Genomic DNA, 72,089 nt, shown 5'->3' with positions numbered 1-72,089 from the left:
ATTAAAAGTGCAGTGTACTAGCTAGTATGAGGTTCTACACGCAAAAACAGGTAGTAATAGATTCTACTGTTCAAATAGTTAAGCCACACACTTAGCTATACGCTACCCTTCAATTCGTGCCCATGATCATGCCTGTATACTACAACGTGGTACTGCATCTGGGACGACATTGTTTTCTAGTATTTCCCATTTCTTTTTGTACACGTTGCTTTATTTATTGCCAGGTTTATTAGTCAGCTGTACCGCGACTTACTATTTGCTTGCAGCACTCACTGCTTACGGCGCTCACTGCTTATAGGACATCTGAACAGCGAAAGTTGTTGGCAGTAGCTTACGGGTACCAAAGTCGACGTTCCGGTAGAGTATATTAAATAGTCACCTTCATTTATGATAATTTTATATACTAGTTTACGATAATGTCAATACATATTTACGATAGTTAGGTTACTATAACACATGGAGATATTTACCATAACATTATAGTAAACCACTTAGTAAAGAGTTACTGTAATCTCGTAAATTAACATAGTAATTATCGTAACTTAAAGTGGCTACTGAATAAGTTATTTTTGTAGCCGTAGTAGTTCTATATATATATATATATATATATATATATATATATATATATTGGGTTTATTATATATTAACCGGCCATGGCACACGCACTGAACGGAAACCAGGCAGGGCCCTCTCTCCGCTCGAAAGTTCTTTGTTGGTACACAGTAACTGAGCTGCACCCTGAACACTGTTCTGACGCAGCGTATCACACACTGTAGCAAGTTATGAAGCCTCAAATATAGAGTGGTTAGGTGCTCCGGCCCTAATGTAGGCTTCTGTTTGCTTTATATACAGTTAGTAGTCCTCTATTTAACCCAGGAAGAGGATTTTCGTGTCACGCACTGTAGCATTTTATGCAGTCATGTCAATCGCTGATCTTTTTGCTTTCATCAATCTTCTATTGCAGCTGCCTCCTCGTGTACTACTTAGTCCGTTTCAAATTGTATGTCTTCTTGACTATTTTAGACACCTAGCTTTTGCTATATGCTTAGACAAACGTTATATTTAGGTGCGTAATAAAATTTATATATATAAAAAAGCAAAAACGACTTATAATTTGAAACGGATCGGAGTAGCTAGTATCTATTCATGCTAGCTTGCTCTTAGTTAAATCTTTCTTTTTCGCAATATAACAGCATCTTCACGGGAGGACTAATTAAAGAGAGGCGCACAAAACTTCTACCCACACGGAGACGAGGACTAGAATTGAATATTGACGACACGAGGCAGCTGCAGTGAAACCAGTTCGTCCTCCTACTTAAGTAAGAGGAGACTCATCATCCGTGAAGCCCACGGACGAGTGGACAGCGCAGTGGGTTAGCGGCATAATACAACAGCACAGTGAAAAGCAAAGTCCCTGTACTTACTAAGGGACTGTTTGTATTCTTTCATTTTGAAGGAAATTTTCTAATAAATTTAAAAATTTAGTAGAAAAGTTTCTTAGGGTAATTTCTAAGGAACTTTTCTAGTAAATTGATAAAAATATACAAGCGGCTTCAGTTCAATCTTACTGCTGGTATAAAAGCTTGTAGTACAACAAGGCTGTCATGAACACTTCGATAAATACCATGATTGAAACGTGAGATGGCAGTCTCTGCATTCTGACTTATTGCTCGCTGACTCCATTGCAGTCTCGTTAGGTAATGGGTTATCTTTATAGTGGAATCTGAGAAGACCTATGATATGATAAAGTTAAAAGGTCCTTCGTCCAGCTCTCGATCAGGATGACTTTTTTTTTTACCTATTTGGTGTCAATGGATTCATCAGGGACTAGCTTTGCAGTGAAGGTAAATAATCATGTGGAACATTATTTTCAAACAAAAAAAGTTCATAGGCCCCTCCTGGTGGGCACAGCGAGGGCCTTAGATTTGTTGTCTAGAGGCAAAAACATTTATTTTGTATCTACACAAGTTCTTGGACTTATTTACCTTCCGCTGTACACCGGTAACATTGTAATAACATTTATTTAGAAAGTCCTATAATGTATGAAGTGGACAAAGAATGTTGTAAGTTAATTTACTTGTTAAATGGTTCTGGATGTAAAATATGGATCATTTCACGTTCTTACTTGGGGTGAACTCGATAGACTATCAGGTTTGACTTGGCATCTTGGATACTTAGTGTCAAATGGTTGAGGAGTGTGCTTGGGATTAGGTGCCACAATCAATTGAAAAAATAGCATGAAAAATAGGAAAAATATTTTTTCGCACAGGTTTGCAACACGAATGAGCCAACGGCCACGCTTTGCTCCTATGAAAACAACCATTTGCGTGTTTCCTAGTGTGAGAAGCTAGAACCTCCATCTCACGTGGGTCTTTCTTACCATCGTACTAAACAGCTGTTGTTCATAAGAACATGAGAATCATCCATTTTGAACTCAATGGCAGTTTTCTCAGGCAATCGCCTGTACTATCATTTTCAAAGGGGGGACTTAACCTCACAAAAAAGGTCTTTTGTTAAAACTAGAAGATACCCCACACGTTGCTACGAGAATTATGAAGAATTTAGAATAAAATTAAGTGGAGATGATATAGATAGATTGCATTAATAAGATGTTGAAAGTTAGTGAAGTGCTATTTTGTCGGGTATCAATGTTAGGGATACCCAAAGAAGTGATCTGAGGACCACGGACGACAACTCGTCTAGATAATCAAGGACGTATTTCAGTCTCGACCGACCCCAAAGGAATGGTTTCCGCCTCACCAGACCCATCGGGCACAGGCCCTGTGTCGCCCGACCCCGAGGGTACAGGAGCCATCTCGCCCGACCCTGAGGGCACGTGCTCCGTCTCACTCGACCCCTCGGGCAAGGGCTCCGTCTCGCCCGGCGGGGTCCGTACCACCCCCAACCACTACGGGTCCAAGTGTGTGGGCCTAGGTCAAGCCTCTGACACCAGAAAGGGCGCGGACACGCCTTGACGTGACCCGTGGCCACGATAGGCCACGCCCGGGGGTTTGCATCGCCAACAGTGACGGGTGCGTGGGCGTTATGCTGCCTAATCCCCCTACGGCCGCTGACAGGCACGTCGGTTCACCACACCATCCGCCGGGACGGGATGGAACGCTATGACAAGCTGATGACATCGAGGCATGGCATCAGTGGTGAACAGGAGCCCAACGTGGAGCCGTCCCCGTCACCATCTACAGCATCGGCGGGACCCGCATGAAGGAGAAGAAGGACGCGGCGGACCCAGAGGGTTTCTTCTCCCCGATTCTCTCCCTCCCTCTCTCTCTCTTCTCTTTTTCTGCCTGCATCTTTCCCTTCTTCTATAAAAGGGGAACACAACGCAACACAATACAGGGAGATAGGCACGAGCACACGGCTGAGCAGCTGAACAAACTCTCAGCACTTTTCAATCCTTCCACCAAAGACCAGGGATTCGCTCCCTCTCTCGCCCATCTGTAACCCCTACTACAGACAGTGCCAGTAACACGAGTAGCAACAGACTGGACGTAGGAACGTTCTGCCCGAGACAGTATAATACTTGTGTCTTCTGAGCACACCATCCGGACTAGACACGCAAACTAGAAATTTACTAGCCGGTGATCCAAAACACCGACACATGACTATTAGTGGAGAGGTGATATGGATAGTTAGTGGAGGATGGTGTGGCGGAAGGTTTATATGTTGAGATAGACTTACAGTAGGAATTAGCTTTATAAGAGATATACGTATCTAAGAACTTCTAACGAGTATTATTTGAGCCACAAAATAATTTCAAATGAAAAATTCAGTTAGTGGCAAAGCTCATCGAGCTCTACAATTTTGATATAAAATTTATGCTCATCTATAACTTCATATGAAAAATTAACAATTTCAATTTTTTATATGCGTCATTTTGAATCAGATTTCTAGTGGCGGGTGCATTAAGAGAACTTCCACTTGTAATAGGGCTATTCGTACTAGAAGCTGACGTAACCTACCACGAGTAGAAAAAATATATATTTTGACCGGTTGTAGCTTTAGTCATCTGCAGTAAAAAGAGGAGAGTATTCCCACTAACAGTTGTGTTATATAAACTGCCACTAGAAATTACTTTCCCAGTGGCTAACCCCCCCCCCCCCCCCCCCCCCCCCCCCCCCCACCCCCCCCACACACACACACACACACACACCCACCCACACACCCACACAACAGTACCGCACCTATGTTTATGTACCACGAGGGAAAAAAACAGATAACTCAGTGGAACCGCTTCTGTACTAGTATATGACTGAATTTGGATGTTGCTGGTTGTTACACTCATGGTATAAAAGGAAAGCTCCGCAAATTATTATACAAGGATCACGCTCTGATCCCCTAACAACGATAAAACATATGGTTGCCTGGATGGTTGAATGCTGTTAACGAGAATGGCAATGCTACGGTACAACTATTACCTACTAAGGAGGTAATAATAACCGAAGCAATCTGAGCCATTGATTTGTTAGATTTTATAAATTAAACAAATAAATAAATAACCTAATAAATGGGAGAGAAATCTCTAAAATCCAGTAATTACCGGGACAAACATGCAAGTGGGGGTACACTTGCCTCCGTGATTAGAAAAAAGCGGTCCTCTTCCCATCGGTGCACAGTGTACCGGCACAAGGCAGCGAGGAGGCATGTTACCTACAAAAAAAAAAAAAATTGGTAACTAAACACGTTAATTGAGTCTTAAATAATTTTGGCGTTCTAAAATATGTTAGACATCAACATCTCTATCTCTACCTCTATAATACACCATTTTTAATTATCCTACAGCCACCAAATAAATCCCACGTCTACAGTCATAACCTAAACTACGTCCATTCCACGAAAAACACACAAATAAAGATCATATTAAAAACGTACGCACCAAATTAACTCTCACTTATTCTCTCTCCTTGCCTGGAGTGCCATCAAGGGAGACGCGGCACCTGGTGATGTTGACTCCCCTGCAGTTGTGTCTCCTCCTCTTCTGCCATTGGTGTGTGCCCCTTCTCTCTCTGATCTAATCCAACGCGTGGACGAGGGCGGCGGCGGGGTTCGGGGAGCCGAGGGTGGCGGCGATCATCCTGGCGGACGTGGCCAAGGCAGACTTCCCCGTCATCACGTCAACGCCGCCTTCGAGGCGTCCCCCTCCCCTGCGGGTGACGCGCACCGGCGCTGCGGGGCACGACGGTGGCCGCCCCCGGCGAGGCGGCGCATCGGCCCGTAGGCCGGCGCCCACGGACACCACTTGACCGAGGCGGACCTACGCTCGACATGTTCCGCGAGGTCGCCACCATCGACGAGGTCACCGTCATCAAGGACAGGACCACCAATGTCTCCCGAGGTGCGGATCTGCCTAGGCCCCGGATCTGGGCTCGCAACCCTCCCTCCCCTGCGGCCACTCTCGCTCGATTCGCCACAATGCCTGCCGCGCAATTCCCTCGCTTGCGCCGTGAGCTCGACTTCTCGCTCCCGTGGACGGAGGCGCAGGCACAGCAGATGCAGCAACCTTGAGGCCGTTGAATGCAGAGGATGCACAGGCGCAGCAGATGCGGCTACCTTGAGGCCGTTGAATGCAGAGGCGGAGGATGTCCATAGGAGCATCTTTGGAGGACTCTGAGTTGAGTTTGTTAGAAACTGTGGATCGACTAGGGTAGATCTAGACGGATGAATACTTAGACCAGTGAAGCACATGCACATTTAGACCTAGAATACTACACCGAGAGGGAGATAGGGTAGAGAGGGGCTGGTGATGAACCTGAGCCTTCAGATGAAGTCGCAGTTGTGCTGGCCATCGCTGGTTCGGTGATGGAGGCAGCACACGGGCAGCGACGGGTGGAGTAGAGGTTGCGCGGACGTCGATGCAGTGCGGTCGGGGCGTAGCAGTGACGACGGCGAGGATCAGCGGAGCTTCCCGTCGCTGGCTGCGCGCCCTCTTAGATCGGTCTAGGGTTTGTCGGTGGGTTTGCGGCTCACGGCGAACCTCGTGCTTTGAGCCGCCAGCCCCCACCTCTTTATATAGCGCAGTGCGACGGGGGCCCACCAACCATGTAGGGTTGGGCGCCCCCGATCAGGGCGCGTGACCAAGACCCAATAAGCCGTTGGGCTTATTGGTTAGGAGATCAATCTAACATTCTCCCCCTTGATCTCACCATTACTTTTATCTTTAAACTTTAAACTTCAATCCTTTTATCCTTACTCATTTCTTCACAGATGATGCATAGAGCATGTCTCATCGTCACGGTCAATCGCCGATAGATTTAACAGCTACAATGCACGTCTCTGATCTAAAATAGTTACTTTAACTTTTGGGCCCTTTATAGTCCAGGAATCATAGGCTTTCCCTTAAACCCATGCCGGCTACATGTTCTCTGAACACGTTGGGTGGTAAGCCTTTTGTAAGCGGATCCGCGAGCATCTTTTCGGTACTTATATGCTCAAGACTTATCATTTGATCCCGGACTTTATCCTTCACAACATAATACTTTATGTCAATGTGTTTGGCAGCACCACTTGACCTATTGTTGTGAGTATACTGTACTGCTGGATTATTATCGCAGTATAACTTCAGTGGTTTATTGATGTCGTCAACCACCTTTAAACCGGGTATGAACTTCTTTAGCCAGTTCACCTGCCCCGTTGCCTCATAACACGCTACAAACTCGGCATACATTGTGGACGATGTAGTGACGGTTTGCTTTGAGCTTTTCCATGAAATAGCTCCCCCTGCGAGAGTGAACACATATCCAGACGTGGATTTTCTATTATCTCCCGCATAATCAGAATCTGAATATCCCACTATATGGAGTGAATCAGATCTTCTATATGTCATCATGAGGCCTTTCGTTCCTTGCAAATAACGCAAGACTTTCTTTACCAATTTCCAGTGTTCTATTCCAGGATTGCTCTGGAATCTGCCAAGTAACCCGGTAACAAATGCCAAGTCAGGGCGCGTACACACTTGAGCATATTGCAAGCTTCCGACAGCTGAAGCATATGGAACCACTTTCATTTGATCGATCTCATATTGGTTCCTAGGGCATTGAAAATCCCCATATCTGTCGCCCTTGACTATAGGAGCAGGTGAGGGACTACATTTGTGCATACTGAATTTCTTTAAGACTTTTTCTATGTATGCCTTTTGTGACAGTCCTAATACCCCTTTACTTCTATCTCGGTGAATCTTGATCCCTAGAACGAACGAAGCTTCACCAAGATCTTTCATATCAAATTTTGAGGACAAAAACTTCTTTGTTTCCAGTAGTAGACTGACATCACTACTAGCAAGTAAGATATCATCCACATACAGGACAAGGAAGATAAACTTCCCATTCTTAAACTTTGCGTAGACACAATTGTCCTCAACATTATCTTTAAACCCAAAATTCTTTATTGTCTGATCAAACTTCAAGTACCACTGTCTTGAAGCTTGTTTTAATCCATAAATAGATTTCTTTAGGCGGCATCCCAAACGTTCTTTTCCCTCCATGACAAAACCTTTCGGTTGTGCCATGTAAACATTTTCCTCTAAGTCTCCATTGAGAAATGCCGTCTTTACATCCATCTGATGTAATTCCAAATCGTAATGTGCCACTAATGCCATTATGATTCTGAAGGAATCCTTACAAGAGACTGGAGAAAAAGTCTCATTGTAATCAATCCCTTCTCTTTGTGTAAAGCCTTTTGCCACAAGTCGGGCTTTATATCTTTCTATATTCCCTTGAGAGTCAAGTTTTGTTTTGTAGACCCATTTACAGCCTACTGTTTTGGCTCCTTTAGGAATTATCTCCAAATCCCAAACTTTATTTGCATTCATTGATCTCATCTCATCTTCCATGGCCTCAAGCCACTTTGATGAATGATCACTTTTCATGGCTTCTTCAAATGAGGTGGGATCATCCCCCATTTGAAATTCTTCAGTGTTGTACACTTCATAATCAGCAGGAATAGCTGATTTTCTAACTCTTTGAGACCTTCTAGGGGCCTCCTCAATTGGCACATTTTCTGTTTGAGGCTGTTGTTGCTCCCCCTCATGTGTGGCAATAGGTTCTATAGGATCCTGAGGCACAGGTTCCTCATCATCATTCATTGTTGCCACAGGCGGGATAACAACAGGTGCTGGCACCACAGTGTCTTGTACTGTTGGTGCAGCAACAGCAGGTAGTGAGAAAAATGGCTCATGAATGATCGGAGTGGGTGCATACACCCGCTTCTCTTCAAGGTTAATTTCTTGAGCTACCATGCTCCCCCTAATCATTTCATCCTCTAGGAAGACAGCGTGTCTCGTTTCCACAAACTTTGTATGTCTGTTAGGACAGTAGAAACGAAAACCTTTTGACTTTTCTGGGTAGCCAATGAAATGGCAACTCACTGTTTTGGGATCTAGCTTCCCAATGTTTGGGTTAAAAACTTTAGCCTCAGCAGGGCTCCCCCACACACGCAAGTGGTTAAGTGAGGGTACTCTTCCTGTCCACAACTCATACGGTGTTTTGGGCACCGACTTACTTGGTACTCTATTGAGAATATGAATGGCGGTTTTTAACGCCTCCATCCACAGACTCATCGGTAAAGTGGAGTAACTTATCATACTACGCACCATATCCATCAGGGTACGGTTACGCCTTTCAGCTACTCCATTCTGCTGAGGTTCGCCCGGTGTTGAATACTAGGCGACTATACCATTCTCCTGTAAGAACCTTGCGAAAAGTCCAGGAACTTGTCCATATGGGGTATGCCAACCGTAGTACTCTCCTCCACGGTCAGACCTGACTATCTTAATCTTTAAATCATGCTGATTTTCAACTTCTGATTTAAATATTTTGAATTTATCCAACGCTTCTGTTCTTTCTTTAATTGGATAAATATAGCCAAACCGAGAGTAATCGTCTGTGAATGTTATGAATGAATCATAACCATCCACACTTTTCACAGGAAAAGGACCACATATGTCTGTGTGAATAATCTATAGAGTTCCTGCGCTTCGTTTGGCATCTTTCTTAATTTTCTTTACATACTTTCCTTTTATGCAATCTCTACATTGTTCTAACTCTGAGAGCTCTAATGAAGGAAGAATATTATTCTTAACTAGTCTTTCTATTCTCCCCCTCGAAATATGGCCTAAACGACAGTGCCATAATTTCGACAACGCATCGTGAGCTCTCTTTCGTTTTCTGTTTCCATTGTTCGATGAGGATACATTTTCATTCACATCACATACGGAATTCACATTTTCACGAAGTGATAACAAATAAAGCTCGTCTTGTCGGAAGGCAAGACCAACACATTTATTATTAAACAATATCTGACATTTGCCATTTCCAAAATGGCAATCATAACCATCATGGTCCAACTTTGATACACTAATCAGGTTTCTTTGCAAAGAAGGTACATAAAGAACATCTCTAAGAAAAAGTATAAAGCCATCTGGAAGCTCTAGAGGAAGATCTCCAACGGCCTCAACTTCTGCTTGTACTCCATTTGCGACTTTAATGAAACTTTCGCTTCTTTGCAAAGTTCTCATCGAACGGAATCCCTGTAATGAATTAGCAACATGAATAGTTGCACCTGAATCAATCCACCAAGTAGATTTTGAAAACTTTACATACAAGGATTCATTTACGAACGTAATAATGTTATCACCTTTATTCTTCATTATCATCTTTAGGAAATCGGGACAGTTCTTTTTATAATGTCCCGTCTTCTTGCAGTGGAGACACTGGTCTTTAGCCACTGGGAATTGCTGATTCTGAGACTGTTGCATGGGACCTTTTCCAGATGACTTGGAGGAAGAGCTGTTATAATAGTTCTTTTTCTTATCTTTTAGGTAGTTTACAGAACCACCTTGTGAAACTTTTATTCTTTCCTCCTCCTGCACACACATGACTATGAGCTTTTCTAAATCCCATTTTTCAGGCTGTATGTTGTAATTAACAACAAATGTGTCAAATTTTTTGGGCAAAGAAGCAAAAATCAAATGAATAAGAAACTCATCCTTGAGTGCCAAATCCATTGGTTTGAGCTTAGATGCCAGATTGCTCATTCTCAGTATGTGCTCTCTAATGCCACTACCGCCACCAGAGTACCTTTCTGTAACCAGCTGCTTGATCAGCTGGGTTGCATATGTCTTTGAAGAGCCAGTGAACTGACTCTTTATTCTATCTAGGTACTCTGTGACTGTGTCATAGTCTGGAATTGAGCCCACAATAGCAGGCTCAATTGTGTTCTTTATCACTACCAAACACTTCTTGTTGGCAGTGACCCATTTCCTATGCTCAAGGTCATAGGACATCTTTATGGGAGCAAAATCCCGCTCTCTATTCTGCCATGCAGCATCAGTCTCATCAGTCTCCCTCACCAGTGCCACAGGTTCTCTGGGGCACGGTGTGGTGACAACCCAGTCCACCTCAGCGAGGATGAAGGCCAGGTCTATCTTTTTCTTCCACTCATTATAGTTATCACCTTTTAGAGTGGGGATCTCTTTGATACACCTCATTAAGTTGTATCCTCCTGTAAACATAATTCAAATAGTGTGAGAACAGAAATAACAACAATAATTGCATGCCTTAGTTTAACGTTGGTCAAAATTAAAACATACAATTGTTTTATACATTAAATCTACATCACCGTTGGGCAGAAATAGAAATAATGCATAATCATTAAAATTATAATATTGCTATTAACAACGTTGGTCAGAAAATAACAATATCATAATCATCTCATATTTATCTCTTGGCTCTTAAAATTAAATTCTCCCGTTGGTTCGAATTTAATTAAAAGTCCATAATTACTTTAAATACGCAGCGGAAAATTTAAATATGCCCATAATTATTTTTCCAGAAACTCTTAAATATTGCACTGTTCTCTGAACAAAATTGTGTTTGGACAAAAATTGCACAAAGATTTGCATCAACTTCCAATTGAAATTCATCAAAATATATATTTCTGGAAAAATAAAAGAAAAACTTTGAGCTATTTCTATTCATTAGGCCATTTCGGCCCAGCCAGCACACGCGCGGCCAACGGCCTACTCACGCGCGCGCGCGCCAGCGCACCCGGCTCAGCTGCCGCGGCCCATCCGCGTGCTCCAGCGCACCCACGCGCCCAGGCCGCAACCTGGGCCTAGGCCGGGAATTCAGCCTCGCGCCTTTTCCCGCCTGGGCTGCGGCGCTGGCCCAGTCGCTCGTGGCCGTCCGTCTCGATCGAGCGGTGGAGCGCACGGCTCGGGGCATCAAAAACCCGGCCGGCCGCGCCCCCCCCCGAAAAACCCTAGACCATTTCTCTTTCTCCTCTCCTCTCCCACGGCGACGGTAGCGAAGACGAAGGGAGCACGCGGCCACCTCGTCACCGGAGAAGAAGTGAGGACGACACCGGTGCCAAGCCCCTCGCCAGTGCGCGCGCTCGCCCATGGCAGAGCGCGCCGCCGTCGAGCGGCTTTGGACCGCTGTCCTGAGCCACGGCCGAGCCGGGCCTCTGTCCGCTCGCCAACCATGGCGGCGGTGATCACCGCCAGCACGGTGGTGGCTTTCCGCGCGACGGCGGTGTCGGGAGGACCGGGTAGGTTCCCCTCTTCATCTTTTCCTTCCCCAAAACCCAATCTAGGGTTAGGGTTTCATTTCTAGGGTTAGGGTTCTTTCTGATCCTTTCCGGTTTCTTTGATTCGGATTTTGCACGATTTCCCGATTAGGGTTAGGGTTAGGATTGGGGATGAAACTGTTTTCTTCTTCCCCCCGATTTGAAATCGGTTCTTTTCCCTTCTCAGTCAATCACCGAGCGGGTTAGGATGTCGAGACCATGTCTCAAACTGTTCTCACTTTTCCCGTACCCGATTGAGGATTATGGTTCGATTTCTTTCTTTCCCCCGATCCAGATCTACCGCTAGAAAAAGGCTCTGGTACCATTGTTAGAAACTGTGGATCAACTAGGGTAGATCTAGACGGATGAATACTTAGACCAGTGAAGCACATGCACATTTAGACCTAGAATACTACACCGAGAGGGAGATAGGGTAGAGAGGGGCTGGTGATGAACCTGAGCCTTCAGATGAAGTCGCAGTTGTGCTGGCCATCGCTGGTTCGGTGATGGAGGCAGCACACGGGCAGCGACGGGTGGAGTAGAGGTTGCGCGGACGTCGATGCAGTGCGGTCGGGGCGTAGCAGTGACGACGGCGAGGATCAGCGGAGCTTCCCGTCGCTGGCTGCGCGCCCTCTTAGATCGGTCTAGGGTTTGTTGGTGGGTTTGCGGCTCACGGCGAACCTCGTGCTTTGAGCCGCCGGCCCCCACCTCTTTATATAGCGCAGTGCGACGGGGGCCCACCAACCATGTAGGGTTGGGCGCCCCCGATCAGGGCGCGTGACCAAGGCCCAATAAGCCGTTGGGCTTATTGGTTAGGAGATCAATCTAACAGAGTTAAGTGTCGACTGACCCAGGCGGCGTCGGCAGCAGGTAGGAGACCATCACTAGAAGCTCCTGATTTTTAATTCATTTATTCTGTTTCAACTAATTTTCTTCCGTCCCAAATTGTACCATTGTTCTACTTGATTTTTGCATTGTTCTATAGGCTTTGTATTGCCCGTTCCACTATGGATATGAACTGTTCCCCTTTCTTCATTAAAATTGCCCCATCCAATCATGATGCTTCTCCAATTTGAAGTGTGGACAGGCTTATGCCCTGCCTAGGAGGAGACAACAGAGTGAGAACAAACACACACTTGATCCGTTCCGAGCGCCGGAGTACAAACTACACTGATGCTTATGTGTTCTATACATGGAGACATCCATGCTCCTAAGGTGTTTGATGGATTGCCGGCACCAGGAAGCCAGTAATGGAAGTATCACAACCACATAACTGTTGTTGTGAGTTGGAGAAGAGTGCTCTCATCACGATAGGCTAGCGGATATTCTCTGAACCTGGAACTCCTAATGCAAAATTGGGGTACTCCTAGAGGTACCTTCAATTCCCAGTGCTATTTTTTTTACTTATATATTATCCCTGTTAGTTAGGCCATGAAGTGAACTTGTGGGATATCACGTCTTGTAGTAGGACATGGTCTGCTAAATCTGTAAGCACTCATTTGACTTATTTAATTTCTCTCTGATACTAATATAGAAGAAACCTTCATAAATGGTTTTCTTTCTTTGTTTCATCTGAAGCTCCGAGCAAATAGCCTGGTATATTCACTCGACCTTGGTTCACTGCTGGAACCTTCTTGTGCAAGGATGACCATCGTGAAATTGTGGGCTGCACAAATAATCTTCAGGTAATGTGAACTGATTCCTGTATCTCTTGCTATGGCAAGAAAAAACTCCCAACAGATTGAACATATTTTTTATCAAAAATAAATTATCATGTGCCTGAACTGCAAGGATGCTAATTTATGCTTCTAAGATCATGTGTGTTGGTGAGAATGCACGGTATTTTTCAAATTGTGTATCTAATATGCCAGGCTAAGAACTTGACCTTACTTTGTTACATTGCTGGTAGGTATGATAACGTATCACATCAAATGGAGTATGATTGCATGAGCTGGCAATATTTGAAAATATCAAAGGATATGGAACTGTTAGAACGAGAGACAGATCTGTGCAGAGAATGTGATCAAGGGGTAGATATCTTCCGTGCAAAGTCTATCCAAGGTCATTTCATCATCCAGGTAGTTTTGCAAGCCCTTGGGATTAATTACAAGCCTTGGAATGTTCTTTTTGCTTATTTGTTCGTGAAGTGGAATTTTGATTGTCACGTGCGGAGTAAAATCTAAAGCACCATCGAGGTTACCGGTCAGTCAGGCTACACATGTAAATTCTCGATGTTTGCCAAACTATTTTTGTTGTTTGTAAAAAATGGAAGGTTGTGTATGAATCCACAATATTCTAATATCATTTTTGTCATGCAAGTAATCTTTATTTGGTATCAGGTTGTCATCGGAATCATGTTTTTTTAATTCTATCTAATATTATAATATGTGATCGATGATTTTTCAAAATCACCAAAGCATATACACCATTTTAGTTGTTTAATTGTGTTACCCTAAATGTTACCGTAGCGTTAGCACGAGCAATATTAAAATGTGTCACTTAGCTTAAAGAATTTTGAGATAATTGCCTTGAAGCATTCATGATTTGTAATTTCTGTTGTATGGTAAATTTCTCTAAAATATCTTTGAATATGTTCACATTAACCTCAAGATGCTACTTTAATATTACCCTGCAGGTTTCAAGGGCTAATTCTTTAAAGCAAATTGGGGGTACTTGAAAGTAAGAATGAAGGATGTCAATACTGTAGGCAATTAGTATAGTTGCATGTATGACTCGATTAGCATCAGATAGTACTTTTGTATGTTGTAGTTTTCAAAAGCAAGGCGGCGAGTACCTTTGTATGAATGTTTTTCGGATTATATATATGGTCATATACAATTACGTCAAACTTAAACTATAGAAAAAATTATCATCGTTTAGTTGTTTTCATATACATCCCAAAAATAAAGACGCGTTATGCTAACTCGATTAAAATTATATTATATAATTAAGGGGATCATCTAAATTAAAACATGCTGCATGTCAACTAATGAACATTGGGAACGAAACACGCTAAAACATGTAGCTATCACGTACAGGGGAACAAAAAGTTACATGCTAATCAAATAATCAAATTATGTCGAATTCAAAAAATAATCAAATTATGTTACGTACATTAGCTATTATGGTAGTATATACTAATCAAATTATGCAATGATCAAAGTTGCAAAGTAAAAGGGTTTACCATATCAAATAGATCTAGAAAAAAGATTTTTATATCTATACTTTCCTTGTTTATCATATTTTACCAAATTAATAAATAAATTAATTAATATTTCATATATTACCTTCTAGAAAGTAATATATCATACTAACCATCCGATCTCATTGGATGAACGGCTCGTAGTCATTTGGAGGTACCACGGCAAAACCCTAATGAGAATAGTAATTAGCTTTTCTTAATAATAGGACCTGGGGATTCCTTGGTAATGACTCATTTTGAAAAATGTGCTTGCAGACTTATAAATTATTCACTTTATACATTTTAGATATTATTGCTCCTAGTTAAAAATTTTCTTGCAGCTGGATGAAATAAAAGATATACAGCCTAATCAACAAATAAAAAAACTCGATCCGCAGTGGCGAGACAGCTCCGGGTATTCCAGTTTAAGAAAAAGATCTTCTCATGCAGATCGAGAAAACCCCTAAACTTCTGCCCTACCCATACACGTTACTGGATCTAACAAGGGTGGAATAAAACATACGCACTAGCCTTAGAAGAGAAGTAATACACATCGGCAAGAACACCGCTATTGACACGATCGACTACACAACTTGTGTCTTTGTTTTTATACTTTGTCCCTCTTGATTACAAACTTAATCTGCCCTTTGTTTTAACACCTTGCATGACGGCTCTTCTTTCTAGGCACAGCTCCTGGCCTTACTAACATGTACTTGGATGCTAGTACAACATAACTTCAAAGCTCCTATATGCAGTATACACACAGTACAATACACCCCCGATGTTTATTCACTCGTGCGACATGAACACACATGACATGCATGCAAGAACTATCAAAACAGGATTATGTCTAACATATATGTTATGTACGATATATGATCAACACAAAGTGTCAATATACCAGCTTCCGACATTTCGGTAATTTTACCTAGAAGTGATTCATCATCCAGGTCGAGCTCACCGAAGCAGCCATTTCGAGTGGCAGGCTTGGCACCACCTCACCTCCCAGATCTCTCAACAATACCGTGAGCAAATCCTTGTCACAGTTTATAGTAGGATCAGTGCAGCTTCCCATTTCATCAGGCTGGCCCTTGGCATTGTCTGCGACCACAGGAAGGTAGCTTGGTTGCTGAGCACCATCGACAACAATGCCAGCCTGTTCGCTTGCTCGTAAACGATCGTAAATTTCCAGCCGGGAACAGTGTTTTTCTCTCACACCAAACCAGCCAGCAGTACATAATCCACGATACGATACGGCCTCCCGAACAGGCTGGTTGTTGCTGCAACTATTTTGCAGTGTCAACCTGATTTCTTCTTGCTCATGACAGTTTGCTGTGGTGCATGTTTTCCATTATCCTGATGAAAAGAAGCACTTTGTCGGTAGGGATCACTTGTTTCAGCTACTCCAGAGACGCGATCTCGATACACAAATGTTGACGATGTGGATTATGTAAGTACCCTACTCGCACGATATTATAATTGACTACTCTCTCGATACACAAATAGTTAACGACTGCACATTTCCCATGAATCATATAGGTGTGTAGCAAAACATTGCTTCAAAACAAAGTACGCTCATATATCTTTCCTGGACCCCGAGCTAGTCAACGAGAGAACATGCGGAGGCATGCATGGAAATAAAGTGGAAGATCTGATGGAGACACTGACTGTTATTTTCAAAAATTTCAAGATGAGTAATGTCAGGGACCAATACTAGGGTACCCGAAGAGGAGGGGCTAATGACCATCAACGTTGATTCGTCCGAGCGGTCAAGAGCGCGACTACACCTTTTGCTGGGCTCCGCCTCGTCCGACCACCGAGGTCATGGGCTCCGCCTCGTCCGACCCCCGAGGGTTGGCTCCGCCTCGGCGGACACTGAGGTCGCGGGCTCCGCCTCGTCCGACCCCCGAGGATTGGCTCCGCCTCACCCTACGTCTAAGGGTTGGCTCCACCTCGCCCGACCCCCGAGGGTTGGCTCCGCCTCGGCCGATGTCCGAGGACTGGCTCCGCCTCGCCCGACCCCCGAGGGTTGGCTCCGCCTCGGCCGACGTCTGAGGGCTAGCTCCGCCTCGCCCGACGTCCGAGGCCGGCTCCGCCTCGGCCGACGTCTGAGGGCTGGCTCCGCCTCACCCGACGTCCGAGGGTCGGCTCCGCCTTGCCCGATGTCTGAGGGTCGGCTCCCCTTTGCTCGACGTCTGAGGGCTGGTTCCGCGTCGCCCGACTTCCGAGGGCCGGCTCCGCCTCGCCCGACGTCTGAGGGCTGGCTCCGCTTCGCCCGATGTCTGAGGGTTGGTTCCGCTTCGCCCGATCCCTTGGACACGGCTCCTAACGGAAGCTCATGCCGCCGCCAACCACTACGGGCCAAAAAGTACGACCCAAGGTCAAACCTCTGGCATCGTGCAGGGAGTGGTCACGTCTCAACACGACCCGTCCCCGTGACATGTCATTCCAAGGAACTCACATCGCCCATAGTGACGGACGCGTGGTCACTGTGATGCCCACTCCCTGTACGGCCGCTGATCAGCACGCTGGTCAGCCACGCCGCCCGTCGGGGAGGAGTGGGATGTTACAACTCACTGACAAATGCCAGGGCATGGCATTGTCAGGGGACAGGCGACCGGCGTGGAGTTGTCCCTGTCACCGCCTGCTGTGTTAGCGGGGCCCGCACAAAGGAAAAGGAAGGCCCGGCGACCCTGAAGACTTCCTTGGCCTCTCGTTCTCCTCTTCTCTCCCATTGTAACCCATGCTTTTCCTTAGCCTATAAAAGGGAAAGCAGGGCATCCCATTAAAGGGGATTGAACAAGCGCATCACATAGCATCGGTTCACCTCACCTCATCATGACCAACACACCACCAGAGACTTGGGACCAGTCCCTCTCTCGCCCGTTTGTAACCCCTACTATGAACTTTTTCGTGCAAGTAACACGAGCAGCAGCAACGAACTGGACGTAGGGACATTCAACCCAAACCAGTATAAACCTTATGTCCTCTTAGCACACCATTCGGGCCAGACGCGCAATAATACAAATTTACTCATTGGTGTTTACTCGAAACACCGACAGTTGGCGCGCCAGGTAGGGGCCTTTGCGCATCACAATATCAACACCAGGCTTTTGATGGCCAATCACGACATCAGCTGGGTCCCAGGTGCGCATGTGCGCTTCGAGGACCTGAACTTCATCATCATGACAGAGGGGGAGTTGGCAATGGCCCCGCTGTCGTCCGACCAATCCCCTCTACCGGCCTCGACGCGATCGCTGAGGCGCTCGAAGAGCTGCGGCTGCGTGCGCCGGAGGCCCACGCCCCTGGGAGCAGCCAGCTCCTCGACTTCGACTATGGGAGATTGGAGCATCAGCTCGATGTCTTCCTGGGACCCCAGCCATCCCAGGAGGGCCTACACCACCTCACCTTCTCGTTCGCCAACATCATGGCACAACTTACCGGGGGAGAGCCACTCTCCCTGAGATACCTCATCCAGAGTGCCTCGATAGTGCTCCCGTTTGGTCTCCGCAACGTCGCAGAGACCGTTGGCCACCTTGTGGCGCAAAGCATGATTCCATCCCTCGCGAACGATGAGTTCGTAGGGGTGATCGAATACGTCGCGGAATCTTTCCATGACCTCCTCGCAGAGGAGTCGGAGTCACCCTTCGGCTCTGACTCCAGCAGGGGAAGCCATCACCCCTCTCGTGAATGCTTCATGGTAGGTACCTACGAAGGACACATCGAAAGCATCCATGAGGAGGAGGCTACCCCGACGAACGACCTCGATGATGAGGTCGAGGGGGAGACAGCGGCCCCACCTCGCATATGGGTGGAGCAGTTGAAAGCCCAACACCAAGAGCTTGAAGAAGCGTGACTCTAGCTCGAGCAGGAACGCGCAGAGCTCAATCGCAAGATCGAGCGCCATGGAGACGGGGGGTGCGCACGCACCATGGCCCATGACGTGAACCGGAGGATAGTCGAGGATGATCAAGTGCTCCCACACTTCGCCCAGGCAAGCCAGAACATCGCTGCTGCGGTAGCCTTGCTCAGGGGGCTTCTAGGGCCTACGATGCCAGAGGATCTATGGGCCCACCATGAGATTTGCATGCTGCTCGAGCGTGTGGCTGCGCAACAGGCCAAGAGCTCTCTGTATCGGCGACGCGAGCTCGACGCCAGCCAGCGCATGCCCTTAGAACGCCCCAGCAAGGACGCGTCAGTCCACCAAGTGCCACTAGGCCACAGACAGCGCACCGCGGTCTTGGTGCATCATCGTCTTGGATGCAACCGAGACGCACGCGACACCCTCGACGCCCGTAGGTGTACCTACGATGACCCAAGAGAGGGAGCTAGCCGCAGCTATCACCCTCATCGTGGCAGATGCCACGATAGCGGCGAGGACCGAAGCCCGAGCCCCGGCCTGCCGGGGCCTTAGGCCTTTGTCGACACATCCTCAACGCTGCCTTCCCGCCAAGGTACTGACCACTGACCAACATCCTGAAATACTCTGGGGAAATGAACCCCGAACTATGGCTCAAGGATTATCGGCTTGCCTACCAAGCCAGTGGAGTAGATAATGACGATTTCATTATCCGCAACCTTCCATTGTTCCTGGCCGATTAGGCGCGAACATGGTTGGAACACTTTCTGCCCAACAGAATCCAAAGTTGGGCGGACCTAAAAGAGATCTTTGTGGGGAATTTCCAGGGCACATACAAGCGCCCTGGGAAACCATGGAATCTCAAGAACTACCGACAGAAGGCCAGAGAAACCCTCCGTGGGTACATCCAGCGCTTCTCCCAGTAGTGCAATGAGCTACCTGTCTAGGACGCCGATGTTATAGGAGCTTTCCTGTCTGGGACCACCTGCGAGTCCCTAGTTCACAAGCTGGGATGTAAGGGCCCGTGAACCACCAAGGAGCTCCTCAACATCGCCACCAGCCATGCCTCGGGATGAGGACGCTGGCGAAGGCGCCCCCAACCATCCCACCAAGAAGAAGAACAAGCAGCGGCGCGAGGGCTCACTCGTGGCTGCCGCCGACCGAAAGGGTGGTCGGAAGCCCACGGAGGGCACTCTAAACCACTTCGAGAAACTACTCGAGGGGCCATGCCCAAACCACGACTTCCCCATCAAGCATCTATACAAGGACTACGACCTCATGAAGCGGTTCTTGTCTAGAGGCTCCAACAAAGGGGAGCATGGGAAGGACCCTAATCTGACCACAAACGATGCCGTGGGGAAGGACGGTGGCTTTCCGACGCTAGATGGCGGCCTCATGATCTTCGGAGGGTCGGTAGCCTTCGACTCCAAGCGCCATCAGAAGCGCGCGTGCCGCGAGGTCTATACGACCAAGCTAGTCACGCCTACCTTCCTCCAATTGTCGGAGTCGGCCATAACCTTCGATCGGACCAACCACCCGGAGAGCATCCCTCAACCTAGGAGATACCCGCTCGTGGTCGACCCGATCGTCGGCATGAAGCGGCTCACCAAGGTACTGATGGATGGAGGCAGTGGCCTCAACATCATGTATGCCGAGACGCTCGACGCCGTGGGCATCGACCGAATGCACATCCGGCCGACTGGAGCGCCTTTCCACGGCATCGTGCCTGGAAAGCAGGCCGTGCCACTTGGGTAGATCGATCTGCCCGTCATATTTGGGGGTCCATCCAACTATAGGACGGAGACCCTCACCTTCGAAGTGGTTGGGTTCCATGGAACCTACCACGCCATCCTAGGACAACCATGCTACGTGAAGTTCATGGCTGTCCCCAGCTACACCTACCTCAAGCTGAAGATGCCGGGCCCAGGCGGGATCATCACCATCAACACCTCCTTCCAGCGCGCCTACGAGTGCGAGGTCAAATGCTGTGATCATGCCATAGCAATTGTCGCCTCCGGAGAGCTCGTGGCCATTAGGAAGGAGGTCACCGAAGAAGCACCCAATCCCAAGTGGTCGACCGGATCTTTCAAGCCAGCGGAGGGCTCCAAGGAGGTCCTTATAGACCCCGGTAGCCCTGAGGGCATGGTGGTGCGCATTGGCACCACACTTTCCTCTAAATAGGAAAGCGCGCTCGTTGACTTCCTCCACGCCAATAGGGACATCTTCGTGTGGAAACCCTCGGATATGCCAAGCATTCCGAGGGAAGTCATCGCGCACGCCCTGAAATTCTGCCCAGGCTCCAAGCCGGTGATGCAATGCCTGCGTCGCTTTGATGAAGGGAAACGTAGGACCATCGGTGAGGAGATCGCAGAGCGTTTGGTGGCCGGATTCATCAAGGAGGTGTGCCACCCTGAGTGGCTAGCTAATCCCATTTTTGTACGAAAGAAGAGTGGGAAATGGAGAATGTGTGTTGACTACACAGGTCTCAACAAAGCATGCCCAAAGGATCTGTTTCCTTTGCCGCGCATAGACTAGATAGTCGACTCTACCTCAGGGTGCGAAACCCTCTGCTTCCTTGATGCATACTCCGGGTACCATCAAATCACGATGAAAGAGTCTGACTAGCTCGCGACATCTTTTATCACCCCCTTCGGATCGTTCTGTTACGTCATAATGCCATTCGGTTTGAAGAACGCTGGGGCTACACACCAGCGTTGCATGCTCAAGTGTTTTGGAGACCTCATCGGGTGGACCGTTGAGGCCTACGTAGATGACATCGTTGTCAAGTCCAAACAGGCTGACCAGCTCATAGCTAACCTTGAGCAGACCTTCGCTAAACTCCTAGCAAACAGCATCAAGCACAATCCTGAGCAGTGCGTTTTCAGGGTCCTGAGGGGTATGCTGCTCGGTTTCATCGTCTCCGAGCGTGGCATCAAAGCCAACCCGGAGAAGATCTCAGCCATCACAAGGATGGCCCTGATTCAGAACATGAAGGGGGTATAGCGAGTTACCGAGTGCCTCACCGCGCTCAGCCACTTCGTCTCGTGCCTCGGCGAACGAGGACTCCCCCTTTATCGACTTCTGAAGAAGGCCGACCACTTCAAATGGACGTCCGAGGCCTAGGAAACACTTGACGCGGTCAAGACTCTTCAGACAAAGGCCCCGGTCCTGGTTCCTCCAACCAATGGAGAACCCCTTCTGCTCTACATTGTGGCTACCATGCAAGTGGTCGGCGTCGCCCTGGTGGTGGAGCGAGAAGAAGAGGGGCACGCCCTCAAAGTACAACGCCCCGTGTACTTCATTAGCGAGGTCCTATTCGTCTCCAAGACCCGCTACCCCCAAATCTAGAAGCTACTATACGCCGTCCTCATTGCCAAAAGGAAGCTACACCACTACTTCGAGTCACATCCAGTGACAGTCGTGACGTCCTTCCCCCTCGGTGAGGTCGTCCAAAACCAGGATGCCACGGGAAGAATCGCGAAGTGGGCGCTCAAGCTGTTGGGTCAGGGCATTGCTTATGCCTCCCGAACGGTCATCAAGTCCCAAGTGTTGGCTGATTTCGTTGCAGAGTGGACTGAGGTCCAAATGCCACCAGCGGTCGTCGACCAAGAGTACTGGACAATGTACTTCTACGGATCACTGATGAAGAAAGGCGCAGGCGCGGGGCTGGTCTTCATGTCACCCCTCGAGGTACGTATGAGGTACATGGTTCGCCTCCATTTCCCCTCCTCCAACAATGTGGCCGAATATGAGGCACTTGTCAATGGCCTACGCATCGCCATTGAGTTGAGCATCCAACGCCTCGAAATCCGGGGCGACTCCTAGCTGGTCGTCGACCAAGTCATGAAGGAGTCAAGCTGCCACGACGCCAAGATGGCTGCATACTGCCGAGAAGTCCACCAGCTAGAGGACAAGTTTGATGGCCTCGAGCTCAACCACATTCCAAGGCGTCTTAATGAGGCGGCCGATGAACTAGCAAAAGCGGTGTCCGACAGAGAGCCAGTGCCGACAAGCGTCTTCGCCAGCAATCAGCACAAGCCCTCGGTTCGCTACGAGGAGCCAGAACAAGCCGGTGATGGGACGTCTGCTCCGGGCTAGGGGGCTGACCAGCCGTCGGCTCCATCTGGCCCCGAGGTCATGGAGCTTGACGAGGATCCAGCGACAGAGCTCGACCCTTTGGTCGACTGGAGGATGCTCTACCTCGACTACCTCCTCCATGAGACACTGCCGACGGACAAGATGGAGGCTTGACGGCTTGCGTGTCGCGCCAAGTCCTTTGTCCTTGTAGAGGGCGAACTGTACAAGCGAAGCCACACCAGGATCCTGTAGCGCTACATCCCTAACGAACAGGGGAAGCATTTGCTGAGCTATATCCACGATGGGGTCTGCAGTCACCATGCCGTGCCTAGAACCCTGGTCAAAAATGCGTTCCGACAAGGCTTCTATTGGCCAACCGTAGTAGCCGACGCCGAGCAAATTGTGCGCACCTGCGATGGGTGTCAGTACTACGCTCGGCAGACCCACCTGTCGGCCCAAGCACTCCAGACAATCCCAATCACATGGCCGTTCGTGGTCTAGGAGCACGATCTGGTCGGACCTCTCAAAAGAGCGCCCAGGGCTACACCCACTTGCTTGTCACCATAGACAAGTTCACAAAGTGGATAGAGACTTGGCCGATCTCCGTGATCAATTTCGAGCAGGCTGTGCTGTTCTTCCTCGACATCATCCACCTCTTTGGAGTCCTAAACTCCATCATCATGGACAACGGCACGTAGTTCACCAGAAAGAAGTTCCTCTAGTTCTGCGATGAATACCACATTCGGATCGATTGGGCCATTGTGGCACACCCCCGCACGAACGGGTAGGTCGAGCGCGCAAACGGCAGGGTCCTACAGGGCCTCAAGCCTAGGATCTTCAACTGGTTGAACAAGTTTGGCACACGGTGGGTCGCCAAGCTTCCTGCGGTGCTCTGGAGCCTGAGGATGACCCCAAGCCGGGCCACCGGCTACACGCCATTCTTCATGGTCTACGGCTCCGAGGCCGTCCTCCCGACCGACCTCGACTATGGAGCGCCAAGGGTCAGGGCGTACGACGAATAGGGGGCTGAGGCATCCCTCGAGGACACCGTGGACCAACTGGACGAAGCGCGCGACATTGCTCTCCTCCGCTCGGCCAAATACCAGCAGGCGTTGCGATGGTACCATGGCCGACGAGTGTGGGGTCGGGCCTTCAGCGTTGGAGACCTGGTTCTCCGCCTCGTTCGAAATAGCAAGGACTGCCACAAGCTCTCCCCTCCATGGGAGGGACCATACGTCATTGTGGAAGTGCTCCAGCCAAGCGCCTACAAGCTCAAGACCGTCGATGGCGAAGTCTTCGCCAATGCCTAGAATATTGAGCAGCTATGTCACTTTTACCCTTAATAAACACACACTTTCTCTTATCAGTTTCGTTATCAAACTCCCCGATCTTTCGTGACACCCGACCCCAGCAACGGTGGGGGGTCAGGCCTCACTCGAGGGCTAATAAGAGCACATCTATTTGGTAGACAGTCTCTACATCCAACCCCTTCTCATGTTAAGACCTAGGAGCTAGGGTCGCAGGAACAGGCTCTGAGTATAACTAGTCGGATTGCGAGAGACCTACACCCCAGTGCCTATGGCGCCTTTGCTCACTAGTGTAATTAGAGTTGGCTCACCCACACTCCAAGCTTCTACGACCTTAACAACGGAAAGGGTCAGAATGAACTAACCTTTTTATACCAAAAAGGGGGAGAAGGGCTAAAAAGCTGTTTGCTGTAACAAAATTTAAGAGCTTGTCCATTTTGTGCAAGTTCACCGCTTGGCTTATCTGCTTAACTAAATTCCTACATGGGATGTTCTCATCCTCTTTCTCTGCAGGAAAACCTTGTCTCAGCAGGTGACACAAGTCGATCGGACGGCTTGGCCGATAACGTGAAACGGATAGGAAGCAGCAGGATGCCCCATACGGGTTATGCCGACCCTGTCACGAATGATGGACCTAGATCCCGCTCGATCATATCCAGTGAGAGCTTCCAAACCCATCACCCTTACCATCGAGGTAAAACTTGTGCCCAGGTCGATCGAATGGTTTAAAGCCACTACCGAGAGACGGGTCACCCTTACTTCACGCATTAATTTCACTACCGAGCCTTCCGACCCCAGCAACGGCAGGGGTCGAACATCGCTCGGGGGCTGGCAAGAGTATCTATTCGGTAGAAATTCTCTATGCCCGACCCCTCCTTATGTTAAAAAACTAGAGGTAGGGGGCGTAGAAACAAACTCTGAGTAAACCTAGTCGGACCGCTAGAAACCTACGCCCCAGCGGCTACAGAATCTTCGCTCACTAGCATGATCAGAGTCTTTGTCCTCGCACCCTGAGCTTTAGCCTCCACCTTCTCAGGAAGGGTTCGAAGGGGCCCACCTACGGAATCTTCGTCGAGGAGAGGCCGACAGGTCGCCCAGGTCGATCGGACGGCTCAGGCCGCTGTCGAGAGGTGGGTACATAGAATTGGGATGCCTCATGCAGGTTACACCTGCTCTATCACGAACGTCGGACCCGAACCCCACACGGACATATTCGGTAAGAGCTCCTCGAACCCGTCACTCGAGCCATCGAGGTAACTTTACCGATTCCCACCTTTCTTTTTCCATTGCACGATCATTCATTCATCCATTCTCATGCTTGCATTCATACATTCACTCATTTGTTCATTCATCCTATACATCTGAGCATTCAATATGCAATTACTACATCACAACGCTTCGCGTCGTGTCACGAAGTGGAAGTCGTCTCATTCGGTATGAGCGGCGACCGACCAAGGTTTGAAGGCCGGCCCGCGAAGGGCTCGAGGCCGACTCGCATCAAACAGAGCCAGGGGAGAAAAACCGAGATGAGCCCCAGCAGCCTTGCCCAACCCTGCTCGGAAGCAAACAGGGACATCTTGACCTTTCTCATTCGATTCTAACCTCGAGCCAGGCCCACAGAATGTCCATCGAGGAGGGGCCAACAGGCCACCTGTCACACCCCAAAAATTCCATTTTGGGTTGTGAATAGTTTTCACTGAATAAAATTAATGCTTTTATCATTTTCTAAAGTTTTCAAGATTTAATTAGGGTTTTTGCAATTTATAATGTGAAAAATGTTGATTTTTAAATAACTTTTGTAATATAATGTGAAGGGTGTTGCATTCATGCCGGTTGCATTTGGTGTTTATGAGTGCAAATAGTTTTGAAATATGATAGAGCGACGTTTCTATCTCTCCGGGAATTTTTCTGACCTTTTCTGGAATTAAATTTCTTTTTCCTTGGGCTTAATATTTTTCCTTGATCTTTGCAACAATCTTTTCGTGAGCTCAAACAACTTTAGTTGAGTTCCTCGTCCTTCAATCTATCTCCAAGATTTTTCTGAGCTCCGCACTATTTTTCGTGGCTTAAAAACCATTTCTAAATTTTCTGGAATTATTTTAATTCACGAAATTAAAATAATCCCAAAACCCTAATTTTTCCACCGACCCAAATCCTACCTATAAATACTTGCCGGTGTTCCTCTCGACGCAAGGGTTTTAGAAGTACATCCCGTTCACGCAGCCGCCACCCGTAGCCTCCTAGATCGGACGCCGAAGTTCGGAAGAGGCTAGGTTTCCGGCAAACTTCTAATGAGCTTTTCCAGGCAAATCGTCGCGTTCCGGCGACAACCACCAGCACCCAGAGGTAGATCTCTTCGTTCTCTATACTGTGGTATATCCTATTGCACGAATCCATCACCGTTTGACCATTTTCCCATCTATTCTTCCTTCTCCGGCGAGATCCTCCATGGCCGCTGCTACTGCTGCCTGTTCCCTGGCCGCCCCGGCAGCCATTGGCCAGCCATGCCTGCTCCCTGGGCGGCTGCTCTTCATCCCCGGCCAGCCCACCACGGCCGCCCCCCCTCCCCCCACGGCCTCTCCTTCCCTCCCTTTTCATCTTCTCTGTTGGCTGCGCGTGAACAGTAATTCATGACTACTGTAGCACGATTCAATCAGAGTGGAAGAAGGTCCTACTTGCAAATGAAGTTTTCTCGTTTCGCAAATAAGTCCCTGATTCATTTATTTTCCATCCTTTTTCATCCGTTATTCCTTCAAATCTAATCCGAATTCTGTGTTTCAGTTTCATCTCTCCAATATGTATTTCTATCATTGTTTAATCCCGCCAATACTAATTATTTTATTTATTTCAGCGCTTTTCAAGTGAAATACCTAGAATGCCTTCCCTTGTTTAAATCGTTCGGAGTCCGTATCTTTTCCGTCCGATCTCCGTTTTCAGCGGTTTTTGCGCTCACGCAATCGTAGGAACAAGACCTACGCGTAAGTAGCATTTTATTAAGTTGTTTATCATGTTTGGTGTACAACTTTTATTTATTTATATATGTTTGCTTGTATGTCTATGCGCCCGAAGTTTGCCGCGATGGAAGAGAAGTCATCAGTGGATCCCGAAGACCAAGAGTTGAGTTGTTATGCGTTTCTAAGCCTAAGGCAAGTGTCCTTGACCATCTTGCTCCTACATTTGTTTTACTTTGAGTTAGTGTAGTTAGACCATTAGTTGCATGCTGAGTCATAATTTGAATCCTATGTTAGGGTTTACTAGAACTTGATGTTATCATCCTTGTAACCTGGGTTGGTTGGGTAGCTGTCTTGCTTAGCTTGCAGTCTTGGGTTGGAAAGGTTATCATTTAATATTGATTAATGATTTATGCAACTTGGGTTGGTAATGTTTATAGCAACATGGTGAATAGGAATCCGGCAGGATGGTTGGTTTTGGTGGAGGTGTGTGCTAGATTTTGGGTAAATGCTTTCTGGTGGATTGTTGGAATTGGTGGAATGGATTGTGCTCGTTCCTGCTTGGATTCTAAGGACCGGTTCATGGACAAGTAACCTGGCTTAACAGCGCAACCTCGAGGGCTATATGGCTCTAGCCCTGGCCAAGTAATTAGTTTCCTCCAAGTTATGCTACATTGGGTCGGTTTGTGTGGCACAAGAGGGGGCTTCTGCAGTGGTGTTGGTACCCACTGTTATCGGTTAGAAACCTTAGTGAAGGTGTAAAACAGACTTGGAGGGACTTTGTAAAGGCCTTGTAGTGTGACCTCGCTGAGCACCTAGGTAGTGTGAAGCGTGATGGGGAAACATGACTCGTGGTGAAAGTGTGCAACCTCTGCAGAGTGTAAAACTGATATATCAGCCATACTCACGGTCAAGAGCGGCCTGGACTTCTTCTTGATTAGATGGCTCTGGTTTAGTTGGGAGGCTTGGATGGAATCCAAGTGTTGGTTTGCTTGGATGGAATCCATGTGTGGTGCTCGGATGGGATTCGAGTGTTGGTTACAGTGGTTCTCCAAGGTGAAGGAAGATCTCATCTAGTTAAATAGGTGCTTAAGGTTTAAGGTAATAGGGGTGTTGCTTAAGTGCTTGTGTCAAACCCTGTTAGCCTTTCCTTGTGTTGGCCCACATGCCATACTTTCCTACACTTGCGGAGTACATTTCGATGTGCTCACCCTTCCCTTTGTCCCCTTTGCTACCCCACTCAGCGGTTCGGACTAGAAGATGGAGTTTCTAGAACATGGCGTTTCCTGAAGATGGTGTCGATGCTAGGCTGGTGTACCCCTGGTCAGCTGCCTAAAGTGATGGAGACCCTGCTCTGCTGGAACTCTGATGTAATTTTGTGTTTAGACCCTCTGGTCATTTTTTATATATGTAGTCGCTTTTGTAATAAACATTGCAATGTATCATTTTGTCGTCACATGTATGAATAAACAGATCCTGGCATACATGTGATGTGCATTCGGTTTTGTTTTATGAAACCGGGTGTGACACCACCTGAGTCGCTCTCTAGAGTGACACAGGCATCTGCCAGGAGGCGGGTTAAGGAGCAGTGGAATGCCACATGAGGGCTATGCCGACCCCGTCACCGAATGATGGGCCCGGATTCCACTCGAACATGCCTGTTAGCGAGCTCACCGAGTGTGACACTCGAGCCATCGAGGCAACTATCATTAGCTTAGCCCGTCTGGTTGCGGAAACCGAGGATGGGGTGACGCATGAAACACGGCCGACCCCAACCGAGCTTCACGGTGCTCAAGGGCTCAAGCCGCCCGATCCCAAAATCAGGAGATCGGGGTTCGAAGGCTGACCCACGCAGGGCCCAAAGCCGCCTCACGTCAAACAAGAGCCAGGGGAGAAAATGCAGATGAGCCCCAGGTGCCTTCGCCCGACCCGCCTAGAAGCAGACAGGGTCATCTTGACCTTCTCATTCGATCCTGACCTCTAGCTGAGCCCATAGAATCCCCATTGAGGGGGCATCTGTTGGAAGGTGGGTTAAGGAGCAGCGGAATGCCACATGAGGGCTTTGCTGACCCTATCATGAATGACGAACCCGGATTCCACTCGAACATGCTCGTTAGTGAGCTCACCGAGCACGTCACTCGAGCCATCGAGGCAAGTGATGTTAGCTCAACCCCTCCAGTTGCAGAAACCGCAGATGGGGCGACAATCACAAAGAAGAGCCGACCCTCGATCAAACCCCTACTACGTGTGGGGGCTCGGGGAAAGTTGGACTCACGAGGAGACCGAATGCACGGTCATAGAATGATGGCTCAGAACCTAAGGGGGAAATACACACGAAAATAAGAGACGCTGTCTCCTACTAGTTTCGCTATCTTCTCCTCGATCTTTAATGAAACCTGACCCTAACAATGGCAAGGGATCGGGCCTCACTCGAGGGCTGATAAGGGCATAAATACACCCTTTCTGAAATAGTCACCACACCTGACCTTTCCCTCACGTTAAACCTAGTGGCAAGGTCTGTAGAAACGAACGATTGAGCATGGCTGGTCAAACTACGAGAAACCTACGCCCCTATGGCTACAGCACTCTTGCTTACCAGACCCTACGGTCTTAACAAGCAGAAGGGTCAGAACACGCAAACTCCTTTTCACACATAAAAAGGGAAGAAAAACAAACTCAATCAAACGAAACAAAAAGATAAGTTTGTTCGATAGTACAGAAGGGTTAGAGCTTGTCTGCTTGTTACATGAACGGTTACATGACCTATCTGACTAACTAGCCCCTCCAGGGGAGAACTATGTCTTCTATTCTATCCGCCAGGTCCCACAAAAGAGGAGCCACCGCCATCTCTATCTCATCTAGCTCCTGGGCTTCATAGCCAGGCGTGAAGCTGAGGTTCATTGTCTCCAGGTCGATGCTATCCCCATAGTGAGAATGGGAAATAGCAAAGGCTTGGTTGACCTCGGCGTGAAGGGCGTTCCTCTTAAGCTGGCGCACCCGCGTCATGATGTCGACGGCATGGGCCACGAGCAAACTGGTCCCCTCGGGCCGCACCACCTCCAGGTCATCGCAGACCACTCTAAGGGCGGTGCTCAAGATACCGAGCTCATCGCTCTCTGCCTGAAGGTTCCTTCTCACCTCAGCAAGGTCCGCAGCCAGCCCAGCAGAGATGCCCATGGCCTCCAGCCTCTGGGTCGTCGTGGTTCCAAGCTTAGCCTGGAGGGAGCCGATCTTCTGTTGTGCATCATCACGCTCTTGGAGGGCATGGTCGCACTCCTCATGAGCCACGCCACGCTCTGAGCGGAGCCTCTCCATGGTTTGGAGAAGCTTGTCCCACTTCTTGCATAGCCGGGCGACCGCCGCAGTGTCCAGACTCGCCTTCTTCTCTAGGGCCGCGAGCTTCTCCTCGGCTCCTAGCTTCAGCTCCCGCTCCTTCTCTACCTCGGCTAGAAGTTCAAGGATCCACCAGTGGGTCTCGGCATTTTTTGGAGCAGCTCATCCCGCTCTAGCTCCTTGGCGGCCTCCTCATCGTCCTTCCGCGATCTCGCCGATAGGGCCTCGAACGCCCTCTCGGCCTCGTCCGCATGCCGACGGGCCACGGTCACCCATAGTCAGAGACTGTCTGCCTCCTCGGCAAGGGGAGTCAGTTCGGCCACCCTCTGCTAGGTGGCAATAAGCTAAGCCATCGCCTCCTCACGTAGCCGCACCTCCTCAATGAGGCAGTCCTAGGTTCCCTACTTTTCACGAAGGAACCGTGACTTTCCTGGCTACGAGCGATGAGGGACTGAAAGAAGGCGATGGTCAAAATACAATAATATGCGGAGAAAGGAAATAGCGAGAAGCAGGATCAAACAAGTACCCGTCCAATGGGAACGACAACATCGGCCAAGGCACCCCAGGCATGGTCCAGAGCTTCGAGCACGATGGAGACTCTCACGTCGAGGCTCTCCCGCTCCATGCTCTCGGCATCATCGTTGAGGGTGAAGAGCATCGACCCCGGGTCCTCCGAACTTGTCCATCGGAGCAGGGGTTCGCCCCGTGCAGGCGAGTAGCTGCCTACCGACGTCAGGGTCAGAGACGACTCCCCACCAATTCCAAGCACCGTCGAGTCCTCTCGCCATGACGTTCCCACCGGGACACCCCTCCGGTGATGGAAGGGGTCAGCGGTACGGGCGCCAACCTCTCTCCTACCACCACGATGTTCGGGGACCCCTCGGCCATGTCCCCCTCTATCCGGCCCATGTCGTGTGCCATCGCTAGGGCCATCGGTGGGGCAGGTCACGCCGCTGCCTCGGGCGCCGCCTCGGTTGCGTCCGTCTATGGCCCACCTATCACAGTCGCTGCCACCTTCACCTGCGTCGGTGGGGCCTCGACCGGCAGCGTCACACCCACCATGGCCAGCGCCACGAGCGCAGAAGGCAGCTTCGTCTGCCTTGACATCGGCAGCGGTATCACCTCCATCGCCGCCTGCTCAGTGACCTCCGAGGGCGTCCCTTGAGCCCCTGCATCCGCTTGTCCCACCGAGGGCATGGGCGTGACTGTGGGAGGCGCCTGACCAGCCAGCTATGTAGTCACACCTATGCCGCTCCCGCCCAAAATGGGTGCGATGCCAACCGACGGCTGCCGCCCTGCTTGAAGGGCGACTCTCTTCTTTGGCACCAGCGCCAAAGGATTACGCCGTCTTAAGATGCTGCAAGGAACGAAAAGCATAAGTCATGATGAAAATAGAGAAAACAGATAAAAACAGAGAAAAATAGAGGAGTTGGTGACTTACATCGGCGCTGTTGGGCGGCAGATACGTTTGGGGGGCGAACCCCTAGACCTCTGCTCTGCCTCGTCGGGGCGAGGCCGTTTCGAGCCTACGCCCTGCTCCCGGGTAGAGGGGCTCGCTCCCCTTGCATCTTAGGGCGCGACGGCGGAGTCACCCACCTCCACTTGCACCTCTGGTGCGGTGGTAGATTCGCCCACCCCTATTGGCTCCTAGGGCAAGCCGATGGTCCGGCTTGTCTCCGCCGGCTCTGTGGACGCACCCTCCCCTCCAGATCATCCCACTCGATGTCATCGACTACCTGATCACCGCCTCCCTTATCATCATCATCATCGCTGTCAGTGTCCTCCCCTCGCTCCCATGCCTGCAGCTTTCGCTGCCTCTTCTTCCTCTTGTCCTCCTTCGCCTTCCTAAGCCACTCGCCCTCGGCATGATTCGCCGCCCTCATGGATGAATCCCTCAGCAACGAAGCCAGGTGATCCATGAGGACGAGGTCCCTTGGCTAGTCCCCCCATCTCAATGTTAGTATCAAAAGGTTGGGAGATCAATTGAAGAGGAGCCATGAGGAGAGGAAACTTACGAAGACGATGTAGCCTATTCCGGCAGCATCGGAGGATGCCTCGGCACCGGGTACACGAAATCAAGGCGGCACCCGCGTCGTCCCATGAAGGCTCCGTCACCTCCTTGATGCGCTGCGTGACTTTAGAGGGGTAGAGCTCTCCCTCGGCGAGCGTCGTCCCGTTGAATGATGCCTCAGGCACCATCGCATATAGCAAAAGTGCCCATCTTATCAATGGCGCCACCCTCCTCGCATGGTATGCCCCGATGATGCTCGACCCCTTCAAACCACTCTCCTGCAAGATGCAGATGGCGGTGAGGTGGTCGCAGATCCTCTTCTTGTCCTTCTCCGGCACACCCCACTTCCTCCATGATTCTGGGGCCTCCTCGATCAGGCGCTCGGTGAACTCCGGCAGGGGGGCGTCTACGTCGTTCTTGAGATAGAACCATTGCGAATGCCACCCCTTGTTGGAGGTCGACAGCCGCATCAACAGGTACTCACTGACCCAGTTGTTCTGGAGGTGGATGCCGGCGCATCCCATTGGCGTATGCAGCTCCTGCTTGCCTCCCTTCTCCCTCTTTTTCTGGAGGGTGATGGCAAAGATGTGCCGCCATAGATCGAAGTGGGGACTAATCCCCAGGAATCCCACACACAGGGCGATGAACGCCGCCATGTGCTGGATTCTGTTGGGATTGAGGTGCTACAACTTGATCTTGTAGTAGTGCAGCAGCCCTCGAAGAAATCTGTGAGCAGGGGTAGCGAACCCGCGCTCATGGAAGTACACGTCCTCCTCGTCGGGTAGCAGCCACTCCTCGGCCACGGTCCGCGCATAGAGAAGACCGCGATGGACGAGGCCCTCCATATGCTGGGAGGTGATGTCAGAGCGGTACCACGGATCCATTGGAAGATGAGGGCGGGTGTATGCGAGCTCGACGGTAGCTGGGACGTGGATGCAAGAAGCCTAGGCAATTGGCAGCGGAGGTTGCAGATGCGAAGGCAAGAAGGCAAGGTATGAAACCCTAGGGGTGAACCCTTTGGTTTTATAGGGGCAACGGATGTGAGAAAAACAACAGTTTGCCTAGATCTCCATGCCTACCATGATTTGCCACAACGTTATGCCACGGGATATGCGCATGCAATCCCTATCCTTTCCCTCTGAAGATTCACCAGACATTTCGCCTCCCCGGGTGGTCCACTACTTGTTACAAGTAAGAGAAATATGGATCAAAAACACCACTATGGCCTGTCTGGGCCTAGGAGTTCAACGGTTGGCCCATCAACGAATTCAACAGCCACTCTAGGCACCCTTACAATAAGGGATGGAAAGGGATGGGCCCCGCAAGCGGCCAGTACCCAGGCGCATGAGTGCCATGGGCATCTCGGCTCACGATCGAGTCTCAGCCAGGCTGACCCTAGCCGGATCCCCATGAATGGGATACCAGGACCCCAATCGAACTATCTAGCTAACGAACTACCAAATCTCTTGGCCATCCCCACGAAGGGTCTGACCTCGGCAAGAAGAAATCACCGTTCCCAGGACCTCGGCAAGAAGACCTTGGTAAGAAGGAGGCTAGGGCCTTCAGAGTCCTCCCTTTCGAAAAAACCTCCAAAGGAGTATTCTACTCCTCCGCAGGCTTGAGGGCTACACCCACCGGGTGCGCTCGCGCACACCCACTGGCAAGTTAAAAAAATCCCCCACGCAATTCTACCCGAATCACCCGAAAGCTCGGGGGCTACTGTCCGGGACCAATACTAGAGTACCCGAAGAGGAGGGGCTAAAGACCATCAATGTTGATTCGTTCGAGCAGTCAATAGCGCGACTACACCTCTTGCTGGGCTTCGCCTCCTCTGACCACCGAGGTCATGGGCTCTGCCTCGTTTGACCCCCGAGGGTTGGCTCTGCCTTAGTGGACACTGAGGTCGCGGGCTCCGCCTCGTCCGACGTCTGAGGGATGGCTCCGCCTCGCCCGATGTCTGAGGGATCGCTCCACCTCGCCTGACCCCAGAGGGTTGGCTCTGCCTCAGCCAATGTCTGAGGACTGCCTCCACCTCACCTGACCCCTGAGGGTTGGCTCCGAATTTGGCCGACGTCTGAGGGCTGGCTTCGCCTCGCCTGACGTCCGAGGGCCGGCTCTGCCTCACCCGATGTCTGAGGGCTGGCTCCCCTTCGCCCGACATTTGAGGGCCGGCTTTGCCTCGCCCGACGTCTGAGGGCTGGCTCCGCTTCACCTGATCCCTCGGACACGGCTCCTAACGGAAGCTCACGCCGCCGCCAACCACTACAGGCCAGAAAGTACGACCCAAGGTCAAACCTCTGGCATCATGTAGGGAACGGTCACGTCTCAACATGACCCGTCCCCGTGACATGTCATTCCAGGGAACTCACATCGCCCACAGTGACAGACGCCTGGTCACTGTGATGCCCATTCCCTGTACGGCCGCTGATCAGCACGCTCGTCAGCCGCGCCGCCCACCGGGACGAAGTGGGACGTTATGACTCGCCGACAAACGCTAGGGCATGGCATTGTCAGGGGATAGGCGACTGGCGTGGAGCTATCCCTATCACCGCCTGCTATGTCAGCAGGGCCCACACGGAGGAAAAGGATGGCCCGGCGACCCTGAAGACTTCCATGGCCTCTCGTTCTCCTCATCTCTCCCATTATAACCCATGCTTTCCCTTAGCCTATAAAAGGGAAAGCAGGGCATCCCATTAAAGGGGATTGAACAAGCGCATCACATAGCATCAGTTCACCGCACCTCATCACGAACAACACACCACCAGAGACTTGGGACCAGTCCCTCTCTCGCCCGTTTGTAACCCCTACTACGAACTTTTTTGTGCTAGTAACACGAGCAGCAGCAACGAACTGGACGTAGGGACACTCAGCCCGAACCAGTATAAACCTCGTGTCCTTTTAGCACACCATCCGGACTAGACGCACAATAATACAAATTTACTCGTTGGTGTTTACTCGAAACACCGACAAGTAATAAAACCGAAATACTTCTAGCCTACAGCTGGGCATGGCATTGTCAGGGGACAGGCGACCGGCGTGGAGCTGTCCCTGTCACCGCCTGCTGTGTCAGCGGGGCCCACATGGAGGAAAAGGAAGGCCCGGCGACCCTGAAGACTTTCTTGGCCTCTCGTTCTCCTCTTCGCTCCCATTGTAACCCATGCTTTCCCTTAGCCTATAAAAGGAAAAGCAGGGCATCCCATTAAAGAGGATCGAACAAGCGCATCACATAGCGTCGGTTCACCGCACCTCATCACGAAGAATACACCACCAGAGACTTGGGACCAGTCCCTCTCTCGCCCGTTTGTAACCCCTACTATGAATTTTTCCGTGCTAGTAACACGAGCAGCAGCAATGAACTGGACGTAGGGACATTCAGCCCAAACCAGTATAAACCTCGTGTCCTCTTAGCACACCATCCGGGCCAGACGCACAATAATACAAATTTACTCGTTGGTGTTTACTTGAAACACCGACAAGTAATAAAACCAAAATATTTATAGCCTACAGCTGCGAGTATGTGTTCTCTGCTCTTATTTTTATGCTTGTTTTTTGTAGTTACGATTATTCGTTAACTAGGGTTTTGTGATTGCAGCAACCATTTCGTCTTCATTATTGTCAATATTAAAAGAAATCCTATCAAGGTGTGGGACTCGAAGAAAAAAACACTTTCTTTGCTCTGTCCCCTAGTCGAAGTGCTTAATGCGTAAGCGAACCTAATAACATATTATTTTTTAATCACACATATTATATTCTAATGTTGCCCCTTTTTCACACTTTATAATATGGCACAGTGTCCAGGCAAGAATAGTCGGTGGGACGAAGGTCCCATTCCAGGTTGCCCCAATGTAATTGGAGACCCTAGACCAGCCGGCGGAAAACAATGAATACGGGTTCTACATAATGTGGGCAATGCTTCGCTAACTCAGCGTAAAATCGGAGGCAGCAGATGCTTTGGTGTGTATAATCCCCATTTCATTTATATCTGTTAATTCAACAAAATGATCTACTTATTTATCTAACATTTCTGCCTTTCGAAACCGATTTTTTTGAATGACAGAGCAATACATTTAAACACAATAGGCGGTTAGAAATGGAGGTCATTGCACTGTCATCGGAGCTAGCAACCTTCATTGTATGGGAGTGCTTGGAAAAACGGAACATTCTCCATTGCACAGTCTGTGAAGTACATGGCGCGGTACGGGCTAGAGCGGCTCGCTAGACTATTATAATTTCTTTTTTATTTCAAGGGATCGAGAGCTTCATAAGAACATTTCAACTGTAACCGTAACATTTGTAATGTTTAATATTGAAGGACCTGTCGTCTACGTAGCGAATATAAAACGAAACCTGATTCCACCAAAAAAATAAAATAAAATAAAATAAAATATAAAATAGTAAAATACGAAAAGGAGATCACTGCCTGTTAGCATAAAACCGACAGTGATGGTAAATAGGGCACTGTCGGTTCATGGCACGAGCCGACAGTGTTAGTTGAGCCATCACTGTCGGCTTAAAATCCAAACCGGCAGTGTTGCTGAAGACAACACTGTCGGTTTGAGCTACCAGCCGACAGTGATGGCTCGACTAACACAGCCGGCTTGACCCATGAACCGACAGTGATGGCTTGCTCAGCACTGCTGGCTTGCCAATTTGAGCCAAGAACTGACACTCTTGAAGCAAACATCACTGTCGGTTGGGTCTATAAACCGGCAGTGTTGTTCAACTGGACACTACCAGGTGGAGCCAGGAACCGACACTGTTGCCTGTAGATCAGTGTCGGTTTTTAGGAACCGACAGTGATGTCAACCACCATCACTGTCGGTATACCACTATCGGTTCAAAATACAGCAGTGAAGGGGGTTTTTTAACCGACGATGATGTCAAAATATGGGATAGCGGTGGTTTTGAGGCTGGTCCTTGGCATTGCCCTCGCAGCCTGAACCTGCGCTAGTGTGATGCCCATGAGAGTTTGCAGTGGTGGTGATGAGGCTGTCGTAGTGCCATGACCATCAGTGGCTGGGCTTCTTGCCTTGAAGTTGGCACATCCTGGTTTCTTCTTGCACATGACTTTGCACAGTACCCAATCTTCCTGGTGGTGGGACGTCGAGGACCCATATAATAAAAAATAAACTACTGTCAACATCTCATTGATTATTATAACTGTAGCCCTGGTTGCAATCTTGTCAACTGTTGTAGCTGTACTAGCTTTGATTGTGTGACTCAACATTGTGAATACTTCAATTTTAAAGGAAAAAAAAATCCAAATTAATTAGGGTTTTTCAGTTGGTCCAACCTACCCACTAATTTTAGGATTTCTGCTCAATTCATTGCTCTACTCTTGATTTTTCAGTTGGTCCAACCTACCCATTAATATTAGGATTTGATTCTTTTTCTGTTTGTCCACGTTCAAATTGAGTATGAAGTTGAAATTTGTAGGATGATAGTGAATATCATAACTTATATATATATTAGAAAAATATATCATTTTTCATCATAATTTATTTATAGTCATGTATCGGTAGGGTTAAGTTTGTATAGATGCCTAAGATATAAAAAAATGAGAAAATATCATAATATATATTTTTCTCTAAAATAAATTATGATGCTCTATATCACCCTATAAAAGTTGAACTTAAAATTGAAATTATATCTGAAAAACAAAAAAATAATATTAAGTGTTACCTTGGATCAACTAAAAGATCTAGAGGGGTAAATTGAACATAAAAATTAGTTTAGGTGTTACCAGAATGATGTTCCTATCTAGGGGAGTATTTGGACCTTTTCCATTTTATACAACCCTGATTCATACATGTGTAAATTTTGTATCTACTTTAACTTTATTTTTTCAGGCCCATACACTTTTCATTAATTTGGTCAATCAAATAAAGTGATCAGTGATCCAAATTTTGTATTTTTATGTGAGGTTGAAAATGAAACTATTTGCAAATTATTAAAGAGCTTACTACTTGATAAGGATAAGAAATTCCTTGAATTGTTTAATACATGCACATTTTGGGTGAAGAATGAAGTGAAGTTATTATTGCAAGCAAGTTGGCATCACTTTCTCTTTTCATCACTGGAAGAATAATATCATATCTTAAGATGGGCTATATCTTTGTTCTTTTCCAAGAAAAATGAAGATTAGTTCTTATTATATTTGTCTACTAGTACATGTCTATATTAATTATCACATAATAATTGTAAACCACGGAGTGGATAAGTAAATGGGGCAAATATCCTTGTGTTCATGATCAGTAATACTAAAAGAAAAAAATGATTAAAAAAAATCCCGGGCAGAAGAGGGCAATTCATTTTATGTTTTTAGTTTTACTTTAGACTTATGGATGCAACACATCACTTCCTCTGGTTCACGGTTTCTGTTAGAACTGTATACCAGTATTTGATTAATATTTTTAACTTTTATTCACTGGATAAATCATTTAATAAGACCAAGATTAACGATTTGGTTCCATACAAATTAACCTATCTTTTAAGTTTGCTACATATGTATGTGGACTGGATAAACATGTGGAGCTATAGTATATATATATATATATATATATATATATTTCCTGTATTTCCCTAACATTATTTAGGCGACTGAATAACATGAAGTTAATCTTGAATTTATATGGACGGAACATGATCGCTATAGATTCCTATCGTATATACACATAATTTCAATTAGCCATGATACCAACATGTTTAATAGAGAAAATTATACAACAATGCAATTCATTGTGCTGACAGCTTGTTCCTACGTTATGAACAAATCAATCACCATTGCAAACTATCACAAGTCAATGACTTATTACCCCTTTTTAGTTCCATGTCTTGGATATGCAATATAATTTCTTGTTTCATGCACATGTGAAAACAAGATCAGTAGTATGTCCGCTAGCTAGGCACACCTCATTTCATAAATTACCTTGGAAAGGTTGGAGGATTGCTCATGTGTGAGCCCTCCATCATCCTGTACTCATGCATCACCCAGTCCGTCTTGCTTCCCTTGGGGGCTCTGCCATGGTAAAATACAAGGGTTTTCCTCATCCCCACCAACATGCCATGACACTGCACCACACGGTCCTTGCCTGTATCCTTCCAGTAACCAGATGCTGTTGCCCGGTTTGTTCGTTGCCCCGTCGCATACTTTGGGTCCCTTTGGCTGAAGAAATACCACTCCCTAGGCCCGACCAATGCTGCCCCTGATGAGCACACAAATAGCAACATATATATATTGCAAACATCATTTTACTGTGCTGAGTTATCCTAAAGGACAAATATATATGTCCGTATGTATAGAGATGCATGGCTTCCTTTATGTGTAAATGCATGCTCCTGTTTTGATAGTAAACTCGCACGTACAGCTTGGTTGATAGTAGTGTCCTTTTCACCCTTTATTTTCCAGTGTCTTTTTTTTACTGGTGGAAAAAACTATTGCATTGGAAAGCGGCAGAAACTATATATGTATTAACAATGTAGTAGTATATAGGCATCACAGCGTTTGGGAAAATAAACATAAGAGGCAATTTTGTCTAGAGGATCTGAGATCCATCCCGTATATAAGATGTTTATGCATACGGCCACAGAAAGACGCTTACTAGCTTAAGAACTTGATATTGAACCAGAACTACGAATAATTCAGGTGTGGTGAAACAAAGTTGTCATGGCGTGGTACATGGGCGGATACATAGGGTATTCCCCGTATTCCCAGGAATACCCAACTATTTTAGCACACTTCTATGTATATATGTGTATATACTTGTATATGTATATGTATAATGCCATATTTTATAGTATTTTCACTCATTGAAGCCCAAAACAGTAAAAAAAACAGCCTCTCAAATTGGCTCATATTTTGTAGTATTTTCACTCATTGCAGTTAAAAACAACTGATTTTTTTTATTGACGTGGAAGTAGGAATACCCAAATTTGAAATCCTGGCTCCGCCACTGGCGTGGTAGTCATCGATCTCCAGTTTAGTAGGGGCAACACCGTTATTGCATGCTCAGCTTAAGTAATACATTTATGAATCATGCAAATTCGTACTAATCTATGCAGTCAATGCTGTGTTTTTATACGAGCAAAAAACCAAAAAATTACTATTCTAAAAACAACGGAATAATTCGTGATGTCTGTTATTTATATTCGTAAATTTAGTATCATAGAATCAGTTGCACTATTAGAGTTAATTTGACCAGGAAAATGATCGATCGGACACTGAAATATAAGAAACCAGGTCACATTTTTATTTATGCTATACATTTTTGGGCTGTGAAATTCATTAACAAAATTTGAAGGAAAAAACTAGAAGTAGCTAGAAAATACACTAAGATGAGAGAATAGTTGAAGAAATGAAGGAGCATAGATGTAGGTGGAAACTTTTTAAATATTTAAAAGTTTAGATACTAAGGGTAAATTTTGCCTTGATGATATATAATGAAAAAATGGTGTAGTTAGGTTTATTGTATGTACGTGTATGCACAATACACAGTGGATTGCTGAAGCGATTGAGGATAACAAATACAAATGAGATTCACAGGACATGGGACAATCAAGGGATTACCTAGGTTTAGAAGAAATGAAAGAAGAGATCTACACTACGTAAAAAACGATTTTTAGCAACGGGACGAATTTTTTATAGGGGCGGCTGGTGATAGAGCCGCCCCTATAGTGGCATGTTCGGGAGCCCAGACACCAGCCGCCCCTACAAATGGAACAGCAGGGGCGGTTGGTGATACGAGCTGCCCCTACAAATGGGTCTGATTTGTAGGGGCGGCTCACTCACCAGCCGCCCCCGGCGTTGCTATTTGTAGGGGCGGCTCAATCACCAGCCGCCCCTACAAATGCCCCCGTATAAATACATCCGATTTGTAGGGGCGGCTCAATCACCAGCCACCTCTATAAATGACCCACATATAAAATAACTGCAGCACCTTCTTTCTCCTCGGGTCACTCACTCCAACCTGTAAAAGAAAGGTGGGGAGGCTTTGGGCACCTCCAAAAATTGCTCTACTAAGGGGAAGGTTTTGGTCTCAAATCCTTTGGTGGAGAGGTTGTAGAAGGTAAGAAAATGCTATTCTACATTTTTTTTGAAGTTTTAATGGTTGGTTAGTGAGTAATTAAAGTTTTGTTTTTTTCTCTCTTCTATGGTGCTTGAACTGCTTATAAAGCAAATTAGACCCAAGTTTTAAATGTACTAGGATAAATTAGGGAGGGGAACAAGATTATACCCTTATTTGGTCCATGTTTCTTGATTTTAGTGAACAATTAGTTAGTTTTATGCATGTTTCATGTGCATGTAGATCTAGATCTAGGGTTTGGTTTTTTTATTAATTTCGTTTTTGTAAATTTATGTTTGATAAAATTGGACTAGGGTTTGTATGAAAGATATTGGGTAAAGTATAATTGTTGCTAATTGTTGTCTTTGAAATTCTTTATTGTAATCAATAAATATGTATTTTAATTATTTATGGATAAATGGGCTATTAATTAATTTTCCTCTACCATGGTGTGTTGGTATGCTTCATGTAATTATATTAGATTTATATTCATATATATCTGAAGTATATATAATTATTCTCAAGTAATTATTAATTTGATTCATTTTTATATATATCTGAACAAGTAGTCCTTTAATGTTTGTTTTGTTGTTGTTGTAAAAGATGGAGTACAGGAACTCTTGGATGTATGGTTCGTTAAGGTTCAAGGCAGGTTTCCGTGAAGAGGTGGATAAATTTATTGAAGCCGCAAAGAAGCATGCAACGACATTGAAAGAGAATAAGGATACAATTATTTGTCCCTGTAAAGATTGCAAGAACCGTATGGCATAGACAGATGTGACTATCATCAGATAACATTTGATTATGCAAGGATTTGTTGAGGACTACATAGTGTGGATTCATCATGGTAAAATAGTTATTGTTAACGATGGGATGAGGAGGAATACGACGACGAAACCATAGAATCCATATCCCAATATTCAGCAGAGCTTGATGCACGAATGGATTTCGAGTTTGGCAATGAATAAGGTGGTGATGCTGGTGATTGGGATGGTAGCAACGAAGGTGGGGCCAATAATGATCGTGTAGCACGTGTTGGGGATGAAGATGATTTGGAGGACATGATTCGAGCCCTTAGACCAGAGATTTTACTAAATAGCCCGAAAGGTCTAGAAAATTTGAAAAGGGTGACAAAAGCATTGAAGGAGACTGTGTATGGTGTTGAAAAGGGCTGTCCGACACATTGGACATTGCTACGTTTTGTGCTTGCGCTGCTCATCCTGAAGGCTAAGTACGGCTGGTCAGACTGTAGTTTCAATGATCTATTATATCTCCTGTCATGGGTGCTGCCACAACCAAACTCAGTTCCCGCCAACACATACCAAGCAAAGAAGGTCATAAGTCCATTGACAATGAGGGTTGAAAAAATCCATGCATGCCCCAACCACTATATACTTTTTCGTGGTGAAACGTTCAAGTCACTGGATAAATGTCTCCGGTATGGGGCCAGCCGGTACAAGAACAATGACCTTTACGGTGGGGACGAAGCCTCCACGGGGAAAAAGAGGAATAAGAAGGGTACAAAAAATGTGGTACAAGAATCTCAGCCCCTAGAGGACACTCCATTAGGCAACGATGCAAAGCAGAGAAGAATTCCTGCCTTGGTAATGTGGTACCTGCCAGTGACCAATTGCTTGAGACGTATCTTCCTAAACCCTAAAGAAGCACTCATGACATGGTGGGAGGATGAGCGCAAGGTGGATGATGATAAGATTGCACACCCGGCTGATTGTAGTCAGTGGCAAAGGTTTGATGAGAAGCACAAAGAATTCAGCGATGACCCAAGGAATGTACGGTTTGGCTTGAGCACTGATGGAATGAATCCCTTCAATGAGAGGATGAGCGACCACATCACTTGGCCAGTGATCTTGACCATGTACAACATCCCAACATGGTTGTGTCAGAAGAGAAAGTACCTTCTCCTCACTATTCTTATTTCTGGCCCTAAACAACCAGGCATTGATATAGACATGTTCCTCGAGCCTTTGATGCAAGAAATGGAGAGGCTATGGAGGCATGGGGAGCAGATGTATGATGTGTTCCAAAAGGAGGACTTCATATGTAGAGCAATAATATTTGTTACTACCAATGATTACCCAACGCTGTTTGCTTTGTCTGGACAGATCAAAGGGAAGACGGGATGCTTGGTTTGCTTGGATGGTACTACATGGGTGTACCTAGATGCATCCAAGAAGATAGTTTACCTAAGGAACCAACGCTTCTTAAAGACAAGTCACAAGTACTGTAGCAAATTGTTTTTTAGATTTTATGACAACGCCCCAGAGATTGAACCCCCTCCGGAGAGACGTCATAATGGAGAACACGTGTACAGAATGGTGAAAAACATACGCATCATCTATGGAAAGAAGAATCCAGATGGGACGAACAGAGATAGAAGCACACCTCCTGTCGAAGGCGTACCTTTCAAGAAACAATCGATCTTCTTTCAGTATCTGCCTTATTGGCCAGACTTGGAGGCCCCCCATGCCATTGATGCTATGCACGTGCAGAAGAATGTCTTTGAGAGTCTCATTGCTACCTTGATGGACACAGGCAAGTCAAAGGATGGTCTGAAAGCACAGAAAGACATGGTGCAGCTAAACGTGATGCCACAGCTTCACCCGGTACCTAAGGCTAACGGAAAATACACTCTGCACGTGGCATGCTTCAACCTAACACCAGACGAGAAGAGAGCTATATGCACTTTCCTGAGGGGGTCAAAGTCCCGACTGGGTTTTCAGCAAATATGAAGAAGCTAGTGTCGATGAAGGACTTGTCAATAACACACTGCAAGGCTCACGATTGCCATGTGATGCTGACAATATTTCTACCTATTGCAATCAGGGCTATAAAGCCAGAGTTCTTGAAAATGGTCATCACCCGCATGTGCTACTTCTTTTCGAAGATGTCACAGAAGACGATTGGCAAGCAAGAGCTGAGTGACCTACATGAATTTGTGGTGGAGACACAAAACCAACTAGAGATGTGTTTACCTCCTGCTTTTTTTGATATAATGCGACATCTCATGATTCACATGTTTCATCAGATACAGGCACTGGGCCCTTGCTACTTGCATGAAATGTGGTCCTACGAGCGGTTCATGTCGGTTCTAAGTCGATACGTGCATAATCGAGCATACCCAGAGGGCTCCATGATAGAGGGTTACAGTACTGAGGAAGTCGTCGAGTGCTGTTAAGAGTACCTAAAAGTACAGAAAGGGATTGGTAAACCTGATCTCGTCACAAGGGTAGGCTGGCTGGGAAGGGCACCAGTGGTAGAAAAGTGTTCATCGACCATGATTACAAAGAGGTGAGTCGGGCATATTACAGTGTCTTGCAGAGTACACAACTGATGCAACCGTACATTGATGAACACTTGGCTATCATTATGGCGGAGAGAAATGGCCGTTCAGATGATTGGGTCATGAAACAACACAAGCAACGACTAACTACATGGTTGAAGGACTAAAACATACCGCCTGGAGAAACCATAGACTCTATTACCATCAGTAGGTTGGCGGAGGGGCCATCGAGACAAGTGACATCTTGGAATGCTTATGACATCAATGGGTATACGTACTATACCCACGCAAAGAATAGTAAATATGTGAACCAAAATAGCGGCGTTCGAATAGAGGCTCTCGATGGATTGGGGCGAAAGATCCAATACTTTGGCATCATTGAAGAGATATGGGAACTTGACTATGGAAGGGATATAACGGTGGCCCTATTTTGATGCCACTGGATCAAACAACACCAACTGAACGAGATCGGATTGAGAGTCCTGGACCTCGAGAATCTAGGCTACCAAGATGACCCTTGGGTGCTCGCTTCACGTGTTGCACAAGTTTTCTATATGTCTAACCCACAAAGTAAGCTCCCCCCGAAGAAGAAGACAAAGCACGTGGTTGCCTCCGGGAAACAGCACATTATTGGAGTTGATGGCGTGGACGATATTGAAGCTTACAATAACTACGATGAGATGCCACTATTCATAGACTTTCCTAAGAAGATCAGTGTTGTGGAAAAGAACCTACCCAAAGACATATTGCCATGGGAACGAAAAGGTGTCAAGGGGAAAGTCGTTGAGATGCTGCTAGTTGTTGAACATGGAGTGTTTGTGTAAGCGTGTGTTTGTAAGACTTCATTTATGCATGCGTGTGAGACTATATATTTATGTATGTGTGTAAGACTACATATTTTTGTATGTGTGTGAGACTATATTTATGCATGTGTGTGAGACTATCCTTTGCAACATCCAGATGAATCTATTTGAACATCCACTCTATTACTACTAAAACTTTATGAAATCACTTAACACTTTATGAAATGAAGAAATGACCAAAATAAAAGTAGGAGATCTTGACGAGTTATAGAACTTTTATATTCATCACCTTTACAGCTGAAATCATTTAGTGTTTGAAATCCAGGTTTGAAGCTGTCATTTTCTAAAATTCAAATTTTGAATTGTTCAAAATTAGTGACAAAGATAGATGACTAGACTAAAATGATAGAGCATGATTTTAGAAAAATTTAGAAAAAAAATCATCACATTTGGAGTTAGTATGAGGGAGAAAAACTAGTTACAAGTTTCAGCCACAGATTAAAAAGAGAAATCACACTTGTTCATCATTGATCATCATGAATAGTTGTGATTTTTCTTTTTAATCTCTAGGTAAAATTTGTAACTAGTCTTTCTCCCTCATACTAACTCCAAATGTGATGATTTTTTTTCCTAAAATTTTCAAAAATCTTGCCCTATCAAGTTAGTGTGTTGATTTGGTCATTCTTTTCATTTGACAAAGTTTGAGCACTTCAAATTTAAAAAAATAACAAGTTCAAACAAGATTTTCAATCATTAAATGATTTCAGCTGAAAAAGTGATGAATACCAAAGTTGTATAACTCATCAAGATCTACAACTTTTATTTTGATCATTTCTTCATCTGACAAAGTGATAGTAAACATTGTTCACAAATCAACATGTTTCTCGTATAGTTCATGAAACTATGAGTCATATGTGAATTTATGAATAATGTTTACTAATACTTTGTCACATGAAGAAGTGACCAAAATAAAAGTTGCAGATAGTGATGAGTTCAACAACTTGTATGTTCACGACTTTTATTGTTGAAATCATTTAAGGTTTCAAAATCTTGTTTGAAGTTGTCATTTATTGAAATTCAAAATTTCAACTGTTCAAATTTGGTCAAATGAAAATATGATCAAAATAAAAGTTGTATATATTGATGAGTTCTACAACTTTGGTATTCATGAGTTTTTCATCTGAAATCATTTACTCTTTCAAAATATTGTTTCAAGTTGAAATTGTTTGAATTTCAAATTTTGAATCGTTCAAACAAAGTCACATGACAAGATGACCAAAATAAAAGTTGTACATGTTGATGAGTTATACAACTTTTATGTTTACAATATTTTCATTTTATTTCATTTAATGTCATAAAATTGTAGTCGAAGTTTTAAAATTCAAATTTTTAATTTTTGTTTTTTTTGTTTTCTATATTGTTTTGACTACAATTGTTTATATATATATTTATGCATATATAGAATAATACAAAATATTATATTTGTGCATATATACAATTGTTTTTATATTACTTTGTGTTTCTTGATATAAAAAATACAGAATTAATAATTTAAAAAAATAGAAAATATTTGTAGGGGCGGTTGGATCAGGAACCGCCCCTACAAATGCATTTGTAGGGGCGGCTCAATCAGGAACCGCCCCTAGAAATTGTCCTGAGTATAAATACAAGGGCGCACGGGTATTAACCTGTTGAGCGCTCTCTTCTTCCTTCGACGCCGTCAGGCTGCCCACTTTTTCCCCGGCGCCCCGCCAACGCCGCCTCCCGGACCTGTCTCGATGCCCGCGCCCCCTCTCCGCACCCCCGGACCTCTCTCGACGCCCGCGCCCCCTCCCCGCACCCGCGCGCCCCATCTCCACGGCGGCTAGGGTTTTAGAGCCCCCGGTCGGCGGCGCTAGGGTTTCCGACCTTGAGGTGCCGTGGGCCTACTCCCCGCCCTCTCGTGGCCCAGGTGCGTCGGCGTCCGTGCTCCCTCCCGCGTCGAGCGGCCACGGTGCCCGAGCGCTCCGGCGTCCGCACTCCTTCCCTAGCGTCCACACCTCCAACGGCGGGCGGCATCCGCGCACCTCCACCGGCGTCCGCACTCCTCCCCGTGCTCTCCGGCGTTCGCGCACCTCCACCGGCGTCCGCACTCCTTCCCGTGCTCTCCGGCGTCTACGCACCTCCACCGGTGTCCGTGCTCCTCCACAGCTTCCCCTACACCTGACAGGTAATCCGCGCTCCTCCACAGCTTCCCATGCTCTTCTATGCATTTATGCAATGGAACGAACAACAGCAAGATTTATGCTCTATGAACCTTGATTAGTATGCTGGTTTTCGATTGTGACAATCTCTATCATTAGATGACTCAAGTGTTATTATCTTTTGGTTGTGTCTTGATAAGCATCCATGTTTATATCAATATATCATATGGATTTAACATCATCTCATAACATCTATTATTTCTACTAGCTAGATAAAATACATTTCAACATAGATATTAACTGAATGAAAGTTTTTACAGTCTAGTGGTCACTATATAACTGGACTAAGCATCTGAATCATTTTTTCTTGCCAAAAGAGAAATTTTGCACTGTTTTAAATAAAATTTGATAGTTTTGGTTGTGAGAAATGTCTATAGCAGATGCTAACCCTAGCTACTGTGTCGCGGTCAGTTGCACGAAACTTTTACAGTTAGGTTCTCAGAGACCAAATAGGTTTATTAGCAGCAGCAGTTCCATGCTGTCTAAAATTTTATCACACTGTGAAAATGCACCTAGATAGCCTTTTAAGTTTGAATGAATAAGCTAAACTGGCTGATTCAACGCTTAATTTGGTCAAGTGAGTTCTAATTTTGCCTTCTCTAGTCTTGATGTATTTAATTGCAAGAGCAGGGTGAAATATGAGTATTAATTGCCTTCTCTAGTTATGAAAGAGTCTACTTATCTTGTTTTGGAACTGGTTAGCTAGAGCTGTTAAACTTTTCACGCTTTAATATATTTATGAGATGAATGTCCGCTGTAAGTTTATCATCCGATAGTTTGTATGATAAATAAAATCAATACAACCTATGTTAGCATTTTCATCGTTGTATTGATATGACTTTGAATGTTACTAGCCACTACGAATCATATTTAGAAGCAATGCATTAATGACGTTTAGAAGAACTGTTGTCTCTATATTTTTATCTCTTCCTGTCAATATCCACAATTTGCTGCTTAAAAATAGAAGACAAAACCCTTCAGTTTCCTCTTAGAATGTTCGGTTATGTGTCCAGAAGGTTGCTATGGGTCTGATTGGTTAAGCAATTAACGCCTTTTCTTCATTGATTGAAATGTGGACCCATGTTGTTAAAAATATAATGGACCCATTAATGTCTTTTGTTTGTTAATATAGGCTCTAAAATCTAAATGAATGTGTGGTACACCAGTACTTGTAATAAGGTGTTTGGTTACTAGTTAAGCTATTTGCTCCTGCTGGTCATGTCATTAGTCAAACAAAGTTCAGGGATTCCCATTAGCTAATTAAGGTGCAGGCACTCAGCTTGTTCCTCCTTTGTTCGGTGGTGGCAGCAAGCACATGTAGTTAGCTTAGGTTCTAAACTTTGTCATTTGCACGAATTTTGGTCATCTTTTTAGGTTGCAAGTAGTTTTATTTATTTATTAGTTGATTTCACTTGCCTAAGCTATATTGGTTGTAGCAGTTTGCATGCATGTATGTTGATACTGCTAGCTGCTGGCTACCACTACTACTCTACTGAACTACTGTACTGAACTACTACTACTCTACTGAACAACTACTACTACATCTCATTGTAGCAGTTTGCATGCATGTGTATTCACTTGCCTACTATACTGAACTACTACTACTACATCTCATTGTAGCAGTTTGCATGCATGTGTATTCACTTGCCTACTATACTGAACTACTACTACTACTCTACTGAACTACAACTACTACTCTACTCTACTGAACTACTACTACTCTACTTGCTACTGCTAGCTACTCCTACTCCTACTCCTACTAGCTAGCTGCTACTCTACTCTCTTCCCTAGCTGCTGGCTGCTACTCTACTCACTTCCCTATACTACTAAGTGGCTCACTTCTACTACTCTATCTACGACTACTACTGTATCTAAGTGGCTGCTACTCTTAACTACTGGCTGCTACACTTCTCTACTCCTCCTCTACTCTACTCCTCTACTATTACTCTATCTACTGAATTGAGCACATGTTAGCACTCTCTGTCTCAAATATTTTGAATTGAGCAAATACTACTGCTGCCTGTGATGCTCTCTTCTCCCATTGTGGGCTTATGCAGCTTGTGAACTACTACTAGCTAGTCCTACTACTATTACTTTTCTCTCTACTCTGTACTAGTAAGTGATGTTCCTGCTGCTCTTCTCTCATTTTTCTACTCTCTGCAAATTTAAAATACCTGAGGTGGTGGCTGCTTGCTGTGCTTGCTTGCCCACTACTTACTGAATTTTTTGACTCTACTTAACTACTGTTGCTGCTATGTCTCTACCTCACTCTGTTGACTCTACTTAACTACTGCTGCTGCTTACTGATTTTTGTACTCTTCTCTCTCATTTTTTGACTCTGTACTATGTCTCTACCTCTTTTGCGGTCTTCTAACTCTACTCTACTGAACTACTACTACTACTCTACTTGCTACTGAACTACTACTACTCTACTTGCTACTGCTAGCTATTCCTACTACTACTAGCTGGCTGCTACTCTACTCTCTTCCCTAGCTGCTGGCTGCTACTCTACTCACTTCCCTATACTACTAAGTGGCTGCTGCTCTTAACTACTGGCTGCTACACTTCTCTACTCCTCCTCTACTCTACTCCTCTACTATTACTCCTCTTCTACTCTAATCCATTATTTACCACATCTAAGTTACCAGATTTTGATCTGCAGGGGTCTTCCAACCATGTGGCAGCAGTCAACTCCTATCCTCTATGCTTGGGAAGTAGCAGCTGCTTTTTTTACACCTTTTCCTCTCTTTGTTTGTTAAGCAGCTGTTGCTTTTTTTGCCAAATCTCCCCTCTCCTCTCCTCTCCTCTCCTTTGTTTTGCCGATGATGAAATTGTCTAAGTCCATACATTATATGGAATATGAGCTGATGATCAAGAACTTGTGAGGAACTTGGCATCATTAGCAGTCGCCCCTACATTACCTTCTCCTCTCTTCTCTGTTATGATGCCTTGATGCTCCAAGTTCAAGATCAGATGATGATTGACATGTTTCTGAGGCCTCTACTACTGCTACTTCTCGTTTTTTTTGATATATTGTTGTTTTATAGGACTACTTTGGTTTATAGACCTTTTTGATTTCGTATACCTTCTCGCGTATCTAAAGCACACTTTCTTGCATCTATTAGAACAAAGCGCGAAATAATATCACGAACACCAAACAGTGCAGCCCAATGCCCCAAGCATGATGAGCAGCCAACCTATGAGGAGGAAGCACTAGAGGACCAGCTTTCTCAGGAGCAGTTCGATAATGAGGTAGAAAAGGATCTAGAAGTGATGCTTACTCAGGAGCAGTGTGACGGGGAGGAAGGGGGAGCAGAAGGAAGAGCAGGAGAGGCTGCTGAAGGCGAAGAAGTTGATGATGACGAGGAGGAGGACTCAGAAGAGGGATGTGTAAGTCCCGAGGATCCTTTCCCATGTGAAGCCAGAAGGAGGCCAACGGAGGAAGATTTGGACAAGGATTTTGACCCGAACGAGGAGGTAGGGAAAAAGCCTTAGCTTGTAAATTTTGCTAAAGCTTTGGCTATGTTACCTCTACTAACACTTTGACCTGTCGTATATACAGGTCCCTCCTAAAACTCAGAAAAGACGATGTCGACGTCCGTGACATCTCGCTAGAAAAGACGGAGTAGAGCAAAGGAGAGCAGAGGCAACAGCCACAGAGACGGATCATGATGCCTCTGCTCCACAACCTCAAGACACAACCACGACTACCAAGCCTAAGAGGAAACAAGGGGATAGAAAAGGAAATCTATATCCAGATAAGGCATGCTATATGATAACGGAAGTTGGGCCAGCAGGGGAGATTCTTGAGCCGAAGGAATTAAGAGGACGATTCCGTAATACGATCGGGGCCCTAGTAAGAGATAAATTGAACCCAGCAATCCCTAACTGGAAAGAGGTACTAGAGAACACAGAATGCACTATGGGATAGGCAGCTGAAGCTCAATTTTAGATTTCCAGAGGGTAAGCACGAACTGGTAAAAAAATGTTTTCAGGATGATGGGAGAGTCATTCCGACGTTGGAGGTCGGAGCTCAACATGAAGTATATCCAAAAGGGATTAACTCCCTTCAACGAGTTCGGCAAAATAACTCCTAGTCAATGGGAGGAGCTCATGGCTCAAAAGACTTCACCAGAGGCATTGGAGCTCAGTGCCCGTAACACCGAGCTGCGAAGAGGAACAAACACCACCATCATCTAGGCCCTGGTGGCTACTATGCCAAGGAAGAGCAGTTTAGGAAGGTGGACAAAGAGGCTGCAGCTGCTGGGAATATCGATGTGACAAATTTGAAGGTACGCTCAAGGAATTGGATATATGCGAGGAGTATAGAATCATCCGACGGTAATCTTAAGTTTGATAAGCCGGAGACCTAAGAGGCAGTATCAACGATACTGAAATATGCTGAAGACATGGAGAAGGGCTCATTCAATCCTTCTGGAGAGAGGGACGAGCTTAGCCTTGGCTTGGGAAACAAGGAGCACACAGGACGCACCAGGGGGCTAGGGAAAAGGACGACCTGGAAACAAGGATTCGAAGAGGACATGCACATGTACAAGAAACATGGCAGAGACCGGGAGACTAATCTTGAGCTCCAAGTGAAGGCTCTAGTTGCGAAGGCGCTGGAGGAGCAAGGACTGTCTACGGAGCCACGGATATTAGTGACGCCGCTGGGAGAACTAGCATTAGTTGGCAGCCCTCCGAAAGTTCCTAACAGCCAAGGTTCCACTGCAGCCACAACCCCCGTCGATTGCATACGGGAACCAACTAGTTGCACCTTGATGTTTCTCAGCGGCCAGCAAAACACTGTGATGGAGGTGGCAACAGGTGTGGCACATCCCCCTAGTGGCTTACACCACAATAATAAGATACCGCCGGACTACACTAGGGTCGAGGTGCATACCGTGAAGCCTGAGTTCATGCAGTGGAGGATAGACTACGCAACTCCCGAGGGGCTAGTGTTGCTAGGAGACGTTATGGGGCAGTTCATCCTCTGGCACAAACGGGACATTATATTGATTGCTTCTTTGCCGCCTCCCCCTCTCCCAAATTTGGAGCGGGTTGTTGAGGTCGGGGAGATATTTTCACCGTCTCATGACCACCACATTCCTGAGATGCCACATTCTTCCCCGCCTCCTAGCGAGCATGTGCCTAATGAGATGCCGCAACCTTCTCCAGCTCATACCAAGCAAGTGCATGATGAGATGCCACAGTCTTCTCAACAAGCACAACCGATACATGAACAATGAGTGCCTCCTAAAGAAGGTGATACACAAGAAGATGAGGACGTGCCTGAATGGGCACTTCGAAAGAAACATCCAATCACCATAAGGCCAGTTTATGTTCCGATGAAAGATGTTTCATCGGTGTCCAAGTGGTATTCCTATGACCAGTTCAAGCCTGAGAACCAAGTTAAAAAAGTCCTATCACAGGGTTCTGAGGAGGCCGTCACTAGCAAACTCCACCAAATTACAAAGCAGTACCCAAATGTTGATGCCATCAAATGGTCAAAGGATTGCCCGAAAACATATGAAAGAGGCAAGCCCTTCCTACCAAACCGGGACATCCAGCGCCTACCACTTGGAATGAGAAGGTTCAATGATTGGTACTTGCGTGTTCTCCCAATGAGCATAGACCTCATACAAGCATTCTTCCCCACCGGCACATTTGGAAGCCCAGCTGGCAAAATTGTCTTTGACTTCAATGACATGCAGACATGCTTTCACCTGGGAGCAATGGAGATGAATCCAATTCTCACGTGGTGCCTGTAAGTCCTTGTCCTCCCGATATGATATGAATGTTATCTTTAAATTTTGTTGTAACTAACCCATGCCGTGATTTGTAGAATGCAAGTGCACATTGTCAAACAAATGCCAAGTGTGAAAGCCAGGTATATAGACCCTCAAGCTATAGCCCAAACAAATTTTAATTACCCTAAACAGTGTAAACTGGATGCCAAAGAGCTAGCTGCTGCAAAGACTCTTCGGGAGAAAGAGCACATTCGTACGGCGAAACTAAGGGAAGAGTCCTTTAAGGTTGCGGCATACATTGCCCTGGCTTTCAAAACTCTCCAACAACACTCTACTATATGGCTACCATACAACTTCGAGTAAGTTCAACTCTATACTTAAAGCTTTGTTCGATATATTTTATTCGATGCAAAAGAGCTTATCTAGTTTTATAATTAAATCCATGCAGCAACCACTAGATTTGTATAGCCGTTGATGTCGGGAGGAGCATGGCATGGGTCTTTGATTCAATAGATAGGGACCCAGTGACATACAAAGACTTTATATCGATTCTCAAAACGTATACATTTCGACAATCCTCATTAGCTTATATGTTTGTATACATACTTGTAACATTCACTTTTGGATACTAACAAGTTGTATTTGCTAAAATAATTCGAATATGGCATTTAGGTTCTTTGTCACTAATCATCGAGGAAGGCATGATCCAGTGAGGAAGGAAAAGCTGGCTATAAAAACACTATGTGCGGTAAGTGTAACTTACTTCTTTAGTACTCTATTACATGGCTATCAAAAGCATTACTTAACATTTTCATATGCAAAACACACAGTGCCCTAAGCAGAAGCCTGGGAGTGTACATTGTGGATACTATATATGTTCTATGATGAGTAACACCGGTGCCTATAGGAGACACCCCTTAAGGGTAAGTTTGAACATCTTCACTCGTAGTATAAAAACTTCGTACATGGTATTAAATACTAAACCGAAACTTGTTCTCTTGTAGTGGAAAGAAGATAAAGGAATGAAAAGAGACCCATACAAGGATGACCAACTCTTAGAGCTCGTCGGCGACCTTTGCAACTTCATATTGGACCAGATTGTACACGTCAAAGGCGTCTACCATGATCGAGAGTCTGACTTAGGTAGAAATCCTCAGTACCAACACCTTTGAAAGGCTAGCTCTAGGACGTTGATAACAATGTTTATGGAATTTGTATATTTAATGATGGATTGTATATATTCTTGTGAATTGGACTTGTAATTGTAGTTTATATAATACTTTTATGCTTGTAGTGTAAGGGTAAATTTGAATTTTTTTTTGCGGAAAAACGTACTGTAGGGGTGGTTCTAGATTGAACCGCCCCTACAAACAGGTATTATAGAGGCGGCTGGTACTACAGCCGCCCCTACAAATCGATTTGTAGAGGCGGCTGGTAACACGAGCCGCCCCTACAAATCGATTTGTATGGACGGCCTAGGAATTGCCCCTACAAATACATGATTTGTAGAGACGGTTGGGTAGGGACGGCTTGTCAAACCGCCCCTACAAAGGGTTACAAGCCGCCCCGAAAAAGGGTTTTCTGCAGTAGTGCTAGATATATATAGCAGCATAGCACAGCTCTCTCTCTCTCTCTCTCTCTCTCTCTCTCTCTCTCTCTCTCTCTCTCTCCCTGTGTGCGTGTGCGTGTGCGCGCATACACCAGCAAGTGGTGAGATCCCATGGGGATCATTTACTATTATGAATTAGAATCAGTACTCGATTAAGGAGAGGAGCAGGGGAGACAGAGACTCACTGGGGAGATCCCATGGCTCAACCTTGTTGAGATCGACGTCCACCATAGGCGGCCGATGTCAAGAGAAGCCGATCCTGCCAAAGACCTTCGGTGCTAGATATTCACGAATGAGTTCATCATCCCTTGGGTGGAACCGGAACCCTGGGGGCAACTCCGCCTCCACCATGCACACGAAGCTCATGGACATCTCTCTGTGTCTCCCGCTCGCTCTCTATCTCTTGCGTGTGCACTTAGAGGGGAGAAAATGTAGGAACCTTGCAAGGACAGAAACCAAAGGGCTAAGTAGTTACGCTTGTGTCATGTGAGTATGTGACTACTTGCGAAGAGAGGTTTATATATGGTGTGCGGTTTAGGTGGTTATGAGTAACTAGATGGAGATTGTATTCTCTTCTTTTCTCTCGTCGGAGTCTACAACAAACAGAATTTGCTTTAACTTCAAGTAGTGACCACTACTCCAGATCCTTGGATCACCGTCGGATTTAAACTTGGCATCACTCCCAAAACAGAAGGTAATCGGCAATGATGGATTTGCCTATTGTTGGTTCTAGACCCGTAAGTGACAGAATAATAGCATAGCTGAGTCTATCCTTGACACAGTACAGTGATATCATGAGGGTCACTCCCGAGGCTATCCTACCCGTCAGTTATGGTTTCACCCTTACTGCCAGTTAAATGGATTCAACCGACGGTGACCTTCATCTTCCTAATTTTTTAGTATACTTTATTAATGCATTTAAATACATGTTACTACCTAATAATTTGCATTTGATGTTATTAATGCATCCCGTATATCTCACTGCCATCACATACATGATTTGATAATAAATATATCATAATTAGAAAACCATACTAGCAGGTAGAGAAGAAGCATTACAAACCAAAGTCCATACAAACATAATTACAAACAAGCTCTCTGGGCCCGCCGAGCAGCTGCACGTGGGCGTTCTTGGGATCACCTGAAGCAGAGAGCCAGACGCCAATTATCGACGGATCAAAATGAGCAGTGAACGCGCAAGGGGGTGCAAGCTTACTTTGGGTCGCGGACAGTGGCATGCACGTCATAGCCGCTGGAGAGGAGGAGCTTGACGAGCCATGAGACAATATACACTGCTACAAATTTGATTTTGAACAACGGGGGCCTTTTTTTTTTCTAGAGGCGGCTCAATTTACAATCGCCTCTGTAGTGGCCATCAAACCGAGTTGCCTTTAGAAATGAATTTGTAGAGGCAACCATTGTTCCCAGCCATCTCTATAAATGTCCCTATTTTTAGAGGCGACTCTATTTCCTAGCCGCCTCTACAAATTGATTCTATCCGGCTCAAAAAATAGGAGCTGCATAGTAAAATTTGAATTTTTCAGATGATCTCGGATGGAGAAACGACCGAAATAAAAGTTCTAGATCTCGAAAAGTTATCCAACTTCGTAGTTGACAATTTTTTCATTTAAAATCATCTATGCATAGAACATTATGTTTGAATTTCTCACATTTGAAATTCAAAATTTTCAAACGATCTCTAATAGAGAAACAACCAAAATCAAAGTTGTAGATTTCGAAAAGTTATAAAACTTTGTAGTTGATAACTTTTTTTGAATTCGTTTAGGATTCTATCCCACGTGGACAAGTGTAGTTTGGGTCGTGCGTTCGATCCCCGTGACCACAAAGCGTGCGTTTATTTGCTATATTTATCAATTTATAGAGACAGCTACATTTTGTAGCAGTGATACCGGCCGCCCTGCTAAGGCGCACACACACAGCCGCGGTGATGGCGACGCCCCTCCTGCTCCACTATATAGGGCCTCACTGCTCCCTTTTCCGGTCCTCCTCTTCGTCCCGTATATCTCTGCCACGGCTTCCGCTTGCCAGTTGCCACTTCCTTTTCCAACACCAAAATGCAAGATACAAACCGACGAGAAGAACGCGCTGAATGAACAGGTCGGAAAGGAGACAAACGCACAGGGAACATCTTCTACAGAATTCCCTTTTTGTAATCTTCAATCAAGGTTTACAAGTTATCATGGGCTATTAAACTAGGGTAAAGTTCAATTTACAACCTTGAACTCTCGTCAAAGTCCGGATTTCAACCTCGAACTCCAAAACCAGATAACTTCGGCCCTCAAACTCTTGAAACTGTTCAATTTTCAACCCTGGGCTGGTTTCTGGGCGGTTTTGGTGTATGAACAGCAACTTTTGATATTTTTTCAAACCTTTTTTAGAAATCCAACTTAAGGAGCAAGGAAGGGGTACCTAGAGAGCTCTAAAAATCTTGATATTTTGTAGGTTGGTAGAGTGAATAACAAGGATGATAATGGCATAGAACATGCTAAATTTTGTTAAGTAAAATTTGAATTATTGCATTTCAAAAATTGTATAACTTATATATTCTATGAATTTTTAGGGGATTCAAATGGCAATAAATATCTCAAAAAAATCGTATTTGTGCATCATTTGAACTCTAGTTAATTTTGGTATCTTTGTTCAACACATGTTACATGGGCAAAAATTGAGTTGCTTTACAAATTGTTATTATTTAAAACTTATTATTTGAAGCAGCCTAAGGGGCCGACGAGGATGGTCGTGGCCCGCCCCGCCATCAACATAATCTAGAGGAGGCATTTGACATGATGAGCGACCAGCCAGTCTACCAGACTCCAAGCGCCAATCTAGCCATCGCTTTCAATGAACTCGACAAACTCCCTCACACTCTAGAGGTCGAGAAGGTCTAAGAACATATCATAGCCACGCAAGTCCAAGTCAACGAGTTCCAGAACAGGGGAGGCCAGCATCACGACACCAATGGCCCTCGACCTTAGGCTGTAGGTCCCTACCTCTATAGAGGATCCAGAGGCAACTATCAAGCTCATTCATGCCACGATGGCCACCCTCCGCGCCCCCAGGGCGGTCGGGGCGGCAACCGCAACCAGGAGGTCAATCAACCCCTCCCTCGTGACCTTTGTGACCACATCAATGCCGGTGCAGATGTCCGTGGCCGCATCAAAAATAGCAAGTCCGCACGCTACGAAGCAGAGATGGAGCGTCGATGGCAATTCAACGCCGAACATGAGGGATTTGCTGCCCGTCAAGCGCCACTTCCTACCGGCGCATCAGGACTTTGCCCCTTCACAGAAAGGCTCCGAGCCGTCCGGTGGCCTGTGGGTTTCAAGGTTCTTGGTGTTAACACCTATGATGGAAAGGCCAACCCCACTCAGTGGCTAACTCTATACAAGATCACCGTGAGAGCTGCAGGCAGAGACGAAGACGTCATGGCGAACTATCTTCCCGTCATGCTTAACCAATCTACGAACAACTGGCTCCTCGGCCTATGAGAGAACTCCATCTTATCTTAGGACGACCTCAAGAAAGTCTTCACCGACAATTACATAGCTATGTGCAAGCAGCCTAGCACCAAGTATGACCTGGAGAAATTTCATCAATCCTCCGGGAGTACCTGCGCGACTTTATTAGGCACTTCTCGGAGACAAGAAATTCCATTTCCAACATCACTGACGCCGAGGCCATTGCCGCTTTCACCAAAGGGCTCCAGCATGGGCAACTCCGTGGCAAGCTATACCGCAAGAGGCCCACAACCATCGGCGAACTGATATAAACAACAAATGGATACGTCGGTGCCGAAGAAGCCAAACGGATACCCTCATCCCCGGTGACCAGTCTAAGACTGCTCGGATCGGGGCCGGCCTTGAACCTAAATAGGAAGACATGCTCGTCAGCTTCCTAAGGGAGCATGTCGATGTGTTATCGTGGAAACCTACGAACATGCCCGGCGTGCCTCGGGAGCTGATCGAGCACTCCTTAAACGTCTCAGCGACCGCCAAACCAATCAAGCAAAAGCTTCGATGATTCGCGTAGGACAAAAAGGACGCCATTAGGGTAGAAAAAACCCGGCTCTTAGCTACCAGTTTTATTAAAGAGTTGTATCATCCGGAGTGGTTAGCCAACCCGGTTCTTGTAAGAAAAAAGAATAAAGAATGGAGAATGTGCATTGATTACACCGATCTCAACAAACACTGCCCTAAAGACCCCTTCGGCTTAGCTTGTATTGACAGGGTTGTAGATTCTACAGCCAGTTGTGAGCTCTTGTGCTTTTTAGATTGCTACTTTGGTTATCACCAGATTGCGTTGAAGGAAGAAGACCAGATCAAGACGTCGTTCATTATGCCCTTCGACGACTACTACTACACGACTTTGTCCTTCGGGCTCAAGAACACGGGTGCGACTTATCAAAGAGCCATCCAACGCTGCCTCAAGGACCAGATCAGGAAGAACATCGAGGCTTACGTCAATGACGTGGTGGTTAAGTCTAAGACTGCCGACACCCTCATCGCCGACCTCACCAAAGTTTTCAAAGCCCTAAAAGTATACCGATGGAAGCTGAATCCCACTAAATGCATTTTCGGTTCTCCTTCTGGTATCCTGCTAGGCAACATCGTCAGTCGCCGCGGCATCGAAGCCAACCTAGAGATGATAGCGGCGGTGATGAACATGAAGCCACCGACGTGCGTCAAGGACGTCCAGAAGCTAACGGGGTGCATGGCGGCTTTAAGTTGTTTCATATCCCATCTGGGCGAAAAGGGACTCCCCTTCTTCAAGCTACTCAAGGCTCAAGAGAAATTTGTCTGATCGGAGGATGCTGACAAGGCATTAGCTGAGCTCAAGTGGTTCCTCACCACACTTCCGATCATGACCGCCCCACAAAAGGATGAAACCCTGCTTATCTACATCGCAGCGACCAACCGGGTAGTCAGCACCACTATCATTGTTGAACGAGAAGAGGCCGAACACGCATACAAAGTCCAGCGCCCAGTCTACTTCATCAGCGAGGTCCTAAATGAGTCTAAGACTCGCTACCCCTAGGTCCAGAAGCTACTATACACCATCTTGATCACATCTCGGAAACTCCGTCACTACTTTGATGGCCTACCACATAGCAGTAGTCACTGAGTACCCACTTAGCAACATCCTCCGCAACAAGGAAGCCAGCGGCCGCATCATTAAATGGGCAGTTGAGCTCGGCACCTATACCATCGACTTTAGGCCTCACCATGCGATCAAGTCGCAGGCGCTCGCCGACTTCATCGCCGAGTGGACGGATATGCTCTCGGTCGACCGCCTCGAGCACTGGACCATGTACTTCGATGGGTCCCTCAACCTTGATGGCGCTGGGGCAGGCGTATATTTCATCTCGCCATCGGGGGATAAGCTTCGCTATGTCCTCCGCCTACACTTTCGATAATACAACTGAATACGAGGCGGCACTTCATGGTCTCCGCATAGCTATCAAGCTCGGTATTAAACGCCTCCAGGTGTACGATGATTCCGCCCTCATGATCAATCAGCTCAATAAGGATTGGAATTGTACCAATGAGAAGATGGACGCTTACTGCGCCGCGATAAGAAAGTTGGAAGACAAGTTCTACAGCATCGAGTATCACCATATGGTCAGGGCCAATAATCAAGCAGCCGATGAGCTATCAAAGATAGGATCCACCCTGGCTGAAGTTCTAGCCGGAGTGTTCGTCTAGGACCTTGTGGCCCCTTCCATCAAGCAGGAACAAGAAGGCATTGAATAAAAACCACCTGCTGAGCAGATAGTTGCCATGGTTCCTGGCCCGAACAGTGATTGGAGAGAACCCTTTATCAAATACCTAACCACTATAGATGTTCTGGCCGACAACATAGAGAGAGAATGCCTTACCCACCATAGTAAGCATTAGGTCCTAGTTGAAGGGAAGTTGTACCGCAAAAATGCCAAAGAGGAGCTACTCTAGAAGTGCGTCTCCGTGGAAGAAGGCGAGAAGATACTCAAGGAGATCCATGCCAGCACCTGCGGCAACCATGCGACCTCTAGAACACTGGTCAAAAAAGCTTTCTGAGCTGGTTTCTATTGGCCCTTAGCCGTAGCCGATGCTGAAGCACTCGTTCGGCGATGTGAGGACTCAGGCCTTTCAAATGATTCTTGCATTGTGGCCCTTTGCATGCTGGGGACTGGATATGATCGGGCCCTTCAAGCCCACGCCGAGAGGTTTCCGCTAGGTCTACGTTTGCATCAACAAATTCTCCAAGTGGATCGAATACAAACCCCTGGTCCAAGCTACAGCGAAGAAGGCAGCCGAGCTGCTTGACGACATCAGTCACAAGTTCGGCCTCCCAAACAACATCATCACCGACCTGGGTTTCATGTTCACTGGCAGCGAATTTTGTGATTTCTACTATGAAAGATGCATCTCAGTCAAGTATGTCTCCGTGGCACACCCAAGGGCCAATGGCCAAGTCGAGCGTGCCAACGGTATGATCCTGGACGCGTTGAAGAAGCGGCTCTATGAGAAGGAACAGAAACACCCGGGAAAATGGCTCAAGGAACTACCAGCTGTGGTCTGGGGACTAAGGACCCAACCCAGTCATAACACCGGCGTCTCCCCATACTTCATGGTTTTTGGCTCTGAGGCCATATTGCTTGCTGACGTAGCCTTCTAAGCACCTAGGGTGGAGAATTACAACGAGGAGAACTCCGACCAAGCTCGGCTCATTGAGGTGGACAGCTTAGAAGAGGAACGTCTGGTCATCTGTGTTCGAACGACAAAATACCTCGATGGCTTACGAAGATACTACAACCGCAATGTCAACGATCGATTGTTTGTGGTCGGAGACTTAGTACTCTGTAGGAAGCAGAAGACGGATGGGATGCACAAGCTCTCTTCACCTTGGGAGGGCCCCTTCATTGTCAAGGTGGTCACCCGACCAGGGTCCTATAGATTATGCGACATGGATGAAAGAGATGTCCCAAACTCTTGGCACATCAATCTGCTTGGACGTTTCTACCTGTGAAGCGTTCATTTCAAAGATATGTACCTTTCATATTTGAGTATTCAAAAAAGTTCTTGTTCTAATGTTTCTCCATATGGTTATCTTCTTGCTTTTTTCCGCTAAGCGATTCTGTTTCTGCGTATAATGTCTTGAAGATGACACGCCAACTACGCCTAAGGCAAATACCCGAACAGACACATTGATGCTCGGACGCCTCCAGAGATGACCCTGTCTCCGACTTCTCCCTGCACATGCATGAGTGTTTGCCCTCTGCGTCATTGGGTGGTCGGCAGCAGTTCCTTAGCGATGCCCTATTCTTCCCACACGCACACAGCCGTTGCGCCCCACGTTATGGTTGATAGGCTAGCTAGGGCTGAGGACTCAGCTATACACTACTGATCGGATGGTTTATATCAAATATAAACACGAACATATGATAACAACAAGTGTTCAACAAAAATTGCTAAGCACTTTTCTACAATGATTCAACACAAGTTTTGTATAATCTATGGAACACTGCTCCCCCTTTCACCGAACAGCTCGACATCTTCGACCAACCTTTTCGCCAGTTCCTCCACCTCATCTTCCAGCCTGGTGATCTTGTCTGCATTCGTGCCTCGCGCATACCCGGTCACCACCCTATGGAGGTCCACTAAAGGGTAGTGCGACCGCAGCTGCGTGAGGGCATGGACAACGGCTCCTTGCGTAGCACTGCGCATGAACTCCTTGAAGTCCGACCAGGCTACCCGGCACCGATCGATGACCGACCGATACGGCATATCACCGGGCAGCCGAGACGACCCTGCAGGTGGCTCAAGCCCGATGCAATCAAGCACGGGTTGGATTCCCATTGTCATCGCTTCAAGCTTCTCATCTCGTGCCTTCACTTGGTCTCCAAAGACCTTGAACTATGCTTGCGCCTGGTGCTGGTACTCTGCAAACAATGCAGCCATATGCTAAGCCTGCGCCTAAATGCTGCACAAGTCAAAACCGCGTGAGAGGCACTCACGTTGAAGATCTTCAGCGGCCTTCTTGGCCTTCTCCTTCGCCTTCTCCTTCACTTCAATTAGCTGGCCGACGGCCTCTCAGGAAAGGCCGAGCTCCATCTCCAGTGTTGTACGTCATAGTCAGATATCCCGAAATGATGAACACCAACAAATCAACACCCAGAGTCATACCTTTCTACTGGTCACCACTACGACCGAGCTATTCTCTCAATGAATAGTTTTCCACCTCCAGCAGCTGCTAGTCGTTCTCCAGCGCTAGCACTTTCACCTCTAGATCCTCCCTGCGGTGGTGCTCTTGGAGCTGGCACTCCTAGAGGTCATTCACCATCGCCTGTAGACTCTTGTTTTCTTCTAGCACTAGGGCCATCTCCTCTAGCTACTACCGGTGCTGCTCATACACCTTCATGACATTTTGCAAAGAGCAAAGGATCAGAAGACTACGATCTCCAACAGACATAGCAAAGGATGTATCCAGGCTTACCTCAATGCGGCCCATCATCGCCGTCAGGTCGGTCCACAGCCTCTTTGTTTCTGCACTCGCCTCCCCCTCCTCTAGCATTTCAAACTCCTCACCGCACTGGATAACTGTGCGGAGGAGCTGGGGGTGGAGTAGGCACACGTGTAATCTCTTCAACCTCCATAGAGGCCGCCTATAGAGGTGCCCACCTTGGTCGCTGCTGTGCTCGGATGGGTCGTTCGAGCCTTATCTCTATCGTTGACGCCACCGACGCCGGTGCCTCCTTAGTAGCCATGGGGGGATCCCGCGCCACGCTCCTCGGTGCATCCCCTACGGCCCCCGCTCCTGCTCTAGCAGAATCAGCCGACATCGCCACTATGCCCCACAACCCCTCATCGCCCGGGTCACCCTCATCATGCTCCCCACTACCAGGCGAGGTAGGTCCGGTAACCGGTGGCTCCTCCATTATAGGGGTGGCCGGTTCCATAGCCGCCGGCTGCTCCACGGCGGGGGCAACTAGATCTGCCCTCCCTTGTCCCTGATAAACGTGAGGAGTTTCCATTTCCTCCACACGCCCTCCATCATCAAGAGCTGATGGCTATAGGTCTTCAGTCGTGTCCATGCTACCACAAAGAAACAGCTTGTCAAAATCAAGACAATGTACTGACGGAATACTGCACACAACGAAGGAACTTACAATTGAGATTCCCGCTGAGCGGTCCTAAATCGGTGTGTCCTTCCCGAGCCCCTGACCTATGGTAGAGGCGCCTAGCATGTCTGCCATTTTTGGGCATCTCATCTCTGCCACTGTCGGCGTCGCCATTCGGGTAGGCTCAGGGGTCGTGGTCAAAATCTCTTGTGACTACTCGGGGACTTGCCTGTCGGCCCTAGTCATAGCCGTTGTGGTCCCCTGAGCGCTCCTAGGGACTGCTGCTGCTACCTCCTGAGCTCGCCACCTCTCCTGCATCTCCGCCCTAGCTAGGAATGTCGGTGGAGGCCTCGACGCGCTCAGAGGTGTTGGAGCCACTGGCTCATCTTCAGAAGAAATGTCCGATAGAACCGTCTACCGCCTCCGGGGCTGATTTGGCGGCCTCATGTTCACTGGTCCCTCCTCACCTCGAGCGGGCCTAGCTGTTTTTCTTCGCTTCATGAATGGCTCCTCGTCAGCCGGCTGCTTTTTGTGAAGCTTTTCACGGACATATTCCGTCCGCGTGTCATTACTTCCAGCTCTTGGCTCTCGGAGCCCTCCTCATCCGCATCAGTGCTCGGCTGACGCTGGGCACTACTCGGCCGGGCATCCACAGCCCTTGGCCACTCCTCTGATGGGATTGCCGAAAAGTAAACCACCCGGTCCTGTCCATAAATCTTCAACAAAACAAATGAATACATTGCAAAGCGAGGATAATCAAGTAAAACACCGTAGAAAAAGCTCTCACCGTCGGGGGTAGATTTCCGATGCTAAAGGCCTACTGGTGGTCTTTGATGGACAGCTGACCCGTGAGATTGAACAACATCCCGATCCACCGCATTACTTCATCTCGGGCAATCTCCTCATGAACCTCGTGGGTCCCATCAGTATCTCCTCAAAACTCAAATGCCGGGTGCGCCCTCTCCTTACAAGGTTGGATCCGGTAGAAAGTTAAGTTCGTCGCCACAACGACTCTGTCAAACCTCTTGCGATTTATCAATTGCAGGAGCTCCCTTACTTGCTCCATTCTGTTCGGGCCGGGTCTCTCTAACCACTTTGCATTGGCCGCCGGCACCTGATCAACGTTGCATTGGACATATGGCTCCACCTGCCTGATGTAGAACCATCTGTAGGCCCAGTACTTCACATTCGTGTTTAGCGGGATGGCAATGTACTAACTCGCCATCCCGTCCCACAGCTGCAGATAAGCACTACCTACTACCTTAGATCTAGCCCCCCTAATCTTGAGACAGAAGAAATGGCGAAATAGATCGAAGTGGGGCAAAATCCCCAAATACTCCTCACAAAGATTGATGAAAATAGCAACATGAAGGATGGAGTTTGGACCAAGATTGCAAAGGCTGATGCCATAATGGTCAACCAGCCCATGGAGGAAAGGATGAATCGGGACACCAAATCCATGGATGAAGTAATCTTCAAAAACAACCAGTTCATTGGAATGGGGCGTGGGAAATTCTCACCAACTGCTGGGCGTCATCCTGCTGTCGCCCTGTCTGGTAGAATCCCGAGAACCACCAAATTGTTGAGTGCCCTCTCATCACTGACGGACTGCACCCATTCCTCGATGCGGTTGTCCTCGGGCGGCGCCTGTCTTGAGCTGTTGCGATTTCTCTTCAGCGCCATCAAATAGATCTAGAGATGGCAGTTGCTCGCTGCTTGGATCTATTCTAGCGGCGGAGCGATTGCTAGGTGCAGCGGTGTGGGTGCAAGGAAGAAGTTGAAGTGGTGGGAAGAAAATGGGGAATGTGCGCCGGGGACGCGGCGCTCTTATAACGGTTTGACCCCTGCCCTTCCGCCTTCCAGGGTTTTTGGGAAACTGCGCCTACCCTGCCGCATTCCCTCCTGAAATCGCTGCGCAACGCTGGGCCGCCGAATGGGCCTGGTGGGCCACCGCGTTAAACTGCGTCGAACACGGAACAATGAAATGGAATTCAACGCTAAGCTTTGCTTTGATGGAGTTTTTTAGGCATTTACTTGTCTAAAACTCTACCCTCCCCCTCCCTCCCCCTTACTGCAGACCATCCTAAAGATGCAGTTTCTAAACTACCCTATAAGGTTCTACACTAAGATGGAGTCCATCTTTGGCCATGCTATGGCCACTGGTAGGTTTGCACTTGCTTCTGGTGAAGCCCTAGGGGCCAATCAGGCTGATAGTGTTGCTGCTAAGGTAGAGGGTCCTTCCTCTACCCATGTGCCTGCTGAGAAGGCCCACACTGATGTAGGATGCAGTAGCAAGGCCACAGGGCTCCTCTCCTCAGCTATGGGGGGAAAGAGGAAGAGAGGCAACTTCAGTGAGGATGAGATGTTTATGTTGACCAACATGTATGATGTTGTCAACAATGTTGCCAATGCTCTTAGGGAGACTGGACCAGCCCATGTTGATGCTGACCTCTACCTTGCTATGATGGAGATGCTTGGCTTTACTGAGGAGGCACCAATAGTTGCCTACACCTACCTGCTTTACAACAAGGCCTAAGGCAGGGGTTTTGTTGGCATGAGTGACAGCCATAGGGACATTTGGCTAAGGAACTACCTAGCCAAGAACTACTACATGTAGTTGCAGTTCCTGCTGGGCTGCATGGCCAATGAGGGGGTTGACTATTGAGATGTATAGTTCATCCATCTCCCTCACCCACTCTCTCTTCTTTTGACTACAGTTGAGCACACTTTCATGTAGGTATTTTGTGTAGCTTACTTAGCTGACTCACACATGTCCTTTTGCTTTGTTTACTAGGAGGGTGGCTAACTATATGTGCTAGAGGGCACCATGGTAGGCATTTGAGCCCAGAACTATTGGGCAGAACCTGTTGTTGTAATTGACTATTTGTAGCCTCTATTCGCTACTTTATTTGAGACCACTTGTTGTTCAATCTCTTACTTCTGAACTGTTGGTTTTGTTTCTTTGAATTGGTGGCAACTGTGGGAATTTTAAATGGCCTATGATGCAAAATATTACATGAGGTGGCTGCCCTGTTTACTTGATTCTTGTGATTTATCATGTATGTCATCAAACCCGTGTGGCACGTCCATTCCCTAGCAACAGCCCCTTCTTTCTTGTGCTGATGGCAGTGAATCGGCGTGCACAAGGGTTCCATGGTAGCCATGACCTTGGATTTGCACTTGTTTGGTTCATCTGTTGCCTACAGTTTTTAACTTGCTGTTCTTCTGGTTTTTTATTTGTATGGCAGCCACCAATGATTTAGCTAATGAATTACACCACCAGATTCTAAAGCTGAGGCCAATGTTTTGTTATAATGCCTATGATGTCATAGTTGTTGATTTGAACCTGATGATGCTGGTCATCAGTGAGGGACTTGAGATCAATGATTTGTTTCATCACAAACCATAGATCTTCAAGTTCCACACTCATGGCTAGTTTCATGCATTACATTTGACTGAGGCTAAACCACTCTTTCATTTCACAAAAATGGCCAGTTGCTATGTGGTTTTCTATGGGAAGATACCTGACTTAGCCTGAGTGTAGTAAACAAGTTCTTGGGGTAAAAAATGCTATATACAAGAAGTATAGTAGCTATGAGCAGGCTGTTAGAGATTTTCATGGATCAGTGAGAGATGTCAATGCATCTCTGGGAGCAGCAGCTCCCATCCCCTATGATCCAGTTCCTCAGGATGCTTTTGCTCAAAGCATTGCTCCTTCTGATGGTAATGGTAAGGCTGGTTGGTGGAAGAATGTGTTAATCATTTCACTTGTTATCTTTTTGTTTGGTCTATGGATGATTGTGGCAAAACCTCCTAAGAAATCGGGCCCACGTGCACCTATCGATGTCTCAACAGACCTCAGATAGCGTACACAAGTTCCCAACAACTTAACAGGTCTGTCGGGTGTCCTCGAAAAACCCGAATCATCCACGAATCTTTTCCAAACAGGATCCCAATCACAGTCATTGCAGATTACAACAGTTTTCAATATACATACCAGAGATTATAAAGCGGAAGACTTAAGTTTTAATCTTACAAACCAGTTGTTTCAAACTTACAAAACCATAAGTGTCATACAACCATAGTAGTGGAATAATATTACATTAACATTATTTATTTCACACAAACTAGTGCCTTGTCCAAAGGCCATTCATCATTCCTCATCGTCATCAACTTCAAACACTGACATGCAGCAGGGACCAAAACAAGCCTACGCATGCGACTCACCTGCAACAAGGGTTAACAAACCCTGAGTACAAAAGTACTCAACAAGACTGACCCGACGTAAAAGGGGTGAAGGACTTTAGAGATGCAGGGGTTAGGTCAAGGTAAGGATGTAGCAATATTCAAAAGTTCTTTGCCAAAAGCTTACTATTCTTGATTCTATTTTCAAGTTTTACCCCTAAGTACTTTGGTTCATTATCTCAAACTAAGTGTTCATATCCCATATTCCAATCCTTCTCATTCCATTCCTTTTCTCATGTTTTAGTAATTCACCAGTCCTGCATTGCTTCTGTAATGAATCGAGTCTCCATATCCGCGGAGCACCAGCAATTCGAATTGATTCAAGCCCTAGCTGGGGATTCCTTATCACACGAAATATGTAGAACTTAATCTTGCATATATCAACCTCGCTACCGGATCCTCCTATACTAAGCGTCTCCACGCCACCCGAGAGCACAGCACACCTCAAATCCGGCCACATTCCAGCCACGAGGGTACACGCTACTCCCACCAGCTCTCCACTCCCAGTGCGTGGGCATTCGTCTTAGTATCGGATTAGCCGAAGTAGGCTTACCGGAGTATGTGACCAGTACTACAAAGTGTCTCGTTCAGAAGATCCACAATGAGTGGCCTTTAAGCGACACAGTCGGCAACATTACCCAACATTCAAGATAAGTCAGCCGATTAGTCTCTAGTTCATTCTATCTTCTTTCTTTCTTTGGCCAGTATGCCATCTTTGATTGTATCAAAACTTTTACTTTGAAAGCCTACCATAAAGCATACTAAGCAATTCTACGTCTTTGTAAATGAAATCATCTTCAAGGATGGTAGACAATTAACAAGGTAGGCAATGCATCAAATAGGTAACATTTCAATAAATCAACTTAATGCAATAAGTAAAATAGGTGATAAACTTTTCAAAGTAAATAAGGTAATGGTTTAATGCATAAACCGGGGCTTGCCTTCGTTGGCGATGTCAGGTTCCGGATCAGTACCACCAATATCGAATCCCGAGACAACCGGGGATTCTTCCACAACTTGCTCAACTAGAATCGGTTCACTCTCGGATTCTATACGAAATAATAGCATATGCTTCAACATGATGATAATGTAAACATGATGCTTTCATGGTACATGAAATGTAATAACACCTTGAATACAACTTTCCTTCACGATACAGTTGTAAGTCAACAAAACTAATTGACACTAACATCTAGGGTTTATGACCTAAGTGACTTGGCCAAATTGATCTTGAAACCCTACTGGTCACACAACATGACCCAAACAAGATCAATCCCTAAACCTAACACTTAGGGTTTGCTTTTATTCATTTTTTGAATTAATTTGGAAATAAGCCCACAAATGAACTTGTTCCAAATGACCTCAAAATTTTATGTAAGCTTCCTCATGACAAATTAGTGTACCAAAATAAATTTCATAATTTTTGGAGTTATACAGTGACCTACAAAAATTATGAAAATTGCATTTATCAATTAATTGCCTGAATTTTTGAACATTAAAAATTTATTCAAATTTCAAGTTTCATATTTTTCAACCATACTAGAACATGTACAGAAGCTACACACAAATTTTTAGAATTTTTGGAGCTGTAATTATTTTCCTATAAATTTCCAAATTTGCTGCACTATTCACAATTCAGAAAATATCAAAATCTTACTGTTCTCTCCCTCTCTCTCACTGACAGGCTGGGACCGTTCGTCAACGACACAGACACAGGATACAGTGGTGCTGCCATCACCGGTCGGCCAAAACGCGCCGGCGGCGAGACTCCGGTGAGGCGGACTGTACCAGAACCATCTACACAACCCCGCGAAACTATCCTAGCCCTCAGAACCGCAGCAGGCGCACCAGAGGAAGCTCCACGCCGGCTATGGCGGCTCTGGCTCGACGGCGCACGGCACAACCCTGACCACGGTACGGTAGAGACTAAAACAAAGCGAGCATCATGCTCAGGAGCTCACCGCGAACATGTTGGCAGACTTGGTGAAGTCGAAGACGGTCTGGAGCAGCCTGACCACGGTGAGGTCTGTCGTGGAGGAGCTCCGGCCGGTCACGGGGAAGACGCGCTGCGCTGGGCGATTTCGGCCAACCCAAACGATGCGAGCAAGCCGAAGAGGAGCGCAAGGTCGAGGCGATCACGTTGGTGTAGCTAGGCACGACTGGAAGGGGTCGACGGTGGCTACGGCGAGCGGCGAAGCTGAGCGATGGCGGAGCAGAGTAGAGAGGAAAAACGGAGGACGACGGCGGCGGTGCTCCTATTTATAGCAGAGAAGGATGCGTCCGGCGTCGACAGCTCACGAACGAGCTCGCCACGGAGCCGGCTGCGTGTCACCGCGCGAGAAAGCGGCGAAGAAGGTCGGCGGCGAACAGCTGCGTGTCGCCGGTGGCAAACAGGCGATGTCGATTTTGATTTTTGAATTATTTACAGAACTGCCATTGAGTTACTTTTGCAAATTACTCTCAAATTTTCTAAAGTTGAAAATCTCCAAAAATGAAAGTTGCTCAACTTTTCAAACTCTACAACTTTGTTTCAAGGAATATTTTCAAATTCTGCCTCCATTTTAAAATTTGAATTTGGGTGCATTTGAGCATTTGAATCATTTCAAAATTACTCCAAATTTTATATGCAAACTTTAAAAACTTTGAATACCAAAGTTGATCCCTATAAAATAAGCTTCAACTTTGCTTTTTATCACACCCCCAAATTTCAAATGGATTTTGAAATATACAAAAGGGGCAAAAAGGACTTTTATAATTTGAAGTTGAATTCAAATTTAATTTGTTTTCCTTTTGACTTAGCTTTGATTTTTGACCAGTAACATGGCCCATTAGGGTTATTTGAGTCAATTAACACATGGTCTCACATGATCACATGAATTTTGACCCTTGTGGTCATGATTTTCATTCAGAGTTTTGAATCACATTACATCACATAAAATAACTACTATGAAATAAAGCTTATTTAGTGAATGCATTCAAATTTTTCTACTTTATGAATGCTTTGCAATGCATATGATGACATGTCAAGTTTTAATGTTAGGTTAAAACACCAGAGGTGTTACAACCCTTCCCCCTTAAAGAAATCTAGTCCTAAGATTTAAAACTTAGGATTAAGTAATGGAAAAGGAAATGTGTCAAGCTAACACATCATAACTTTATTCAAAGGGCTAGTGAGGGGGTTTTCCATTCTTTTGACAAAAGTAACAAGTTACAATATAGACAAGGTATTGCAACTAGATAGAAGCAAAGAAGTCAGGAAAGTTTTCTTCTAAGTAATCCTCGGACTCCCAAGTAGCTTCTTCTTCAGTGTGTTGGTTCCATTGTACTTTGTGGAACATGATTGTACGTCTTCGAGTGAGTCGATCTTTCTGATCTAAGACTCTAATGGGGTACTCGGCATAAGTCAAGTCAGGTGCTAGTTCTACATCGCCAAAGTCAATCACTTGGTCAGGTACTTGAAGACACTTCTTCAACTGGTATACATGGAAGATATCATGCATAACTGACATGTGATCTGGTAGCTTGACGCGATAGGTGACTGGTCCACATCGCTGTTGGATTTGAAAAGGACTGACATAACGGGGCGCTAACTTTCCTCAAATCCCAAAACGATGAACTCCTTTCATTGACGATACCTTGAGGTAGACATGATCTCCCACTAA

The 72,089-nt window shown here is 46.5% G+C and overlaps 1 pseudogene; it reads right to left on the bottom strand.

Moving 5' to 3' along the window:
* Nucleotides 1-32,982: 32,982 nt before the first annotated feature.
* On the bottom strand, nt 32,983-55,436 carry LOC136488726 (NAC domain-containing protein 21/22-like; annotated as a pseudogene).
* Between the last annotated feature and the right edge of the window lie 16,653 nt (nt 55,437-72,089).

Source organism: Miscanthus floridulus, chromosome 10, assembly GCF_019320115.1.
Source record: "Miscanthus floridulus cultivar M001 chromosome 10, ASM1932011v1, whole genome shotgun sequence".
In the NCBI taxonomy this organism is placed as follows: Eukaryota; Viridiplantae; Streptophyta; class Magnoliopsida; order Poales; family Poaceae; genus Miscanthus; species Miscanthus floridulus.
The sequence above is the reverse complement of the archived record's forward strand: the minus strand, read 5'-3'. Positions and strand labels throughout refer to the sequence as shown.